At 36.3% G+C, this 72,089-nt stretch overlaps 2 protein-coding genes and 1 long non-coding RNA gene across 3 annotated transcripts; 1 reads left to right on the top strand and 2 right to left on the bottom strand.

Moving 5' to 3' along the window:
* Positions 1 to 31,340: 31,340 nt before the first annotated feature.
* LOC127787510 (cucumisin-like) lies at positions 31,341 to 34,344 on the top strand. Its single transcript, XM_052315571.1, has 7 exons — positions 31,341 to 31,407; positions 31,535 to 31,634; positions 31,749 to 32,262; positions 32,351 to 32,694; positions 32,790 to 32,901; positions 32,997 to 33,210; positions 33,310 to 34,344. Exons 1-7 carry the CDS (start codon positions 31,341 to 31,343, stop codon positions 33,939 to 33,941), a joined length of 1,983 nt encoding a protein of 660 aa, XP_052171531.1. The 3' UTR covers positions 33,942 to 34,344.
* A 761-nt stretch (positions 34,345 to 35,105) lies between these two features.
* On the bottom strand, positions 35,106 to 38,231 carry LOC127787729 (bifunctional dTDP-4-dehydrorhamnose 3,5-epimerase/dTDP-4-dehydrorhamnose reductase). Its single transcript, XM_052315801.1, has 2 exons — positions 37,574 to 38,231; positions 35,106 to 35,760 (listed from the first exon to the last, which is right to left on the bottom strand). Exons 1-2 carry the CDS (start codon positions 38,021 to 38,023, stop codon positions 35,308 to 35,310), a joined length of 903 nt encoding a protein of 300 aa, XP_052171761.1. The 5' UTR covers positions 38,024 to 38,231; the 3' UTR covers positions 35,106 to 35,307.
* Positions 38,232 to 47,081: 8,850 nt separating this feature from the next.
* Positions 47,082 to 51,069, bottom strand: LOC127787156 (uncharacterized). The gene is made up of 4 exons (XR_008020108.1): positions 50,863 to 51,069; positions 48,123 to 48,218; positions 47,509 to 47,666; positions 47,082 to 47,216 (listed from the first exon to the last, which is right to left on the bottom strand). It is a non-coding gene; the product is annotated as an uncharacterized LOC127787156 (long non-coding RNA).
* Between the last annotated feature and the right edge of the window lie 21,020 nt (positions 51,070 to 72,089).

Raw genomic sequence — 72,089 nt, 5'->3', positions numbered from 1 at the left:
GAAAGTAAATTAAAGAAAATGCTAGAAATTATGAAAAAATATGTTTTAATATTTATTTAAATACCTATGGTGATTAGGATGCTTTGAGGTTTAAGTCGAAGTGACTGGTGCAAATTTTGAGGTTGGCACGCAAATTGAGGCGATGCACGAGCAAGGCACGTATATCGAGATAGCCCGATAAGCTTGAGAAGATAAGTGGTACTCGCCAATTAAAGTTAGTTTTATGGAAAATGGTTGGGTTGTAAGTGATTTATGTTCCTCGAAAATGTTTTTATCATATTGACATTCCCTTATATGTATCCATCACGTAGACTTTATACATGACATGACTATGAAATGCATAAATACACATTGATATCATTGATCACTCGCATTTGAGGCATTAGGGAGTACGAACTAGCACTGCTACTTTACCAAGGGTGCACCCATACACCTCGGCTTCAAAAGAGGGGGCCGCAAAAATGGTAGGTAGCATGAGGGGTGCAATTGACACCTACGAGGTAAGACATTGCATACACACATGATATAGCATTATGTACCCTTACTTAGATGATTCATCATCTAACTTGGGCTTTGCCCCTGAAATATTCAAACGTTCCAGGTGGAGATTATAGCAGATACAAGGATAAATGAGGCATGAAATGGCACTTAGCAGAGTGCATGAAGAGTGAAATGTATGTTATGTAGCCCATGTATTTAAGTTCTGCTACTTTGAATTCTGAATGTTTTGAGTAAAGTTGATGTATATCCTTGTGGTTAATGAAGATGTAAGAATTGATTTATGATCAATGTTAAGATATCAGGTTTCGATCTTTGCTTCCGCATTTGATGTGTATAATGATTCTCATTCGAGAAAAATGATTGGGAATTCTGGGACGAATTCGAGGTATGATGTGATTTAGAATTAAGTTTGAAAAGAAAAATTTTATTGTCCTGAAATTGTCCCAAGTTATAAAACGCACCCGAAAAAGCGGGGCATTACAGCAGGCATGAGGAGGAGGAGGGTGGAGGTAAGAAAGGTGGACATGAGGATGAGGAGGGTAGGATGCACAAGGATAAGGAGGGAAAGGAAGAGGCTATACATAAAGACAGGACACCAAGATTTGGGTAGCACAGTCCACATCGCGCACAATATGAGAATGGGGTATGTTTATTACACTAATGTTTTTTTATTTTTATTTTTTATAATTGTTTGTAATAAGTTTTTTTTTTTTTTTTTTTTTTTGCCTTTTACAGTTCACCGAGACGCTAGATCTAACGTTGGAAACGCTATGGATGATGGATGGGGAAATCAGTCAGTTGAGGCCATGGATGCAATAGGAAATTTGTCAGTTGAGGACATGGATGCAACAAGAAATCAGTCGGATGAGGACATAGTTTAACAAAGAAATGGGTTAAATGAGAAAAAAGATCACAACACTATACACTTATTTACGCGTCTCGTCTATTGAGGATTCCCCAGCTCATAACGACGATGGCGATGAGCAGCACTTGGGTGCTGATCAGATAGATCCTGATCATCACGATTTCCAAGGCCAGACATCTACATCTGGGGTAAGTTCCTAATTCACTTTTATTTATACATTTTACATATCATTTTAAAAATGCATGTTGTAATAGCTATTTTTCGTACAGTTACAAGAGGAAGTGGTTAGGGTCGCCAAACGTGCTATGCGAGACAAACAACCATCACAGTTTCTAAAATCTCCTTACACTGATCCGATCCGACCGAAGAAGAGAAAGAATGATGTCCCAACGAATGAGCCAAATGTGGAGGCAGTGTCATCAGTGCCTGAGCAAGTGGGGGATGATGATCTTAACCCCCCTGAAGCTACATTGAGTTTATAACCTCTAAAGAAATATTTGGTAAGTAACTTGTATTATTTTTCTATTTACAACAACAATACGTTCTCAACTTTAGAAATTATAATTTTTTGTTATTGTAGTTCTCACACCAGTTACATGCTCGATCTATCCCCAGTTGACTTCCAACGTATAGAGAAAAAGACCGAATGGTTGGGGGCGGAACACATTGATAGTTACATTTGTTGCTTAAGACGTGCACAGTCTCATCCACTATACGATAAGAATTATGCTATCATGTCGACTGAGTTATTTGTGAGCGCTCCAAGCATCTTAAATTACTCCCATTTTTTTGTTTTGTTGCATTTCAATTTAGTTTGTCGAATGGGTTATTGTTTTGTTTTGTTTGGTTGGAAGTGTCTATAGCAGAATTTTGGAGAAAATAATACAAGGACACAGGGATAGTTTTCGTACCTTCTACGGTGACTATCCTAGAAAAGTGGGCACATTTCGTTGATAGGAGCATTGGCAAAAATCTTCCTTGGTGGACGATCGACTACGTAAGTGTTAATAATTTTATCATTGATGTATTTATTTCCATACGACTAACACATCTTGAAAAATGCAAGTTTTGGTCCCGTGTAATAACAAGAATTATCATTGGTTTCTGGTCAAGATTTGTTTGAATGATAGAAAAGTTGTGATATATGACTCCAACATCACGAGTGAAGATAGTCGGAGGATCAGGGTAGAATCTGTCCAACCATTGGCAAGCCTCCTACCCATTATGCTGAAGAGCAGTGCATATTACTCCCAAGCAATCAAAACTGTCACTTCAGATAATGAATGGGAGGTGGAGAGTATCGATCCTCAAAAGGTACCTCAGCAACAGGACGAGTAAATTAATTAATTAAAATCTTATTATAGAGTCAATTGAATTTTTCAATATGATTATTTTTAATTGATTATTATGTCTAATATAGGGACAGCTGCGGGTGCCTTATTTTAAAATACACCCATGACATCTTGAGGCATAATGAGGTTTAGTTGCAGATGCGACTAACTCCAGATGTTCTTACACTTCGTGGGCAGATAGGAATATTTTTGTATAGATATAGCACTGTAGTATAAATTGTATATCGATGTATTCTTTGTAAAATGGTGTGATTTGAACTAGATGGAAGTAGTGAGTGTATACCTATGATGTGGCTATTTTTCTTGATGATATGTGTTTTTATGTTGTTGATGAGATAAGTGGTTGTGGCGGTAGTTTGTTGTTGGATAGGGAGACTGAGTCTCTATTATAGGTTTATTGTCCAAAAATAGGAGAGAATTTGCCGAAATTTTTTTAAAATTTGATTAACTAAATGTAAAGAACGATGATAAAGTGACCATATCTCAAATTGAAACTTTATTTTTACCCTTCATCTGGTTCAAATGAAGTGACCATATCACTGATATGGAATTACACTTCCAAATTTTAATTTATAAAATATACTAGCATTTACTTGGTCCAATGTAAACACTTGATAGATAAAAGGAACACTTAATCATCCATCCATTCCACCTAATTCCAATGTGATATATAGAGTTGTTTGATGTACATTTTTTGTTTAATTTACCCAAAGAACATAAGAACAGATTATTTTAGTGGTAATTGAACCCAAAAGATAATTGAAAAAAAAAATTAACAATAAATAGCCTATCGGGTTTCGTGACCCATGAAGATAGCCTATCGGGCTTTGTAGGGCCACGAAACCCGATAAACTATTTCATGCTAATTTTTTAATTTTAATTTTTTTTTTTTTTTTGTAATGGGATTTTTTCCTAATTTCCCAATAGTTTGAAAAAATTAAATCACTAATATGGAATTACACTTTCAAATTTTATTTTATAAAATATACTAACATCTACTTGATCCAATGTAAACATTTGACAAATAGAAGGATGACTTGATCATCTATCCATTCCACCTAATTCCAATGTGATGTATAGAATTGTTTGAGGTGCATTTTCTGTTTAATTAACCTGACTAACGTAAGAACATATCATTTTAGTAGTAATTGAACTCAAAAAATAATTGAAAAAATAAAAAATTAGCAAAAAATAGCCTATTGGGTTTCATAACCCATGAAAATAGCTTATCGAACTTTGTAGGGCCACGAAACTCGATAGGTTATTTCTTGCCAATTTTATAATTTTATAATTTTTTTTATAATAGCATTTTTTCCTAGTTTCCCAATAGTTTGAAAAAATTAAATCATTGATTTGAAATTACACTTTAAAATTTTATTTTATAAAATATACTAACATCTACATGGTCCAATGTAAACACTTGATAGATAAAAAGAACACTTAATCATCCATCCATTCCACCTAATTCCAATGTAATGTATAGAGCTGATTGAAGTGCATTTTCTATTTAATTAACCTGAAAAACTTAAGAATAAATCATTTTAGTGGTAATTAAATCCAAAAAATAATTATAAAAATTAAAAATTAAAATAAAAATGGCAATAAATAGCCTATCAGGTTTCGTGACCCATGAAGATAGCCTATCAGGCTTAGTAGGGCCACGAGGCCTAATAGGCTATTTCTTGTCAATTTTATAATTTTATAAAAAAAAAATTGTAATGAAATTTTTTTTCTTGTTTCCCAATAGTTTCAAAAATTAAATCACTGATTTGAAATTATACTTTCAAATTTTATTTTATAAAATATACTAACATCTACTTGGTCCAATATAAACACTTGATAGATAGAAGGAACACTTAATCATCCATCCATTCCACCAAATTTCAATGTGATGTATAAAGTTGTTTGAGGTACATTTTTTGTTTAATTAACCAGAAGAACGTAAGAATAGATCATTTTAGTGGTAATTAAACCCAAAAAATAATTAAAAATTGGCAATGAATAGCCTATCGGTTTCGTGACCCATGAAAATAGCCTATTGGGCTTTGTAGGGCCACGAAACCTGATAGGCTATATCTTGCCAATTTTACAATTTTACAAAAAAAAAATTTAATGGGATTTTTTCCTTGTTTCTCAATAGTTTAAAAAAAATTAAATCACTGATTTGAAATTACACTTTCAAATTTTATTTTTAAAATATACTAACATCTACTTGGTCTAATATAAACACTTGATAGATAAAATGAACACTTAATCATCCATCCATTCCACCTAATTCCAATGTGATGTATAGAGCTATTTGAAGTGCATTTTCTATTTAATTAACTCGAAAAACTTAAGAATAAATCATTTTAGTGGTAATTAAACCCAAAAAATAATTAAAAAATTAAAATTAAAATTAAAAATTGGCAATAAATAGCCTATCAGGTTTCGTGACACATGAAGATAACCTATCGGGCTTTGTAGGGCCACGAAGCCTGATAGGCTATTTCTTATCAATTTTTTAATATTTTTTTTTTGTGTAAATAAATTTTTTTCTTGTTTCCTAATAGTTTGAAAAATTAAATCGCTGATTTGAAATTATACTTTCAAATTTTATTTTATAAAATATACTAATATCTACTTGATCCAATATAAACACTTGATAAATAGAAGGAACACTTAATCATCCATCCATTTCATCTAATTCCAATGTGATGTATAGAATTGTTTGAGGTGCATTTTTTGTTTAATTAAACCGAAGAACGTAAGAACAAATCATTTTAGTGGTAATTAAACCCAAAAAATAATTAAAAATTGGCAATGAATAGCCTATCGGGTTTTGTGACCCATGAAAATAGCCTATTGGGCTTTGTAGGGCCACGAAACCCGACAGGCTATATCTTGCCAATTTTTCAATTATACATTTTTTTTTTTTTTTTTTGGTAATGGGATTTTTTCCTTATTTCTAAATAGTTTGAAAAATTAAATCATTGATTTGAAATTACACTTTCAAATTTTATTTTTAAAATATACCAAAAAATAAAGGTTGCACATCTTCTGAAAATATTTCTAGTGAGGCACCAGAGAGTGATTTGAATAGACCAATTGCCCTAAAAAATGGAGTTTGACTATATTATAATTATTTAAAAAATCTCTGAAATTATTATTATTATTATTATCTCTGAAATTGAAAATTAAAAGAAAAAATTAATAATTTCAAAACAGATACTTATCCCTTAAAATCTAGCGTTAAGGTATTCGTTCTGTAAAATCTTATATTGTTCCCAATAGAAGAGATAATTTTAATGGTAATTGAACCCACAAATTGATTGGAAAAATAAAAAAAATAAAAAATGCAAGTCATCTAAGGCAATTCAATTGGAGTATTATTCGTCCATAAACTGCAAATCTTAATGAAACATGATTGTTTTATAATTAATTTACATTTTTACTTGATTATAAAGTTATAAATTTAATTTAATTATCAAAAAAATTACAATATAATATTACCAATTCAGAACATCATCTAGTATGAACATTTTTAGTTTTTAAACATCTACTCTGTTCTTGGAAGATGATTGTCAGTGAAAAAACAAGAAAATCAAATATCATAACATCATCTTTGTCATTGTTAGTTAAAATTTCAAAAAATTTCGACAAAGTTTCCCTTATTTTCAGGCCATTGAACCTAGATTAGAGACTTAGTCTCTCTATCCATCAACATACAACTACACAACCTTTCAATCATTAATTACAAGTTTATATCAAGGAAACTGAAAGATTACAATTGCTAAAATATTATCAATTCAAATAATAATGTAAAACACAACATTCATTTCTGGTAGAGCATGACAAAAAATAGTTTTTATTGATGATGTCTCAAAAGCCTTTTGGTCATCCTTTTTCTCTTGTGGTAGTGATTTTTGAGCATTGCTAACACATGAAGCATGATATGGTCAATAAGAAATCCATTCACACTATAAATGCAAATAAGGAATCACACTTCAAACGATTTAACTATTAACATAAGTGACGATATTATCATACCTCAATGAGTTCATTTCTATTGATTGTCTACATCGTTGCCAAAATTATCATCACCTTAATTGCTCAACTATATAATGCACCAACGATGAGTATGTCTAGTCTCTTTGCAAATGCTGCATTTTTTACTTGCCTTGCAGTGGCCATAACAACGTCTCTTGATTCTGTAGTAGCAATTGTGCTTGACTCTCCAATGAAGGAAGACCATTCATTAGGGCAAGATAGACGATTGTGCCCCTGTGCACCGCATTTTTCATATTTTTTCTTTCGACAAGCTTCCCCACCGGAAGGAATCCAACCCTTTCTCGGTCTACCCGGTTGTCTTCTTTGTACGGGTGGGTGTACAACCACCCCTCTGACATGTGCAGCAATAACCCAAGCAGACTTGTTAGGGACCGAATTGATGGGAAGTTCATATGCTTTTCTGACCCAACTTGCAGTGTAATATGGATGGCAAAACGAATGGTAGTGCACCCACATTAAACTATCACGTGTGAGAAAAAAAAAAAAAAGATAGAGTGTTAATATATCACATTAAACAATGAATGTAATAAGAACAATAAAGTAAAACCATGATACCTGCCAGCAACAACTGCATGAAGACACGATAATTGTTCAAGATCCCACTTACGACAACTGCATATCTTCGCAACAATGTTAACGATCCCATCGTCTTCATTGGCATGTTTTACAAGGAACTTGTTCCCGTGTATTATAGAAACTACGCAACATCCTCAATCTAATGTTTTTGCTATGGACAAAGTTGACATGTGCCATTACAGCGAAGGTAATCTTAGTTACAATCCTGTCAGTAATAGCATGTCTGTCGCTGAACCATTTCTGAAACATATGTCTCAAAAATTCATGTGCACTCGTTATAGGCAACCGAGGTGCTTTCATCGTGCATTTATTGAGACACTCGACAATATTGGTGTTCATCATAGAATATCTTCTTCTTAGATAATATGCACGTGACCACCTTTCCATTCCTACTTCCACCAATGTTAGATGCGTCTGAGGATGCATTAATTGAGTTTATGCCATGTGTGTATCACACTCTACTTGGGTGTAGCTGTAAGCTGCAGGGTAGAATGTCTCTATCACATCCTTTCATTGTCTACATCATTTCTTTAGGTTTTGCTTAAGGTGGAAGAAACAAAATACATATGGGATATGAGGGAAAATAAGGCTCATCGCGTTTGCAATGCTTTGGTGCCTATCGAATACAATTACCAAATCCTCCAGCAAGCCGATAGCCTCTCTCAATTTTGTTGAAAACCAAATTCATGATCTGTTAGACTCACCATCTCCAAATTCAAAAGCAATGGGATAAATCATCTCCTCTCCATCTTTACAAGTGGTAACAAAAATCACCTCTTTGTATTTACCTTTCAAATGGGTGGCATCAATGGGAACAATCAATCTTATGTAAGACCGAAAACCCTAAAGCGAAGCTCCAAGAGCAAAAAATGAATATAAGAAACGATTATTTTCATCTGTCTCTATTGCCGTGATAGTGCCGAGATTTGTTTCTTTCAACATGTAAAAATATGAGGCTGCTACTGAAATGACTCATCTGTATTGCCATAAGCAAGTCTCTTCGCATGTTGTAAAGACCTCTAAGCTTTAGTGTACATGATCTGTACACCATGCTGCTCAAGTAACTCTCTTATTAGCATTCTAGGTGTATATTCACTAATTGTCACTCGTTGTGAGAACAAACTCCCAATGATAATAGCCTTCACACTCTAAAAATGTGAATTCTAGATGTCCAGACTACATGTGTGACCCGGCATAAACTTCACCAGATGCCAAAATGTACAACCAGGTCTGCATCTTGCATAAAGCAAAAACTTGCAATTCACTTCTTTGCAACCGGCCTCAAATCAAACCGTGCACGAACACCTGATTTTATAGTCTATCTTCACATCAACACAATATTTTTCAAAGGTCAAAATCAGTTCCTATTTACTTTTAAATAGTGTTGTTTGGTAAAAAATATCACCCTAGTAGGGAATCAGCAATTCAGGTCGCGTTGCCTCAATTACATAATTTTCTACACCAGGAATGACCCAATTTCCATGTAAAGGATTGTCCCCAAATCGAAAACCTGAAAATCTTACTTCTGGATACTCCGAACTGGCTCCTCCTTCATCACCACCACCATTAATATCAACACTATTATCATCTGTTTCACTATCATCATCATCATTTATGTGTGAAGCATCATCTAACAAACCAGTCATACCATATGTACCAAAATCATCTATCCACAGTGGACTACGTGCCGATGTAAGTGGAATGTTAACACCTGCATCTTGACTACCACCACTATATGAAGGAAATTGATATTGCGGCTCACTATATATGTTACAAACTCCAGCATCTTTACGAATCATATCAACATAAATCACTTTATAGTTACTTCCTTCGTACATAACAAACTCAACACCACAGTCGTCCTTGATAAGAAGCTTAGTGGCTGGAAGATTGCACGATGGTTCCATTAAAAAATGAATGTTGATGTCGTACCTTGTCTTATCATTTCCCGTCACTGTGTAAATAATATTACTTAATTAAGTAAAAGACACATTCTTATTAGCCATCATACACGTCTTATTACCTCTAGTGTACTTATCATCATTTCATTCCCCATTCCACATAATTACCAACTACACTTTATCCATTGTTGGAAGATTCAAAGCAAAAAGTTAGGCTATTTAACTCAGACATGTTAAATTCCCCAATTCTAACTATTAGTAAGTATAAAGGGCTTTATTTCATTTTCTTTTTCTAAAGAGATAATTTGTACAACTTAAATACATGATTTACTTCAAAATAATAATTTTATAATTAATATAATCTTCTCTAATTATGACTAAAATATTTAGTTTATGAAAATTTTATAAAAATATTGGAGGATTTTAACATAACACATCAGGCACATTTAATTTAATTATTTTATCACATTTTGGCACACGTGAAAGTTTTTCCCGAGGGCTTCTCATCGAGCTTCGTTGGCCAACAAAGCCCAATGGAAAGTCTTATAGGGCTTCATTGCCAACCCATCTGGTCTCATGGGGCAGGAGGCCGATGGGAAGCCTATCGGGCTTAGTTCGGCCTATCAGGCTTTATTGGGCAACGAAGCCCCATGGGAATCCCCATCGGGCTTTGTTACCCAACTAACTAAGCCCGATGATAGTGTGCCATTTCTGGAAATTTTGACGACGGTGTGCCTTTTCTAGAAAAAAAAAATCACAGATCTGGAATGAATATCTACCAAAAATGTTTTATTCACAACCACAACCATTCTACACAACTTTAATAAGCAATGTCAACACAAAAATACTTTTGAAGAACAAAACAAATATAAATCAAAATCAATACCTTGAATGCTTGTTGGAAAGGGAAACTTCTCGTGAATGCGGCTTCAATGAGATCATTGCAATGATTGATGAAGAAGTTAAATGACCCAACAAGCAAAAGATTGAATATAGGAAGAATGGTTAAGTTTGATGGTTTCGGCAATGGAGAGAAGAAAGAAAGAGCGTGGATATTGGAAGATAAGAGAGAGGGGAAAGGTAAGTGAAAGAGACAAGGGTATTTTGGTAAATGAGGCTAAGGGCAATGTGGGCTTTCCATTTTAAAATTTCATTAAGGGTATCTTAGATATCTTACATAAAAGTGGCTATAAAGTACAATTAGTTTGTTTGATTGTACAGAAACATTTTTTTTCTGTGAAATGGTTAAAAACAAATATGTTATATTCATTTAGGTTAATTATGAATCCATCCCACATATTTGCAATGTTTTATTTCAGTTAAGTAATGGTGAATTACTTGACTTATGTATGTTTCATGTGAATATGTTTCATAAAGATTATGTGATGTATCTTCATGGTACATGCTGTATTGATATATAAGCTTAGTATAATATTCTTTCCTTGATCAAAAAGGAAATATTTTTAGTTTAGTAACATATATTGTTCTCAACTTTTTGTCAAAACCATGAGCATTAAAATGTCTCATTTTTCTTCTAAGGCTTTCTATGTAACTAAGTTAATGTGATTGGAAAGTTTGTTTTATCCAACTTTCACAAATGACACTTGTGTTTTAAGTTTCCTATGTGTTTTTGCTTAAGGTTTATATTATTTAGATGATGAGAAAATTTAGACTTATATTTAAGTTGAATGTTTATGATATTTAGATGCTTATGTTTATGAGAAAAGTGTTTTGATGATATTCAAAACAATATATGTTGTTTGAATGCTAGTCGAGTGAGTAAGAGAGTAAATCGATTATGTTTGAATATCACTCGAATGAATGCTTTTAGTAATCGAGTATTTTTTCAAGTTTTGGTTATTTCAAAAATAATCGAGTGATCAAAGTGATAGTCGAGTGTTATACCTTTGTAATCAACTAAGAGTTAGTCTAGTAAATTCTTGTATTAGTTGAGTATGTGAATCCCATAGTCGAGCATTTGTGTTTGAGGATTGATTATGAAGTTCTATTATCTTTTAATCGAGTATTTTTGGTAAGCAATCGACTGAAGTTGATGGATAATCGACTATTTGTGAGTGATAGTCAAGTATTTATTGTATGTCTCTGTATAATCAAGTATTGCTGAGCATAATCAAGTAGTTGTTGAGTATAATCGAGTGTCTATGGAGTCTACTCGAGTGTTGTCAAAGCTTACTCAAGTAAAGGCCTAAGTTAGTCAAGTAAGAACCAAAATTACTCGAGTAAATGTATGTTAAAGGTAATTTTTATAATAATTGCAAGGGCTTTTAATGCAAATTTTGGACCATTAAGGCTTTAAAAATGCTCTAAATTTTCCCTCAAATCATTTGTCTTGATATTTGAATATTCTAATAATTTTTTTATGGGAAAAATAAGGTTATCCTTGCAGATATCTTTCTATTTGATGGCCACTATAAAAAGAGATGAAGATGAAGATCAAGGTTGTTGTTCTAATACTTCCTACTACTGCTTCGAGCCAAGAAAGTTTCTCAAGTTTTCATCTTCATTTAGAAAAAGAGAGAAAGAGTGCTTAAATTCTTTTCATTCTTTGTATTTCTCTTTTATTTGTGAGAAGCCAATCTTATTATTTGTTCTAAATCTTTGTAAGAGCTTCTCGAGTGTTTTAAACTATAATCTTTCTTTATCTTATTGTGGTTACGCCCAATCCATAAAAGGAAAAAGGTTACATCTGATCCTTTAAAAGGCAGTGGTTTCGATTGAGCCTTGAAAAATCGAGTGTATTTGTGTAACGGCCCGCCTCTCGAAGCCCTTACTAGCGTAGAGGATCCATGAGAAGGTCATAATCTGAATGATATAGAACAATAACACAAACTAAAACTCACACACAACCCTTAATAGAACCATACTTTTTTTATTACATAATATATCATAATCATCCTCAACATGAGCCCACCTGGGCTTACTTAACATACATCCATCTCAAAAACATAAAACATTAACCTTAACACTAGCACAATGACACCCAGATCTAGTTTTGAGAGAGCTCTGCACTTGCTATCATGGCTTGATGATCGGAACCCAACCCCATCAAACATACTTGATGCCTCAGATAATTCTCTTACCTGGAATGATGGAAAGCAAACATGAGTCATAAAACTCAGCAAGCTCATGAAAGAAAGGTGTTAGGTTAACGATAGACTCTTCCCGAATATCCCATGCAATTCGTGCCAATGCAACAACACCATGTCATGATAAATACGTGCCTTAGCTCTAAATGCATAACATAAAAATCAACCTCACATAAAGGGATCTTAGTGCCCACATAACACACATCATGGCACCCAAGTCCCGCATACAAACCTGTTACAGCCCAATATAAGCTACCATATCATCATTCAACAAGACCTGCCTTTTCTTGACCTTGGTCGGCTTTTCCTGATATTAATAACATCAATTTCTTGTCATCCATCATATCATTCTATCATGCTACGATCATGGTCTACTGCCACAGCATACGATCTGTGGTGGGTGCCACCTATCCCCATCACTTATAGCCACACATCCTCATCATGCAATGCAACAAATAGGAAATGCAATGGCTTTTGTAAAATAAATGCGATGACAAGGCCCCCATAAACCAAGAATCAGGCCATGCTACGCCCACATAGGAATACACCCATGCAAAATGCTCTAGATGCACCGGCTCACCTAGGGGACCCAAGTTGGCTCTTAGACCAACCGGGTCATGCAAATGCTCACGCATCCCATCACACACAAAGCATGTCCCACTAATGAATGCAACCCAATCCCAATGCGTCACACACATCATGATATGCACAAGCCAAGGTGAGAATCTGGCAGTACCAGCTCTTCTGGCCCGTCTAGCACATATCGTAACAGTTGATGACTGGCGCCCATACATCTAGCCATTGGCTACCATGACCCATGATCGATAGTCAGTGGCTTTGCACCCCATACCCTTAGACCCACATAGACAACATTACATTTATATCTTTTAGACTTAGCATTTCATAACCTTCCTCCATAACTCTTCATACACATAGCCACATAGACATCATGATACCATTCTCATTCTCGCCTCTTCTCAAACATAGAAAACTGTCTCAATACACATTATACCGATCAACACATTTTTCTCATTAAGACTCTTAACATAGATCCATTAAGCCATAATCAACTCTTCTAAGAACCTAGCCCCAACGAGTTTGGCATCATTCCCAAAGGAAGCGAAGCAATACAAGACCCCATGACAGACGCAATGAAAGAAACCAAGACATCATTGCTGAACTCATTCCATTAACAATAAACCCATTACTAAAATATAAGTCATAAGGTGGTTGCCACGTGGATTATTATTATTAATGCGTGCAACTGAAGTCACGATGAGGGAGGGGATAAAATACAAGAAACCATGGAGTCTTTTGCAGGAAATTAATAGCATGATGAGGGGTTAAGAGCTTTCCTAAAAATGGCTTATTCTTACCTATTTTGTGCTCTCACTGCTAAGTAAGACGTTTTATAAGAAAATGATGAGATTATGGTCCTCAATAATCAGATCAGGCTGTGTAAAATATACAATCTAACAGTGAAAAATCTATAATCTAAACATATAATACTTTCAATCATTTTACCTACTTACCTGAGTATCTTAAATACCAAATAACCTCCAAAATCTCTTTAATTTCTCCCATTTCTCCCATGGTTGCTTGTGCCCTCCTTCTCTCTTAATTCCCCCCCCCCATGACTCTACTTCAAGAACGGCCGAAATTGGCCTTAAAATGGCCAAATTTGGCCTTTATATACAGCAAAATGGAAGCAGTGAGGAGGGCCAAACTTTTGATCTTATGGTTCTAGGATCAAGTGGCAATACTTGGAGTCAGCTACTCAAGAACTTTATGGAACTCTGACCACTTGAATTTTATGGAAGTAAAGAAGTTGTGGCCATGGAGACCTAGATGTTATCTATATAAAAACTTCTTCGGACTATGGATTGTATTGATAAGTAGATGGTGCAATTAGCTACTTTTCTTTTAAGAGGTAACGTTGAGCGTTAGTGGGAAATGGTCAGGCAACGGTTTAGGAATTGAAACCATTGTGGGCAGAATTCCAGGCAACATTTAATGAGCATTTCTTTCTCGACTAGATACAAGAGTAGAAGACATATGACTTCATCGAATTGATGTAGGGTAGCAACACAGTATCTTAGTATGAGGCTGAGTTTACTTCTCTAGCTTAGTTTGCTCTAGACTTAATATCTATAGAGGCCAAGAAAGCAGCCAAGTTTCAGAGAGGCCTTTGAGTAGAGATTTGACATGCCTTAGCTAGAGTGAGGATTTTGGATTTTCCCACTATTGTACAATAGGCTTATTCCATTGAAGGAGTTGAATGAATTCAAGAACATCCAAGGACCATAGAAAGGAGTAGGGACATCGTAGGGTCCTTATGGGAGCAAGAAAAGAAAGTGGAAGGCATGACTTATTAGAGATATGGTAAATCTTCCATTATGTAATACTTGTGGAAAGAGGCACAGGGAAATTTGCCATTTTGGAGGCAGTGTATGCTATTCGTGTGGACAGACGGGGCACCAACGTAAAGATTGCCCACAATGTCAGGGGACAATAATCACGGCCAAGGACGTAGCTGTGATGTGTTTCCAGTGTGGCCGAAAAAGACACCGAATGGATAACTGCCCACAACCATCCTAGCCCTAGTTTGGGGGATAATGATTTAGTGGGTAGGGACCCAGATTTAATCGAAGATCACCTGCACCTAGAATGCAAGTAAGAGTAGCTTAGTAGAGAGTAACTCCACCAACACAACACCATGTAAATTCAGATAGGCCCCATGTGTAGGGGTGAGTGTTTTCCCTCACAACAGCCGACGCTAAGAAAGGTATTGAGATGGTGCAAGGTATCATTTCCTTATATGGCATAGATGTACATGTGCTTTTTGACATAGGTTCCACTCATTCATTTATTACCCCACATGCTATGTGTCATATTCCTATCCCTAAGACTCCTTTATTGTATCATTTAGCAGTGGTTACTCCAAGAAATGTGGTTTTATTGGGCAGTGAAGTCCTGAGGGATTGTTAAATTAAAGTATGTGATAGAGATTGTCATAGTGATTTGGTGGTGTTAGATGTTAAAGATTTTAATCTTATTTTGGGTATGGATTAGCTGTTTTGGCACCATGCTAAGGTTGATTGTCAAGAGAAGATCATTCATTTTGAGTTACCTCAGCAACCTACTATTGTGTACAGAGGGGTTAAGCCAATCAGTTCCACTCTAATGATTTTAGTGATGAAAGAAGAAAAGTTAGTGTGACATGGTTGTGAAGCATATTTAGCCTTTGTGATGTCGAGCGGGGGACATCAAATAGAGTTATCAGAGATAACTGTGGTATGTGATTTCCTTGATGTTTTCCTTGATGATCTACAAGGTTTACCACCCCAACGAGAGATTGATTTCTCAATAGATTTGATACCTGGGACTTAGCCCATCTCTAAAACTCCATATAGAATGGCCCCAAATGAATTAAAAGAATTGAAGACGTAATTAAAGGAGTTAATTGACAAGGGATTTATTTGTCCTCGTACTTCACAATGGAGTGCATCAGTGTTATTCATACAAAAGAAGGATGGGTCAATGAGGTTGTGTATTAATTATTGACAGCTAAATCAAGTGACCCTAAAGAACAAATATCCTCTCCCTTGTGTGGATGGCTTACTAGATCAACTTTAGGGAGCCTTTGTATTCTCTAAAATTGATTTGAGATCGGGTTATCATCAAATTCGAGTGAGAGAAGAAGATATTTTGAAGACTACTTTTCGCACCCGTTATGGACACTTTGAGTTCGTGGTGATGCCATTCAGACTTACCAATGCCCTAGCTATCTTCATTGATCTCATGCATCAAGTCATCAAGTATTTCAAGAACACCTAGATTGTTTTGTGATTGTATTCATTAATGATATTTTAGTGTACTCTTCGAGTTTTTAGGAACACGAGATTCACCTTAAAACAATATTACAAAATCTGCGAGAGAAGCAACTTTGTGCAAAGCTTAGTAAATGTGATTTTATTGAGAGATTTGCTAGCTTGGCTTTGCCTATGACTAAATTAACAAGGAAAGGGGAAAAAATTGAGTGGAGCGAGGCCTATGAAGAATGTTTCCAAGAGTTGAAGTGACGATTGACTACCATGCTTGTATTAACTATTCCTAAGAGTGGGGTAAGGCTTACTATATATAGCCATGCTTCTCATTTGGGTATGGGTTGTGTTTTAATGTAGGAAGGTCGTGTGAATGTCTATGCCTCTAGGCAATTGAAGAAGCACGAAATGAAATACCCTACTCATGATCTATACTTAGTCGCAGTGGTATTTGCCCTTAAAATTTGGAGACATTATCTCTACAGTGAGAAAGTTGAAATTTACACTTACCACAAGAATTTGAAATACCTCTTCTCTTAGAAGAAAATGAATATGAGGCAGCGGTGTTGGATAGAATTTCTCAAGGATTATGATTTTGAGATTTTGTATGACCTTGAAAGGCCTATGTTGTAGCAAATGCCTTGAGCCGACGCAGAGCCTCCATGGAAACTATGATGGTGCATGAATGGGAGTTACTAAAACATATGAGTGAGTTGACTATTACCCCTACTGTGGAAAACTTCTTGTGTTCTATGCTTATGTATAGGTGCAACCAGAATTAACAAATCTGATTCGGGCTTGATAGCACTTTAACAAACTATTGGCTAAAATTCTGGGAGATATGGAGAGATTTACTCATTTAAGATATAGCCGGCAGGATGATGGTTTATTATTATATTGAGGATGGATCTGTGTGCCTAATAATAATAATATAAGACAAGAAATTCTTACTAAGGCTCATAGGGTGTGATATGCTATCCACCCAAGGATAATCAAGATGTATTCGACACTATGGCGTCAATTTTGGTGGGACAGCATGATGAGAGATGTACCAAAATTTTTAGCTCGATGCATTGTATGCCAACAAGTGAAAGACAAACACCAGAGACCAGTAGGTACGTTACAATCTTTATCTATACCAGAGTGGAACTGGGAAAGTGTGTCCATGGATTTTGTCATAGGCTTGCCACAGACTATAAAGGGGTATGACACCATATAGGTGATTGTGGATAGACTAACAAAGACTACACACTTTATACTAGTGAAAAAGACCTATCCCCTGAATAGATTGGTTGAATTATATATTAAGGAGATTGAAAGATTACACACTTGTCGGTTACTACCGAAGGTTTATTGAGGGTTTTTCTAGCTTGGCTTTGCTTATGAATAAATTAACAAGGAAAGGGGAAAAATTTGAGTGGAGTGAGGCCTGTGAAGAATGTTTCCAAGAGTTGAAGCGACGATTGACTACCACGCCTATCTTGACTATTCCTCAGAGCGGGGTAAGGTTTACTATGTATAGCGATCCGTCCTATTCGGGTTTGGGTTGTGCTTTAATGTAGGAAGGTCATGTGAATGCCTATGCCTCTAGGCAATTGAAGAAGCACGAAATGACATACCCTATTCATGATCTATAGTTGGTCGCAATGGTATTTGGCCTTAAAATTTGGACACATTATCCCTATAGCGAGAAAGTGGAAATTTACACCAACCACAAGAGTTTGAAATACCTCTTCTCTCAGAAAGAACTAAATATGAGGTAGCGGCATTGGATAGAATTGCTCAAGGATTATGATTGTGAGATTTTGTATGACCTTGGAAAAGCCTATGTTGTAGCAAATGCCTTGAGCCGACACAAAGCCTCCATGGCAACTATGATGGTGCATGAATGGGAGTTATTAAAACATATGAGTGAGTTGACTATTACCCCTGCTGAGGAAAAACTTCTTGTGTTCTTTGCTTATGTATAGGTGCAACCAGAATTAACTGATCGGATTCATGCACGATAACACAATGATAGACTATTGGCTAAGATTCTAAGAGATATGGAGAGATTTACTCGTTTGGGATACCACCGGTGGGATGATGGTTTATTGTTGTATCGAGGCTGGATTTGTGTGCTTGATAATGAGGATATAAGATAGAAAATTCTTACTAAGGCTCATGGGGTGCGATATGCTATCCACCCAGGGACGATCAAGATGTATCAGACACTATGGAGTCAATTTTGGTGGATGACATGAAGAGAGATGTAGCAAAATTTGTAGCTCGATGCCTTGTATGCCAACAAGTGAAAGACAAACACCATGTTAGTTCCAATGGTGGAAAATATATCCCAAGAGGGGGGTGAATTGGGATTTGTATAAATTTTACTTCTTTTAAAACACTAATTGATGGCAGAACTCTATGTTTCGAAATATAGGGTATATGTTTCGAAATAAACCTTTCTGTTTTGCAAGTTTCGAAATATATGGGGTATGATTCGAAATATAACTTTCTATTTTGCAAGTTTTGAAATATATGGGGTATGTTTCGAAATATAACTTTCTATTTTGTTTGTTTCGAAATCTTTTGTCTTGTATTTTGAAACAACTTTGACCAAGGTGATTTACTTAAGAATAAGTATATCAAAATACTTAAGATCAAAGTATGATATCAATTTAAATGCTTATGCTTATACCAAAAGAAAATTCGTTTGGACTTAAATGATGATTGTTTTGAAAGCTTAAGCAACGAGTAATTAGCAAGCAAAATAATAAATTTAGTGCACATGAAATTTATAGTGGTTTGACAACCCACCTAGTCCACTACCTTCAAGTTTTCCCACTTAAAGGATTTTTCAATCCCAATCACTTTTACTAGTGAAAGAATCACAAGGGTTTTCCTCTGATTCATCCTAAAACCTTGTACACACTGAGTTTTTATGGCTCAATTCAAACCTTACAACAAATGAGTTTTTAGGCTCAATTTAAACCTTTGACACAATGAGTTTTGAGGCTCAACTCAAACCTTTTCCACAATGAGTTTTAGGCTCAACTCAAACCTTATAGTAAATGACAAGATAAATAAAGTTTTATCCTTACAACCCAATGAACTGATAACAATGAATATCTTACTGATGGTTGCAGAAACCTTTATATCAGCTTGAGACTAGGAGAGCGAGAGAAGATATGACTTCTTGTTTCCACTTGCTTCTCCTTCTCACTTTCAATGCATAAGAGTAAGATGTGTAAGGATCTTCTTTGAGAGCTCAATCAATGTTTTGATCACCACTTGTACTTGTGTGTGTGTCTCTAGTGTGTGCTCTCTCTTCTTGTCGTCAAACACCTACTATTTACATCAAGAGATGGAAATTTGACCGTTTATAGCCATTAGAGACAAGATTTCAAACAATGTTTCAAAACATAGCTTATTGATTTCGATACAGTACAAATTAACACTAAGGTTTCAAAACATGTACCACATGTTTCGAAACAGCCAACCTTTACAGCTGGACTTCCACTTAGGGACAACATTTAGTGGGAGATAGAATCTATTCTCCACTAAGATATTTAAATGATCTCCACTTCAAATTTGAATTTGAATTCAAAGAGTATGGAGATTAATTTAAAAAAGATTTGAGAAGCTTTTAGATAAGAATAAAAAATGTAAAGTAAAAGCATCTCGATTTTTAAATGCTCTGCTGACAGAAATGTCAAAGGTTTCGAAACATATCATGTAGGTTTCGAAATAGAGTCCAAAACCTGATTTCAAAAACATATGCATTACGTAGATGTTTCGAAATATAGCTTGCATACTTAGAAAACATTTGAAAACCTTATCAGAGAGTTTCAAAACATGAATAGAAACATGGATTAGCAATGTTTTGAAACATAGAACATAGGTTTCGAAACATGATGCATGAACTAAAGATTTTTCAAACTTTTGAACTTTCGAGCCAAAACTTTTCATACATGTTTCAAAATCAAGAAAGCTTATTTCAAAATATGAAATTGACATAAATGATTTTTCATTCTAACTTAGGTTTTTCATCAAACTCATTTTTTCATTAATCAAAAATATGTTCCAATTGGTCTTTTTCCTTAGAACAATTTTAGCTTTATTTTGACTAACGATTTCAAGGTTAATTTTTGAAAATCATTTTAGGAGATTCTTTTAAATCTTAATACTTGTTTTATGCAAATCTTCATATGAATAAGAATAAAATTAATTTGGCTTTCATTTAAACAAACTAATACTTGATATTGAAATTGATTTATGTTGAAAAACTTCTTCGAAACTAGGGCTAGGATGGTTATGGGTAGCTATCCATTCGGTGTCCTTTTCAGCCACACTGGAAACACATCACAGCTACGTCCTTGGCCGTGATTATTATCCCCTGACACTGTGGGCAATCTTTACGCTGGTGCCCCGTTTGTCCACATGAATAGCATACACTGCCTCCAAAATGGAAAATTCCCCCGTGCCTCTTTCCACAAGTATTACATAATGGAAGATTTTCCATATCTCTAACCGGTCATGCCTTCCACTTCTTTTTCTTGCTCCCACAAGGACCCTACGATGTCCCTACTCCTTTCTATGGTCCTTGGATGTTCTTGAATTCATTCAAGTCTCTTTCAATGGCATAAGCCTGTTGTACAATAGTGGGAAAATCCAAAATCCTCACTCTAACCAAGGCATGTCAAATCTTTGCTCGAAGGCCTCTCTGAAACTGAAACTTGGCTACTTTCTTGGCCTCTATAGATATTAAGTCTAGAGCAAACTGAGCTAGAAAAGTAAACTCAGCCTCATACTAAGATACTGTGTTGCTACCCTACACCAATTCAATGAAGTCATATGTCTTCTACTCCTGTATCTAGTCGAGAAAGAAATGCTCATTAAATGTTGCCTGGAATTCTGCCCACAATGGTTTCGATTCCCAAACCATTGCTGGACCATTTCTCACTAATGCTCGACGTTGCCTCTCAAAAGAAAAGTAGCTAATTGCACCCTCTACTTATCAATACAATCCATAGTTCGAATAAGTTTTTGTATAGATAACATCCAGGTCTCCATGGCCACAACATCTATACTTCCATAAAATTCAAGTGGTCAGAGTTCCATAAAGTTCTTGAGTAGCTGACTCCAAGTATTGCCACCTGATCCTAAAACCATAAGATCAGAAGTTTGGCCCTCCACACTGCCAGCTAGATCCCCCTTGATCCCCTGACATACCTGATCCTGCCTTACTAGGTTAGCTGCGAGTGTTTCCATAGTCCTCATCATCCACGCCAAAGTCCCTCGTACTTCTGCCATCTCTTGGCGCCAATCTCTGTTGGGCTCCTCTAGAATCTCACATGCAAGCTTAACTCAACCTCGACTATAGATCGGTGGCCGTCCCTAACAAGAACTCATCTTTCCTGCGTAACCAGCATATCCAAAAGTTAAAATTCTTCAACCAAACTCACATCAATTCATAAGGCGTATCCCTAACTCTACCCAACATGCCTACGTGTACAGAGACTTGTCCCAAACCCACTCTAATGCCAAACTTATGGTTACCCTGCCCTTGAAGACCCCAACTAAGGAAAATAAGGGAGAAGTGTCAAAAAGAAAGGGTACCTGCGAGAGTCATGGAGGAAAACACCATAATCATCTCATACCCAACATCAAGGTTATGTATACAAAACTAAACATTAAGTACTGACATATACAACGAGATCATACACCCATAACATCTCTAAAGAAAAAAACACGTGGCCCTCAAAAGAACAAAACATTTACAGACACGCACCATGCCAAAATCCCCCATGGATCTTCTGGCTAGAGCTATTCTACACACGTCTAGACACTAGACCCCACATTGCTAAGCTCCCCTTTCCCTTTAAACTTGCCTTTACCTGGAATAATGCAAGCACAAATGAGCCACTAGGCCCAAAAAGCATAATAAAATAACAGGTAGCAAGAGTACCAGGGACTGAATCATAGATAATAACGAGTATCCCTACTCACAAATTTACACAAGAGAGTAACCGAGTCATATGCATTGTGACAATGCAACGATATGCACCCATGATATGCTAGAATTAAGCCACAAATGAACATGTATAAAGAATAAGGTCATAAGCTCTATTGTAACCATAACCATATCAAGGGATCGAAGTCCCATACAAGTCCAGCATTATAACCCCCACGAGCTTTCAGCTTAACGCCGTAAAGGATATATCCTAGTTGATCTCATCCGTAGCACCCATCAAGTACCACATGTTTTCCCAAAACCATGCCATGTATAAGCATAAACATCATGTCCCACAAAACCCATGCATAGGACCACTTATAAAACACATGCACAATGCGAAGCATAATCTTATAACCATGTTTAAAATGCATTGGACACACTCAAGGATAGGGAAACATGACTTAAGAGGAAGAAAATAGACATTTAAGCCTGTAAGAAGTATATGGGCTAAAAACTAAAACAATCGGTCAGTAGTTTCATAGGCAATTGTTGATAGTTTGCCCCTTGGAAGGCAAATTGTTGGCAATCTGTCAACAGATAGACTCACAAAACCCTTGAAAACTCTATTTCTCACACCCCAAACCATGGAAAAATGGATTGAAACCTTGCCAATTCTTCATTCTAAAAAAAGAGGCATCATTCCCATAGAAGGTAGGGAGAAAAAGCCTTATTGGAATCGTTTACAAGGAGGAAAACCAAGCAGGAGGAAGTAAATTACAATCATGTAGCTACTTTGCAACTCAAAATAGAGGGTTTTCATAAAATCATTTCAAAGGCTGCAATTCAAGACTTTCAGACCATTAAAAAGAAAAAGAGATTGCCTTTGCTTCCTTCTTTATCAAGCCCTATCCCTTCTTTACCTTCAACTCAGCTTATAGGTTATCATACAAGGAGGATTACGTCTCTCTTTAGCCATAAAATTGGGGGAAATAGAGTTTCTAAGCTAAGGATGCCTGGAAATTGAGTTCCTACCATTTAATTTCATTCCTTAAGAACCCTAGCAACCATAAGAAGAAGAGAAATGGAAAAGAGAAGAACCCTAGGAATTGGAGAGCTTTCCCCAAATTTCCATTGCCTCAAACTTGCACTACTTCTAGCTTCTTCTTCAAACATTTGTTATATATATATATATTTACTTAATAATTTCCTTTAATTTAATCCCCCCATCCACTATTAGCCTACTCTAGTATATTTAAATCTCACATTTGCATTTAATTTCACGAAATTTAGAGGGTATTAACCTTGCATTTATGCCACTGCTTGCACAATTGGTGGCTCAAGAGACTGGACCATCTAGCAAACTATCGACAGTTTTCTAGAAACTGTCGACAGCTTCTTGGCCTACTATCAATAATTCCCTTGGGTTGTTGATAGTTCCTTCCTGCAACCCTTTTGCTAATTCTTCCAGCCTTTTTCCCCTTTCCAAACCCTTTAATATCCCTAAATTACATTCACATAGCAAACACATGCAAGATAATATAATCTAGGTATCATTAATTCACTAACGGGGCGTTACACCTAGTGGTTCAAATTGACTTGATAAACCAGATACGTTAGTGGCTTATGGGAGACAAACATGTGAAACTATAGGTAGATGATCATGGTCAGCAAAGAGTTTCGATTTTGAGATGTGTGAGGGCATTCTTAGGTTTCGAGGTAAAGTGTGTGTGCCTAACTAACTGGGATTGAGGCAATTGATTTTAGATGAAGCACACTAAACCTAGTACATTGTACACCCTAGTGTGCCAAGATGTACCAAGATCTTTGAGAAATCTATTGGTGTCCTGGGATGAAAACTAGTATGATAAGAAGGGTCACGCAATGTGACACGTGCTAGTGAGTGCAAATTGGCCATCAAAAATAGGCGGGTCAAATGCGACTAGTAGAAATCCCATAATAAAAATGGGATTGTATCACAATGGACTTTATAATGTGATTCCTTAAAAGCTAGAAAGGCAATGATGTTGTATGAGTCATGGTAAATTGACTCACAAAGTCTGCACGCTTTTTGGCAATAAGAATGGGTTAGTCTGTGCATGAGTTTGCAAAGCAATATATCAAAAAGATAGCCAGGCTCCATGGAGCGAGATTTACTTCTAGGTTTCAAGGAAGTTTGCAAGATTGATTGGGGACTAAGGTGAAGCTTAACACTAGTTATCACATGCAAACTAATGAACAATCAAAAAATATGATCTAGTCGATGAAAGACATGTTCAGGGCTTGCATCTTGGACTTTAAGGGTGGTTGGGGGGAGCATCTATCATTAGTAGAGCTTGCATATAACAATAGTTACCATAGTAGTATTGGGATGACTCCTTACAAGTTACTATATGGATGGAAGTGTCAATCACCCATTTATTAGATCAAAGATGGAGAGAAATAGATTACAGGGACCTAAGTTTGTGTGAGCGATGACTTAGTGGATACACAAGAGAGGATTCGAGCTACATATAATGGACAAAAGTCGTACGCCAGCTAGAGGCGACACAACTTGGAATTCAAGGTGGAAGATCTAGTGTACCTCAAGTTGTTACCATGACATATGACAACAGGGGATGGTAAGAGCGAGAAGTTGAGGCTACGTAGGACTATACCTAATCATGGAACAAATTAGGTAAAAGCAACATGGGAGCTCAAGGATGCCATTATGAAGAACTAACATCACTTATTTCAAGAAATGAAAGTAGAGTGGTAAGACTCATTATACTCTTCCAAAATGTTGTGGTGTTTTAGCTCAATAATGAAACTAAGCACTTTGACTATGTGATAGTCCATTTTATTTGTTAAAGGCTACAAGTATAAGCTAAGAAAAATTTTAAGGACAACATTTCTTTAAGTGGGGTTGGTTGTAACACCTCAAACTATTTTTAGAATATTTGGACATTTAAGGAAATAAGTTTGAATTAAATTTGGAGAATAATTTATTTGGTCACATGAATGGGTCAAATGGCTCAAATATATATATATGTACAATATGTATATAAATAATAAGGTTTAAATAGTATGTATATAATTAAAAAAACTTAAAAGAAAAAGGTCGCCTAGTGAGCTGGCTTATGCTAATCCACCAGGACATTTAGGGAAAGAAGGTCCCTTTCTAAGAAAGGGACCCCGCGACCAAATATAATGAGCAATTGTCGTTGCTCACCTATTCCAAAGGGTTTCCTTAGATACCCCCTTACACCATTGAGGATGGATTGGAAGCCATCTCCCATTGATCCCATTGACCCCCTTTCTTTTCCTACTTTCACCCATGTGTATATAGATACATTTCACAAGAAGGTTTAAAAACACACACACACACAAATTCCTCATATTAATTGACTTTCTTATGGGAAAATTTAAGGATCCTATAAATTGGATGATAGTCTCCCACTTAATGTTGGTCCCTTAGGGTTTGGCCACTCAAGAAGAGGATGAATTGAGTGATTAAAATTTGTTGTTATTTTAATAAATATTCTTGATTAATTATTATTTTGGAGAATATATATTTGATAAATATAATAGATGATATTTGAGATTAATAATAAATGCAATCCACAAGATATAATAAGAATAAATAAAATGAGGCTCAAGATAATTTATAGTGGTTCGATGTCTCCACTCATATTTAATCCACTTTCCCAATGTCTAACCACCCTTAGGATTCCACTAAACCAATTTCACCAAACCTTCCACATTAACTCATCTTAGAAATTAGATACACACCTAGATTACAATATGTAATACCCAGTATTAAATATCAGGAGAAGTTTTGGAAGTTATGGGATCAAAATGAAATTTACAATAGTTTCGGGCCTAAGTGCAATATGCTAACATAAACAGAAGGCGAGGGACTGTGTCAAGTAGATCAACAAAGGTCAAAATGGTTCAGATAAGCAATACTCAACACAATCAAGGGACTTTCAAAGGATTGAAGTCAAAAGCACGCAATTAGGAGCATCCGGGCAAAAGTGCAATTTTTGTAAACTGCCCGAGGGAGATCAAGATGACAAGTTTTTCAGAAATTCCAAAGGGAAATAGGAAATATAAAACCTGAGGGTCATGGTGAAGGTGCTAGATAGTCTAGGGGTATCAAGAAATAAAAGAAAATTCAATTAAAAGTTGGCTGGGGGCTAAAATGCAATTTTTGAAAGTTGCTTGGTGTGAAACCGACCGCCCGCCTATGGCCGCCGGCGGCCGCTTCTGGGGCATCGGGCAGGTCACCCGGAGGCTCTAGGCTAGCCTCCAGGCGACGACGAGGCCGTTGGGAGCTCCCATTGGCCGGAAAATGGCCTTGATGTGATCGGAATTAATGGCCAAAAGATTTTCGATTTGGCCGAATTTTTCGAGGGATCTAGCGCTTGATTTGGTGTTTTTCGATTGGTTTAGAGGCGAGATTTGGGCTTAAGGGATAAGGACAAGTCGGATATGGTAGGGAATCGGGTCCAAAACGAGTATAAAAGGAGGTTTTCGGCCGAGGGTTCAAAAACAAAAATCGCTCAAATTTCTTGTGTTTTTGCTTGAATCGAGCTTGAGGGATAAGGGGCTTTTGTTCCTTGGGTTGAGAGGATCATTTCTGGAGCATTTGGGAGCGTTTGGTGTAGATTTAGAGGGGTTTTGGAAGTTTGGCCGGAAAACCGAACCGCCGCCACCGCGACCTGCAACTGGGTTTTAAACCCACCTCCGGCCACTCTTTCCGACGATCAAGGGCACCATTGAGGTCGCCTTGAAGAAATCTACAAGCCCCTATAAGAATTTAGGGCATTGGACATCGCCGGAATCGGAGAAGACGACCGGAGAAGAAGACTGTGCGGCGGCGCGTGGCAACCACTCGCGGGACCTCTGGGTGGCGCGTGAGGGCGCGTGAGGTATGTTTTTTCTTTGTTTTTAATTTTAGAATTTAGGTAAAATTATTTTAAGAATTATCATGGAAAAATATTTTGTGAAAATTGATGTTAGGTATTTTTAATGAATTTCCGAAGATAGAAATGTTTGAAAAATAAATAAAAATAGAGAAATTGTGGAAAAATAGAAATATTGATTCTAAAGGTCTTAAATGGTGAAATAGGAATCAATTGGGTCATTGGAAGAAGAATTACACAATTTTTGAGGTGTGGCACGTTTTTCGAGGCAAAATCCGGACTTTTCCGAATTAAGGTGAGTGGTTTGATTTTAGCCTTATTTTGACTCGAAAGTGTTTTAAAGTACTTTTGGTGAGTTCTTGTGAGTATTTGTACGCTCCTAGACTTAGCTTATTTTACAAGGCATTTACTTACATTCGTTGTATCGATATACACTACATTGCATTAACTGTCTATTTTTGAAAGTATTGGTGCATGGCGTGTAAATTTTCATATCATATAGGGTCAAGTCTAATTGCATCGTTGGGTCCATATGGGGCGGTAAGGGGTCTACTTGAGATTGGGACAATGATAATCCAGGTGAACGGGTGTCACACTGGGGCACTCGAGGGAATAATGTTAAACCAGGTGAACGGGTGTCACGACGGTGCACCCGAGGGATTAACGTTGGACCAGGTGAACGTGTGCCACAGTGGGATATTCGAGGGATTAAGTATGTCAAGGTGGTATCTCGAGCTAGACATGTCTTGCATGTTGACGTATACTATGCCATGCTCGTATGTCTTTCATGCATTGTATATTTGTTTCATGCCTTCACTTAGATGGTTTATCATCTAACATGGGTTATGCCCCTGGAACATTCAACGTTCCAGTCAGGGACAGCTGCGAGGTCGAGGACACGGCCGGTGAATCTGTGGTGTTTATTTGATAATTGTTGTATTATTTTGGAAACACTAGTATTTATAATGTTGTATGTATGAGCAATCGCTCGACGGTGTTGTAATCGTTAGTATCAATGTTGTATACACATATCGGTATGGGAACATTTTGTGTGTAACACGTGGTGGGCCACGTCATTTTGATTAATTAAGTATTCCGCTGTGTTTATATTATCTCGTTCAGTTAAGATTTGTTATTTCTAGCTAAATGAGTAAGACTGGAACTCTCGGGGTATATATCTGCATGAGGAATGGTTCTTTTGATCACCGCGGGAGCCGAATGTAGTTTTACGACGAGTGTTTCATCTGCATGTGAAGATTGTGCTCACAGGCGCCGCGGGTATAAGAAAAAAAAAAAAAAAGAAACCCCGGGAATTTCCTTATAGTGACATGCCTGTATAGGGCGGGGTGTTACACAATAGGTTCTAAGTAACTACTACACCAAGGTTTTCACCCTACCTTACCTTGGAAACTAAATTCACCTAGATTTTAACGATTTTAGGAAACTCATACAGTCCACAATAATAGTGTAAATATTTACAAATAATTGTCCACACTTGGACACAAATAAATAAGCAATTAAGAATGAATTTACAAGGTAATGAAATATAAATAAATTTTGTAACCTCAAGTTTGATGGAGAAATTCAGAGTAGACTTGAAAATCTTTTTCTCCTCTTGCCTTGTACTTAATTGTTTCTTGGATGCAACATAGGTATTTTATAACAAAGAGAAGATGTGTACGAACGAGATATCCAACAAGAAGAAGAAGGAAAAGGATTGAATAGAGGAACGCCCTAACATTTGGCGATCTCATATGTGTCGATGGTGACTTATTTTTTCGATGAGTCATTTCTTTGGACAGAAGAAGATTAAACACTTACTCGAAATCTCACTTATCAGATTCCATTGTGGAAGACACCATTTTTTCTGAAGAATTCGACATGATCTATCTGATCCATACATAATATCATGAAAAATAGATACAAATTTTTTACTGCTACTTAGTATCAACAATAGGTTTGAAAAAGTATCTAAAAATATCAAATTTAGATATTTGTACCTTGTCGAAGTAAGGAACCATGGCATATATGTTTGGAATAGATTCCATTTTGAGATACTAAAATGAGACATATATGTACTACATCGTGTTTGTTTAAACCATGTGACAATGAGATTGTTTTAGTTCATAGCAATTTATTGAAAATATATGAAAATGAAACCAAATTTTATTATATATATGTGAAAATGAAATATTTTGCAGAGCGAGTATTGCTAAATTCAAATGCAATGCCATATGCTTAGAGATAGACTTGGAGTAGGAGACACCTTTAGAGGGCTTATTTATTTGATAAATTTAACACACCCTTAATGTTTGGTAAAAAGGCACTCACCATTCCTATACTTTTAGAAATGTCATCGACATCTTTTGAGGTTAATAACCATGCTAGTCATACCTCGTGTTGTTAAGTAATGGCAACTAATTTCAAAAAAAAAAAACTAAAATTCCCTTTCCTCGCTATAATTAAAAGAAAAAAAAAAACTCAAAACTAGTTGTGTTTAGAAATGGTTGATAGGTTCCAGTTCTTTTAGAAAAAAAAATCACATTGGGTTATTCCCCTTTGGTAAGAACCCATCAACCTTATGATGGTCTAGAGATAGAAAATGAATAAAAAGAGAGAAAGAAAGAGACATATATATATATATAAAGAAAAATAGAGAAATTGTCAACAATGCCTGATAAAGCTAAAGATATAGGAAGAGAGACGATCAGTGGTGGGGTTTCATCCCCATTATCAACAATGTAGAGAGGTAGAAATATATATATATATATATATATACACACACACACACAAGTCCCTGATGCCCCATCACCAACAAACTCACCAGAATGGAATCGAAGAACTTAGAAATAGATTATTCTTAAAGAGTAAGAGATTATCGTTGTACCGATATCATTCCGATGACCGTCAATCATCAAAGAGAGGGAGGGGAGAGAAGAAAGATAGAGAAGACAAAGAGACAAAAAAATATGGTTTAAAAACAAGCATGAAATGGTAATTTGTGTGCTTAATAGTAGCAAGGGAGTATGGTGACATTTTTAAAAATATAGGGATAGTGGATGCCATTTTGCCAAACTTCAAAGGTGCTGTGTGAAAACTCTATTTATTTTTGCCTCACTTGGAATTGAAAGTAAACCTGGAGGATATTATTGTTAATATATGTACATATCATTTTTGGATGTTTAATCAAATTACTACGACATACCCATTTTTCTGCAGATATTTCTTTCAATATTTTTTTGGTGTCATCTCTCTTGTTTTATCTTCTCCAACTTCTCAAGGCCTTTATTTCCCGTGCTTGTTTTATGTGTGTTTGTATTGAATCTTCCAATAGGGAAAAAAGGGGACAGCTATGAGAGATCTGTCCTCGTCATTTTCCACGAAAAGAATAAGGTGAAGATCACAAACAGGAAGGGACGGCATTGAGCCAAAAAGCTCCAAAAAGGGTTGCTGACATTACCAATGTCAATGCTCCCCTATTTATTTACAACTTCTACTCGCTGCATAGTCATAAATCTCAAACAAAACAAGAAGTTTGAAATTACTCCGCAATGGCGAAAGCTAGGTTGCTCTCTTTTCTGTACGCATTTCTATTTGCAGCATTGGTGCTAAATTGCCATTCCTATTCACATGAAAGAAAGGTATACTGCATGTCTAGCTAGTTTTTGTGTTTCTTTTTTCTTTTCCTAATTAATAAGTAAGATTATACCACTTAAAATTTAACAAGAAAGTAACTAAAACTCACAATAACTCCAATTTAAAATCTCAGGTTCCCCAATGCTTTTCTTGCCAAGTTCGTGGGTTAGCATTATTTATATGGAAATAATTAAATTAATGTTGTGATTTGCATGTGATGTAAGGTTCATGTGGTGTACATGGGAGAGCGGCCTAAAGGAGATGCGCCCCTTGCATCTACGCACCATTCCATGCTGAAAAACGTACTTGGAAGGTTAAAACATACATACACATACCTTAATTTGATCACAAGAGGTTGTTTTCTAAGTTTAATGTGTGGATTGCATGTAGTGGTTCATCCACCAAAGACTCGCTAGTTTACAGCTATGGAAGGAGTTTCAATGGATTCGCAGCCAGGCTAACCGATGAAGAAGTTGCCAACCTTTCAGGTGAAAATTTTAAAAGTCTAGCATCTTAAGATATATAGATTTATTAAATATATTCATCAAATTAATTACTCACCCACATGTTCTTTTACCCTTTAAAACGTTGATTATAACATATGGGGATTTGCAGAAATGGACGGGGTGGTATCAGTGATGCCGAATCACATACTGAAGTTGCACACAACAAGATCTTGAGACTTTATGGGTTTTAATGGCAAGCTTGGAAGCTCCAAAGAAGGAGATGTCATCGTTGCACTTTTGGACACTGGTAAATTTAATAATTTAATTGACCGTAATCATTTATATATATATATATATGGCGTATCAGTCAACTCTCCTTGGACTGTTTAAAACAGAAGCTAGAAGTTTATTTAATTTGTCTATGAATGGTATAGGAGTCTGGCCCGAATCAGATAGCTTCAGTGACGAAGGCCGGAGCCCGCCACCAGCTAAATGGAAGGGGACTTGCAAAGCCACCAATTTCACCTGCAACAAGTATGTATATGCATTCAACTTTCTTTCTTCCCAAAACCAATCATTTTGAAATGCATCACTTGATAATTAGAGCTTGAATTTTGTTCTTCCTTTTCCATTTTCTGAATCTTAAAGCAAGATCATTGGAGCCCGGTACTACAACAGCGACAACTTCTACGACATCACTGACTTCAGATCGCCAAGAGACTCCATCGGGCATGGAACTCACACTGCATCCACCGCAGCTGGCAGGGAGGTGGCTGATGCCAGCTACCTCGGCCTAGCCAAAGGAGTTGCGAAAGGCGGTGTCCCCGGCGCCAGGATCGCAGTGTACAAAGTTTGTTGGTCTTTCGGGTGTGGCCTTGCAGATATACTTGCAGCATTTGATGATGCAATCGCGGATGGAGTCGACATTATCTCTGTTTCCCTCGGATCAGACTGGCCAGTCGACTACCTAGAAGACCCTATTGCCATTGGAGCTTTCCATGCCATGAAGAACGGAATTCTGACCTCCAATTCTGCAGGAAATTCAGGACCCTTTCCGGTATCAGTATCCAACTTCGCGCCATGGACGTTAACAGTTGCCGCCAGCACCATCGACAGGAAGTTTATTGCCCAAGTTGTTCTAGGCAATGGACAAACTTTCACTGTAAGCTCTGGCTAGATATTTTAGAGACGCTGGCCATATGGTGTTTTTCATTTGTTAGCACTGACATAATTTTCTTGGCACTATATAGGGGCTCTCCATTAACAGCTTTGACCTCAATGGAACCACATATCCTTTGATTTGGGGAGGAGATGCTGCAAACTATACCATTGGAGCTGATTCCACAGCTTCAGGACCATGTTTTCCCGAGGCCATGAATTCGTACCAAGTGAAAGGGAAGATCGTTCTTTGTGACGCGTACCCTCAAGGTTTTTTCTCTGATGGAGCCGCCATCCTGCTAGCTAATGGTGTCGGTACCATAATGACTGTGTCCGATCCCATTTACACTGATTTTGCCTTCAGTTACCCGCTGCCCGCAACACTAATCAGCGTGGACGACTGGGCGAAAATTTTGGAATACATTAGAGCAACAGAGTAAATTACCGTACTCAGTCCTAATTAGATAGTCTAAACTCTGTCTTCTCATTCTGTCATCATCGTCTTAATGTTGATCTCATAAACCTTTTCAGCAACCCCTTCGCAACCATTCTACTGGGTGAGACTCCTAAGGATGTTGTAGCACCTGTTGTCGCCTCATTTTCTTCAAGAGGACCTAGTCCTATCACTCCAGACATTCTCAAGGTGACCAAACGATTCGTCAAATGATCAATTTTCTTGCTTTGTTCTTTCTAATCGTGTCTCTAATATTGCATATACCTCAAACTAATGACGTGCAGCCTGATATCACTGCCCCTGGAGTCGACATCCTTGCAGCTTGGTCTCCGGTGGCTCCACCTTCCATCTACTATGATGACAAAAGGAGCGTAAACTTCAATATAATCTCTGGCACTTCGATGTCTTGTCCCCATGCCAGTGGCGCTGCTGCCTATGTTAAAGCTGTCCACCCGAACTGGTCTCCAGCCGCCATTAAATCTGCGCTCATGACCACAGGTGAGGAATGTGACACAACAATTTTTCACTTGTGAAGTTCACGCTAATCTTCTTTGGCATCTATACAACTTTGAACAAATCTTATTTCTATATGATCAGCTTATGTCATGGATCCAAGGAAGCACAAAGACCTTGAATTCTCATATGGGTCCGGTCACATTAACCCGGAGGCTGCAGTGAATCCCGGACTAGTCTTTGACGCATCAGTGGAAGATTACATTAACTTCCTCTGCAAACAGGGCTACAACACAACAACTCTAAGACAAATCACCGGGGACAATAGCACTTGCAGCAGCACAATTATTGGCAGAGCTTGGGACCTCAACTATCCTTCGTTCTCTCTATATGTGTTGGATGGCCAGAAGATCAATGGCGTTTTCCCCAGGACGGTAACCAATGTGGGCTCGGCAAACTCGACTTACACAGCTACAATGTACATGCCGGCAGACATCACTGTCACGGTTGAACCTTCGGTTCTCTCTTTCTCTGCTGTCGGAGAGCAAAAGAAATTCACAGTGACAGTAAATGGACCAGAAATTGCCCAACAGCCTATCGTGTCAGGCGCGATCTTCTGGAGCGATGGAATCCGTGCTGTGAGAACCCCACTAGTGGTTTATAACTATCTCCCGGGTGCTCCTTATAACCTTGACAGCGACTCCACAACTAATAAGAAGGCTACCTTTAGAGGTTCTTCTATATTTCACAAGAAGATGATTACTGGAGACAACTAAATCCCACCCATGACTATGAACTATGAACTATGAATTATGAATTATGATTCCCAGTGGTGAGGCTTTTTGTTGAGTGATTGAGGCAGTTGGGCAAGTTTACACTGCCTTCATGAAGTGTTATGGTATTGTTTTTAAGTTCCTCGGATGAGAAAAAGGTCACATCCAAGGGGGAAAATGTACTTGAAAAGGAGGCATATTCTCCAAGTCTTCTGCTTTCCTTTTCATCTAATAATAAAACTCAAAGATAATATTGTCGCCTATAGACCCTATCCCAAGCAAGCGCATGTATGTTGTTGCCTCTACAAGACACACATTCAATTGCTAAACACGAATGACAAAAGCATACTATTTTCACTTTTCATGTCAAGTTATGTTTTGAACACAGTGCACCTACTTTTTTCTAAAATTGGAATCTTTTCCAAAAAAAAGAAAAAAAAAAACTAAAAGTGGATTCTGAACACAACATACCAAACCCATTCTGTACTTGCTTATGAAAACGGAAACACAAAGCAGATTCCAAAATTGCAGCCAATTACAGCGCAGTGTTGGTGTGTCCAAGCAAGTATACGGTCACTTGACATTTATTCCTAGCTTTTTCCTCTTTCCTCGCACAAGAAATACAAATAAAGTTCTCTATTGGAGATATGAAAAACTGGTTTTCCGAATCATCTCTATCTCATCTCCTTCTCTAGCACCAAGTTCACAAAACAAATTAAAACATCTCTTTTTTTTAACGTATATTCTAATTTTTTAGATTGAAAATTAAGTTTCGATATTTCTAACTTTTAAATAAGTTATGAAATTTTTTATAAAAAATAAAAACTAAATATTTTATATAAAATTAGAGATAGAAAAGTAGAAATGATTTTCCACAATGAACAGCCCCTTCCTTGGGTTCTCAGGGGAATCCTCCAGGAATTAGGATGACAAAGCCCTCATATCATGCTGTTCAGCACCCTAAAATTACAATGATAAAAGCTAACAGTATGATCATCAATCACACCTCTCTCTGGTCCAATATATGAACAAGTAGATGTACCAAGAAAACATATATATATATATATATATATGTGCATGAAAAGTAGCAATGGATCCTGTTGAATCAAATGTAACAAAATACGGATATAAGAAAAGAAACTACTACAAACCTGCAGAAATGACAAATTCGGATAAATGACTTCCAACTCATTTATTCATAACTGAGTCAATACAAATACAACGTTCAAATACAGAATACACAATAATGCAATGTGACGAGAGAAAAAGGACTCCTTTTGTGGAGAGATAACATCATCAACCTACATGAATAAAACCTAAACAAGAAAAACTGTAGTAAGACTGAATAAAACTCAAACCTCAAAAAGTTTCAAGCAGCAGGAGTCTTCTGATTTGGCTTGAACACATACTTTATCAGGGATTCCTTAATGGATAACAGTTCAGGGAATTCCTGCTTCAGTTTGGTTGTGTCAAGCTCGTTGTTGCTCCTTGGGGCAACAATCACCTTTGCTTGCTCCTCAAGAGTGAAGTTTTTCCATGAGAAGTTGGGGTCAATGTAATCCCGATACATCTCCAGAATCTCATTATGGCTGACCACTCCAGGATTTGTGAAGTTATATATCCCAGTGAGATTTCTTTTGGCCATCTCAATTGAAATGGGGAGAAGCTCATCCAAGATTGTCATGGAATTTGGAATGTTAACAACTTTCTCATATCGAGTGATCTTTGTAATGAAATTGCGGGGATTGGACAAATCAGATGAGATTGGCATTCTGACACGTAGTGTACATACATTCTCATAATTCTTGAGCAGCTCTTCCACCTTTAGAAATCAATAAAGAGGAATAACCATCAAAATGACAATAATTTTGACCCATGCTATATTATTGCACATTCTTTAACACAGGCAATAATATTATATTAATAAAAGCACACAGACAGGTAGACTGTATACAATGCCTTTTCTCAGAATGTTAGTGGTTTCATTAGACTTCAGGTTAATGCTTTTCTGTAAATCCAAAGCATATTTAGTTAATAGCCAACTCATATGAATTAAAAATCAGCAGCTTTCAGATTTTCTAACCTAAGCCAGTGCAGGCCAATATAAAGGGCCTCAGAGGCCAATAGATTCCAAGATGAAAACAGAGAGTTCCAGTCCATTCAAAATGAAATCATCAATGACAGGAATTAACAGTGATAATCAGTGATCAAGCTACTAAAGAGTTACAAAATGTAAGCCGACTTTTACCACTACAGTAGAAGATGCCATTAACTTTAAATCTTTTCAAGCTGCTTAAGTTGTAAGATGATTAATGAGTTACAGTCTATGCAGGTGGGCTCCACAGCAAAATTAAGGCCTCATGTTGTTATTGTTGTCTGTTTCAGTTGGTATAGATTGATAATCAAAAACAAAATGTCATGGACTAAGGGTAACATTTATTTGGCAACTTTACAAGGTTACATGAATGTATTGTATTCTTCGTCGCACACTTGTTCAAACATAGAGGATGCATTTTTAACGTTAAATGACTTTTCTACAACAAAAATTGTTGCTGAACCATAAAACCACCAGATTCACAAGTCCTAGCAAAGAAATTATAGAATTTAAAGAAAAAATTATAAAATATATATAAAACAATTTAAGGGCTGTTATACAAGCCACACTGAGCTAAAACAAGCTTACAAGGGAAGCAAGCTAATCAAACAGACAAACACCTAAAATGCTTTGGTATAAGTTTTATTTCAGCCCCAATTAATTGGATCCCTTAAGTAATCTCGCATAAACTTCAAATCTAATTGAAAAAATTCCTTTTTACTTGTTGTCGAAACATATAGCCTACCAAGCCCAATTTAGAATATGTAAGAGCACACAATCACACATCAACCTCCACACTTGAGAAAAATGCAAACTAGCCGAATATAAAAATTGAAACTCGCAGTTGACAGGAAAAAAAAAAAAAACAATCTTTGTCAAAGAAAACAAATTCAAAGGCAAGATCATATACTCTACACATTCTATCTCGTATCATGGAATGGTACACATACCAAATACTCAATTCAACCCATTAAGCCAGATCTATCAAATATTTCAAGTCAAGATTTTATTCCCAACCTGATTATGCTTAGGTATATTAAAGATTAAGCACATTAGATCCTTGAAACCTGACCCTTCACTCAAGAAACTGACTGAAATGCCATTGACACGTAATCACAAGACCTCCGTCCAGAATATTCACAGAAAACCTCGGACTATAACTGAATAATGTTCATTGGAGTTCTCAAAATTTAAGCACTTCAATGGCATTATGCATTAAAGTGATAAATCCATCAGTTACATCATTCTGTACCCATTTTGTTTGTTTAGCATTGAAAAAAATTAACAAATCCAAAACCAAAACCACAGATCTAAGACATGCCACCTAAATCCTATTAAATTAATAAGCAATAAAAGATTAGTATAGGCATCTAGAGCCAAAACCAATAAGTAATCGAAATCCAGATGATTTCCTGACCCGGCAAAAGAAGCAAAAACCTGGATCTTGAATGACAATGGCAAATTAACCATCATAATCATCAAAATTTTAATGCCAAGATCCAATTGTATTGAAATTAGAATTAAAATGAATCGAACTCACCATGGCCTTGGTCTTCGAATAGAAGGAGCCGGTGAAATTGGGAGTATCCTCCTCCTTGAACCCGACCCCCGACCCGAGGGGATGCGCCGAGTCGTACTCGAAGATGCAGCCGGTGGCGTAGTTGATCAAGATGAGGCCCTTGCTCAGGCAGACATCAGCGAGCGTTAAGGTTCCGACGACGTTGGTCCGAATAGTCTCGACCTTGTGGGACTCACACCAGTCGACGTTGGGGCGGCCCGTGACGCCGGCGGCGTTGAAGACATGGGTGGGGTTGACGGCGGCGAGGTCGGCCTCGAGGGATCTACGGTCCTCGAGGCGACCCGACCCGTACACATACTCGATACCCTGGGCCTCGCAGAGCTTGCCAAGAAGGCCGCCGATCCAGCCCGTGCGGCCGTAGATCAGGAACTTGAGGGGCTTATCGGAAGCTCCGTTGGCCGGAAAACCCATGACCGAGAAATGGAATTGGGTTTGGATCTGAGCCGGGTACTGGTTATCAGGCTCTTTTCTTCTTCCTCCTCTTTTTTTCTCAGATGGGTACTCTCGTGTTCGTCGTTGGTTCTTCTTCTTATTCCTCTTCTTCTTGCTCCAGGGATGTGGGGGCAAAAGGGATGAGTTGGGCTGCCGTTCTTAAGGGCGTGAGGAGAGTGATGGGTGGGTGAGATTTCAACACACATTTTGTAGATTCATCCTCAGCAGGTGATAGGGAAGTGGACACTTCACATCACCGTCATTAATTTTCTCCCTTTTTTTTTGACTTTTTCAGTAAAAATAATAGAGGTTTGGAAAATAAAATAAAATTATATAGGAAAGTTGTTCTTGCTACAGTTGATAGGGTAGATCTGGTTCCATTTTTTTTTAATTATTTCATACCAACATAATTATCTCTCATGGAACATGCTTCTAAGATGTAGATCGAGTCATCAAATAAGCGATATATTGATGGCAGTTTGATGATACGTGAATTTGATCTTTATTTTACAAAATGAGACAAAATCTCATATATGTGATTTACTTTTTTTTAATGGGAATCATATTACATGTACATCATTTTTGTACATCTTATACTACATAAGGGATATTATGACCAAAATATTCTACGCCTCTCTATGTGCTTCATGCTCCTTTATGCGTCTTATGAGGGATATTTTTATCATTAGTACACCTTTATGTAACCCAAGATATATATAAAGATATACTAATAATATTATTCTTCTAATATATAATTAAGAGCATAAATATCAAAAATCGTGTAAAAATAATCATTTTAAGATATGGTTAAAAAAAAAAAAAACAAACTCACTTAATGATTAAAATTGGGAGCATGTGGAAAGTCACGTGGCTTATTCAGGAAGGTCGGCATATTAGCAAGCAAGCAATAAGCATGAGAGATTCCATTTCTCAATCAACTTTGCGGTGTGTCATTTCTCTTGCCAGTGATGTTGTCATATCATTTTGGGTCCGTAATTTAGTGGCGCATAATACTGTTACTTAATTTAATATTTTAAATGATGTAATCTTCCCTTATTCGTTAATTCAAATTAAAATAGAAAAAGTTACTCTTTTCTTGTATACGAAGGAATGAATCATCATTAAAAATAAAAACCCTCCCACCAATGCAAGTAATAATGTTGTAATAATCTGTTATATAAGATACAAACATTGACATGCTACAATCACTTAAAAGATAGTATTAATTAAAATAAGTAAGATAAAAGAGTATTAGGATAAGGTCGAGATATTTTTCGAACCAAAATATAGAATAATTAAGATAAAATTAAAAAATATTTCAAAAATTTTATCAAATTATTTGTTAAATTTTTTGAAATATAAGAAAACATAAACATCATTTTTTTTTTTTTATCTGTAAGGATCAAAATATACTTATCTTGAGGGGAAAAAAAGATAAGCATATCTGAAAAAATCAAAATAAGAAATCATGTAACTTCTTTTCTAAGAGATTATCGAATAAATTTAACAAATACGTTAAAAAAGACAAATATTCAAAATGCTTCTCATGTCTGATTTTTTTTTTATCATATTTTAGTTAACAAATATTACCTAAACAACAAACTTAAAATATTAATTTAAGGGAAGGGAGAGAAAATTACAAAAACTATAATTAAGTATAATCCCAAACTTTGAACAATTAGTGACCAAAACATGCCTGACGCAACTAACTTGGTACCATCTTCATTGGTAATCACTAAGTAAGGATGTTATTAAGTGATGAGTTTATCATAAATATTATTTTTATTATATAATAGATTTTAAGACAATCTCTAATGCACTTTTCTATCTCAATCTTTATTATATTATAAATAATTTACTCTCTATTATAATTTTATCTCAAAAATTATGCATGCTCTAACCACATTTTCAATTCTCTACTCTATTTCACTCTCTCTTTTATTTATTTATTAATAAATTTTAATTTTATTTATTACTTATAATTTTTACTATTATAGAAATTTATTATTTATTTGATAATTTAATAATAAATATGACAATACTAGATTTTTATAATATTTAATATATTTTTAAATAAATTTACTAATATTTTTTAAATAAAATTATTTAAAATATTTCCATAATTCAAAATTTCCGTACACATATACATAATCAATAATTAAATATACAAAATAATCAAATCCACACATATACAAAATTAATAGTCAAATACACAAATTAATAATCAAATATATAAAATAATCAAATAAATAAAACAAAAAGGAAAAAATTACAAACCCAATCTATGGGATGAAGATGAACTAGAAGCTAATTTGCTCGTCAATAACTAAGCTGCGCAAGCACCTGTCGCCAATCGTTCAGCACGTCGTCGCCGATGATTCTTCTACTGGTCGTCATTACTACTTCTCCCAATCGTTCTTCTGTTGGTCGTTGTTGCCGCTTTCGCTGATCGTTCAATACCTCTTCTTCAGATTTACTCTCATCTCATTTGCAATTTTCGTTAACGGCTGATTTCGTTTTCCTCTCATGCGTCGGCCCTCCTCCAACGTTAATGGTTGTTGTGGTGAGGAGAGATGGCAAAAATAGCTAGGTAGATTTGGATTGCCACATGAGGTGACGATTTTGAGCTTCATTAAGTTTTTGGAGAATCATTTTGGCAATGGCAAAATACGTTATATTTGAGATGTGTTGGGGATGCTCTTAGGCCATCTCCATTTCTGATGCCCTTCAACCCACCTCCAACTCCTAACCCAAATTTGGAGTAGCACTATTCACTTGCCATAAATTTGGGATGATATATTTATTTTCATTTTAAGTATAACAAATTTTAATTCTTTTTGTATTATTTTTTTGATATATTTTACATCATTTTATTTACTTATTATTAGTATTAATAATATTAATAAATTATAATTAATTAATAAATAATTATTATTAAATATACTAAATTAAAACTTATTAAATAAAAATTACAAATACAATAATTAAAAATGAGTCAAATAATAATTATTATTAAATACACGTTTGTACGTTCTACGTGGAAACAGAACAGTCAAGAGGGGCGGCCAATCCCTCCGGCTCTGGATTCTTTGTCGGCCCGTCTTGCTACAAACCAAAAATATAACTAACAATTAGAGAAGACTATGTACAATTTGACATTTATTTATTTATCGTATAACAAAAATCCCAATAATTCACGATCGTGACAAATGACCCACACATATCATCACTTCACTTCAGCCTTGTGGCATCCAACCATCCACGGACGTGCCAACCAAACTTTCCCAACCCTGCGACTTCACAACCCTTCATCTTCATGTGAAATCTTACACTGGCTTTTTGTTGTTGGATGATGCTACTTATATATTAACGGTTGCAACTTAGATTATATACACTCATGATTAAAATATCTCTCGTGCCTTACTATCTCGTGTTGTCTCATCATCTTGGATGAGAGGTATTTTAGTCTTATGTCTCACGTCGCCTTATCGTCCCGTCACATTATTTTAAGTGAAGGGTATTTTTGTCATTTTAATTTTATTGTGTAACCCAAAAAGTACAAATATCATTTTTCTTGGGATTACCGCCCTTGCGTGGTCTCCTGCCCCTCATATCCTTGATTTCGATAAGTAAAGGCTTTACCTCACTGCACAAGACAAGAAGTCGAACATATGAACTGTTAGTGCGAATCCCTACTTATCATGACCCAATCACTTAACCCGTGTTTTGAGAGCGCATTTACCTTTGTTGTTAGATATTTGAAAGAATATTTATGATAATGATTATGTTATGTTTGTAAAAAGAGTTATAGTATTGATAAATTGATGCTCGGTTTTGAAACTCAAAGAATTAATAATAATATTTTTATAAATTATCAACTATTTTTTAAAAATTAACAATATTTTTAATTTTTAAAAATTGCAAATACTTTTGCATAATAAAAAGTGTTTTTAAAAACTATACGCACTTCTTACACATAGGAAAAATGTATATAATTTTTAAAATATTCATAATTTTTGAAAAGTAATTAATAATTTAAGAAGAAGTGTTGTTAATTCTTTGAGAAAGTATTATTAATTTTGTAAGTGTTAAAATTTAGTTTATGTTTAGTATTATTGAAAAATTTTAGTGTTAGATAATAAAATTATCAGTATTTTTCAAGTGAAAAGCTAAGTTTATTTTTGAGTTTCTGGCAATACTTTAAAAGGAGTCAAAAACAAATTGTTATTACCAAAAATATAACAATTACATTTATTTGTTTGGGATTTATTTGTTTGGGATCGACCAAAGTGGAGTCCTTCACTATAGCTGAGGGTCTAAGATGTCGCTGGCAAGGTCAACCGAGTTTAGATCGAGTCGGAGCTAGAGTCTAAGAAAGCCAAATCTTTAGGGACCCAGATAGGGGTCTTCGGGACTGTGTGCCAAAAAGCTATTCGGGGCGATGACAAATGAGGGGCCCCGATAAGTTTTCGAGGAAATAAGCCTTCGAGGTCTTCCGAAAGTAGGGCTTTACCTTAGCTTGCGAGCATAGAAGATGTCAGAAAGGCACGCAGGAGACTTGCCCATGCGGGCCCTCCGATACCTTAGTTAGACAATAGTCCAAGAAGTATGGGAAATGTACAAGTATGTAAGGGTCCAATGTATGTATGTTTGTATGCAGTGTCTTTCGGGTGTCCCGAAGAAGATGTTTCGAATGGGTTTTAGAGAGGGAAAGAGTCAGGTCTAAATGGTTCTAAGAAGTTCCCAAAAAGATCCATTTGCCTTAGAGGCGATAAATATTTATAAACAAAAAAGTGGGACCTATGGTCGAGTCTTCGAACTCTTTCGAGGAGTTTATGTGAAGAGGCCGGAGGGTTTGGAGACATCTTCGAGGTAGAGCCTCAATAGCTGTCTCTAGCTGGTCCTGAAGAAGGTTTCAGAGCTACTGAGTGGTTTTGGTCCGAGACACCCAAAAGGTGTCTATAAACTTATATAAAATAAATAGGTAAGACTGTTCCTTGAGGACCTATCGAGGGCTTGAGAGGCTATCGTCTCGGAGATTGTTTGAGAAACTATGATTTATCAGGAAGATGCTTAAGTCTTAGGAAATTTTAGGGTGCCCCACAGCAATAGCTTCTCAATCTTGCCTTGGACTAAAAGACAAAAGGAAGAGTATAAAAAGGTGGGCGCCTGATGACTCATTGGGGTAGAGTCTCCAAGGGACTGGCGACACTTAGTCTACTGATGACTTCGACTATAAATATGAGGTGGTCCCCTATGGGCCTCATTTTCCTCTGAAGAGTCAGAGTCATCTGGAGCTCTCGAAAACTCTTGAGATGGTCCCATTTTGCTGTTCTTGGCCCCTGAAATTTCTAATCCTTGAGAAGACTCTGCTGACCGAAAAATCTTAACTCTCTTAAGGTAAAAATAGCTTCTGAACTACCTCTTATTAAGATTACTATCTCCCCATGGATGAGACCCTTGGTTTTACAAGGCAAAACTGCTAAAGATTTCACGTGATCCTACAACATTCCTGAGTCATGGAACCCAATGGGCCCTATAAAAAGGGAACTCACGGCTATTGTAATACCCGGTATTATATGGTATTGAAAAATAAATAATTGTTTTTATTTTGAAAGGATCTCGGGTGGTCCGGGAAACCCGAAAGTCAATTTTAAGAAATTAATTAATGAAATTTGTCTAATTGACGGCAGGGAGTGACTCGGGACTTGGATGTCCAGGGAAGAAGGCAAGAGATTGATGAGCGTCTCGAAGCGAGATTTATGGCCCTGGAAGCAGTCCGATCGGGAATAATTTTTGGAATAATTTCGGTATAAGCCTAAATGGGTGCCAGTCCCGAATGGTTGCAAGGGACTTCCGAAAAGTTGAGGGGACCTTAGGAGTGGTCCGATTTTGCGTGTAAGGCAACCCTTAGTCATTTTTCGGATGGAATAAATGTCTCCTGTGGGCGCAGGAACGAAATCGATATTTTCGAGTAAATGCTAGTAACTAATTTTGAGAAAATCAAGAAATTTAGTGGCTTAAGAGTAATTAATTAAAGCATTGGAGGGTGCAAGTGCTATTAGTAAAATCCTCAAGTGCAATTAATAGTCTCCAAGTGGAATTAATAATATTAAATGGGGTTAAGGTGTAATTTAATATATATATATATTTATATATATTTATATATATATACATGTGTGAGGAGGAAGTTTCCTCACGTTTTGTCTCTGTAAATTGAAATAAGAGAGCTGGCCGAAAGGGAGGAAATCAGAGAGAGGGAGAAAGAGAGTGATGGCCGAGGCATTGCGAGAGATTGTGAGAGAGAGATGATGCGAGAGATGAAGAGGAAAATGGCAATAGAGGGAGAGCTCGAGGCGGCAGCAGCCATGGCTGCCGTTCACTGGCCAAATCAGAGAAACAGAGAGAGGGCTTGGGAGAGCTGAAGCCGAGAGAGTGAGGCTAAGAGCTTGCTCGAAGAGGAGAGAGATCGTGGATGAGGCGCACAGCCGGCCCTATAGTAAGGCTAGCTAGGCAGCCACCTGGGGCCCCCAAATTAGGAGGGCCCCAAATTTTAAAAAATTGTTATTTATATATATTTTTATTTTTTAATAATAAATATTTTATTAAAAAATTAAATACAAAATATAATTTGATAAAAATATCAATGATGATAAAACAAAATCTGTTGAAAAATCCTTTAAAGTTGATTATTTTATGTACACAATTGATCAAGTCATTTTTTCACTTCGAAATAGGTTTGAGTAATTTGGAATATATGAAAAATTTCTATGCAATTTTAAGAAATTAAAATCAATGGATGAAGATGTTTTAAAAGGATATTGTTTGAATATTTAAAATGTTCTTAAATTTGATGGACTTTCTGATATAAATGGTTTAGATTTATTTTTAGAATTAAAAGTGTTGAGAGAAACTTTTTAAAAGGAAAAAAATGGTACATTGAAAATTCTTCACTACATCAAAATAGTTGATTATTTTCCAAATGCATATATTGTTGCTTATAGAATAATTCACAATTCTAGTTTCAGTGGCTTGTGCTGTAAAAAAAATTTCAAAATTGAAATTTATAAAGTTATATTTGAGGTCAACTATGTCACAAGAAATATTAAATAGATTAGCTATATTATCCATTGAACATAGTTTATTAGATAAACTTAATTATGGAGATTTAATCAACGATTTTGTATTTTAAAAAACAAGAAAAATTAATTTTACATAAAACTAAGTATAGTTCAAGGCATATTTGTGGAATAAAATTTATTCATTATTGGTGAACTTTACCTTTTTAATGTTATCAGTTTAATGCCTTATTTTGTTTTCTTCTATAGGAAAATCAAGAATGTATAGTTTTTTACTCGAGTTGCACTAATTTTCTTAGAGTTTCAAGAAAAAATTAATTTTATTTTTTCTTTGTTTATTGTAATAGGTTGTTTAGCATTTTTTAATCTCTGAGATATTATATTTTAGTTAAAAATTCACTATCATTAAGAAATTATTAGATTTTGTAGTTGATTGAACTTCAACTTTTTTTTTAATTTAATGAAATGATAAAAAATTTTAGTAAAAAAATATATTATTTATTTTTTTATAAAAAAATTAATACTCTTAAGAAGGCCTCGATAAATTTTTTCGTCTAGAGCCCCTAGATTGGTTGGGCCGGCTCTGCTGAGGCGGAGGCACCCAGTGGCGCACCAGGAGCTTCGAAGGCCGGCAATGGCAGCCGCACGCAACGGTGACTCTGCGCATGTGGGTCGGCGATGGCGGGAAGCCGCAGTGATGGTTGCGATGCAGGCCGTCATGCACGGTGGAGCTGGCAGTGTGGGCCGGCAATGGCAGCAGGGCCGGTGGCAGTGGCAGCTATGCACTGATGAAGAAGAAGGAGCCGCACAAAAAGAAGCCGCGAAGAAGAAGAAGCTGGTGAGGAAGAAGATCCAAGGAAGAAGAAGGAAAAAAAAAAGAAAAAGAAAGAAAAAGAAAAATAAAATAAATTCTGGAAATAAATGAGAAAATAGGGAAAATTCTGAAAAATTCGAGAAAAATTGGGAAAAGTTCTGGAAATTTAATTGGAGCTTGAGGAGCGTGTCAGAAGCTCGAAAATGGGATTTTGGGCTCAAATGGTAGTCAATGAGGCAACGTCGGCGTGGGCGATTGGCCGATTTTTCCTTCCAAATTGGATGAGGTAATTAATTATTTCTTTTTGAATTATTTGCTTATGTGAGATGTTGTGGAATATTATAATGTGAAGAATTTGTTGGATTTAAACCCATGCTTGGGGTTGTTTGTAGTTGTTGGCGGGTGGTTCGTGTAGTGAATAATAAACACTACAAGAAAAACGGGTTTTAACGACGGGAAAATCAGTCGTTGAAAGTTGATTTCCGGTCGTTAAAAAGTTGTAACGACGGGAATTTTCCTGTCGTCGATCGTCGCTATTGCCTCCGAGGATAAAAGTCTTTAACGACGGGAATGATAAACCCGTCGTTAATTGTATTAGCAACCGTATGATTCCCGTCGTTAAAAATAATTATTAACTACCAAATTATAACCCAATAACGACAATATTTCTCGTCGTTAATAATCTTAACAATTAGCGACCATATGATTCTTATCGTTAAAAATAAGTTTTAGTTATCAAAACACAAACCAATAATGACAATATTTCCTCTCGTTAATAATGTGAACAATTAGCGACGGTATGATTCCTATCGTTAAAAAAAAATATTTTTTTATTTTTTTTATTTTTTATTTTTTTTAATAGTATGAAAACAATTGTTAGTCATGACAAAAACATCTTGTTTTGATATAAACCACCAAACTTATATATCATTATCCATATCAAATTAGAATAACACTCATAAAATTAAACATGTCATTCAAATAAAACCAAAGTAAACATTATCCATTAGGATTTACACATCAAAAGTAGTATATATATAAGTGTTAATTGCCAACAAATTACACCAAAAAATATGTTCAACTAAAAATAACACTTTGACAATTGTATATACTATTTAAAAATGTACACCAAAAAAGATATTTAACTAAAAATAACACTTTAACAATCATATATACTATTCAAAACTAATGTACAACAAAACACTATATATAGTCATAAAACTATTCATGTACTCCAAGACAACAGTTGCTTCCTTTAAAGTCTTGTTATCTCATTGACCTACAAAAAAAAAATATATGAAATTAGAGTCAAAGAAATGTTCATGTTTTTTTTATAAAATATTAGAAATAGAATTAACAAACCCCAAAACGTCTCCATCACAAACTACATAACATACAATCACTAAAATGTACCAAAACATAAAAACCCTTAAATATAGAGTAGATTGTGTTAGGATTTATGAAGAAGAATTTGAAACTTTTTTCAATTATAAGTGGATTACATCAATTATAAGTGGATTATATTATAAATACAAATATAATAAAGCAAACACCCTTCAAGTGTAGTATACCTGAAACTCAGGTGAGCTCAACCAATGCACGAAATCTCTCCATTGCTCTCTCTCAATGTCTACTGGACCCACTTGATTTCTCTCCTCATCAATGGTGTACACGTCGTAGTATTTTGCGCCATTTAACCTTTTATTCACCCGTAACTTACTTTTGGCATCTAACAAACCCACATACAACACACTATATAAAAATATAATTAACATTTAAGGCTCACTAGACGAGTCGTTACATATTAAATCTTATCACTCACAAGATACATATAGTATTAAGCATTAAAAATTTTAAAAAATAGGTGATCACCCACCACCCGGAGGGAGTGATTAAATCCTATCACTCACAGGATATATATAGTACTAAGCATTAATAATAAAAAATAATGGGTGATCACCCACCACCCGGAGGGAGTGATTAAATCCTATCACTCACAGGATACATATAATACTAAGCATTCAAAATTTAAAAAAATGGGTGATCACCCACCACCTGGAGGGAGTGATTAAATCCTATCACTCACAGGATACATATAATACTAAGCATTCAAAATTTAAAAAAATAGGTGATTACCCACCACTTGGAGGGAGTGATTAAATCCTATCACTCACAGGATACATACCTCGAACAATGTTGGTATCACAAATAATTATCAACTCCATTAACATATTGGTCAGAAAGTCTATCATCCAATTGCATCCAATTCTTATCCATCGTACTAGATATAACAAAAATTGATAGTATTAGAGATAGATTAAATTACCGAGCACAAGAATATGGAATAAAAACACTACCAGTATTCATGTACATATATATATATATATCAACCAACCTAAAAGAAACAAAGCTCTTATATTAGTATTCTTTACATATATATTAATAATTCAAAAAGTTAAAACTTTTGGCAAATAGCAGTTGAAGCAAGTATATGTATAGAATTCAGCAAGCTAAGAGTAAGCAATTGTCCCTAACCTAAAATTAGCCCAAACCTATCAAGACAAGACAAGACCATATCAGACCAGACCTTGCATTAAGCTCTACAAAACATGGAAGCAATAAAGAATTGCAGAGTAGATACAACTTATAAGCGTTACATGATGAGAGGGGAAGTCCTGGGTCCAATCTCTATATATAATTGAGCGAGGAATATGTCTAATAGAACTCCATTATTGTTAGTATAATAACATTTTTAATTGACAGAGAAATTGTCAACTTAATTAAATGCAATGAAGTAAAATATTGGGATTGCATTATTGTTGACTATATATTAATTGAAACTTAAAAAAGGTAAAGAGAATTTAAAAGGCATAAACATAATTATATCTAAATTTCTTCCCTTAAGCTGGAATAAAAATATGGGTATTGACAGGAGATAAGATGGAAACTGGAATTAATAAGATGGAAAATGCATTGACAAACTTTCGTCATCATTAGACCTAAAACTACAATGCTTAACTCCTAACCTTTTTATGTTATGTTTTGCAGTTGTCTGTAGCTTATTAAGAGAAGGAATGAAACAGATCATAAATAACTTAGATGCATCAGAATTTAAAGCAGCAACAATAATTTCCAGGGGGGTGCATGTGTGGTTTATGTGATCACATGGACATGGCCCTAGATAAGTGGCGATGGGAAACTCTAGGTGGCACCCAGTCATTGGCTCAAAGTGATGCAAAGATTCATAACAATAAAGGAAGAAGAAGCCAAGCATGGGATTTCTAGAGATATGTGTATATATGGACTTGTATATGTGCAGTCATTGTCCGTATTGAAGTTTATTTGCCATATTGTAGCTGTGGATAGGGTCTATTGGCATCTTCCAAAGCTTGGTCCCCTTGTACCATTTGGTGATGGAAATTGGTAAAAAAAAACACAAAGAGGTTTACAAACTCTAAACCCTGTTATTCTCATTCCAGCTTTATTCTCTATTTGATTTTAGCTTCTGTTTTGCTATTTTTGGCTCTTATACTTCCACACTATGTCAAGTTGGTATCAAAGTGAAAGAGAACTTAAGGCTGCATTAAAATTTTAAATTTTAAGCCATGGTTGAGCATGGTAGAGTACGTGGAAGAGGAAACCAAGCCCAACTTACAAAATTGGCTGAGATGATGTATGATTGAAGTTTTATCATGAATTATTAAAACTTTACAGCGACAGAAACTGTTGGAACCTGTATGGAGAATTTGGAATGTGATCATGATCCTTTGGACATACTGAAAGGTGGTCTGGAAGATGAACTAGGAATCAAGGAGATGAAAACTCCTTCTATTATGTTATACCTACTAATCGTGGCAGGAGGCAAATTGGAAGAGCAGTTGTCACATGCCCTTGAATTGAATGGGGAAGCATGCTGAAGATTATTTGGATTAGGAAATTAACTAGTATTTTGAATGGATGCCAATGGGTGAAAATATGAAAGTGCTTTTGTGAAACTTAGATGAAGAGACTTGCACTTCAACGGTGAAAGAGTTGAATGCATGACAGGGCAAGCCAAGACTTAGCCCTTGGGAGCACATGAAAGCAAGGAGTATACCTACACGAAAATTTTCACACTCAAATAGAATAGAATGACTGTTAAGGAGTATATCTTTGAGTTCAAAAACCTATTCAGTGAGTGGGGTTGGTTTAAAAGAAAATAGTTAACAGAGTTCAAAATCCTTACGAATAAAAAACTTGAAATGTGGTTTCTTGAACAAATTCACAATTTTTCTACAATTTAGTGTTTTTCATCTTCAAGATCAAGGGTTTGGCATTATCAAAGTTCATCAAAAATCGTCCCTACCAAATAACCAAAAAGGGCAAAATTTCCGTCTTAATTTAATTTATTTTCTTATAGCCATGGGTCAATTCTGTAAACTTAAAAAAATTCTAGAATCTTAACCACTGTATACGTCAATAGCAGGATACCATGTTCTACCTTTTCTATCATTTATACCTATCACATTAATGGATATACTTGTATTATATTCATCTATTAACAATATTTTTTTGACATATTAATATCAAACTAATGTCTAACAATATGAGTGGCTTCAATATCCAATGCACATTTCACCACAAGTAAACGCCGATGCATATAACAGGACCTAAGAATCACTTAAATACTCACACAGAATATATATACACACATATATCACCATATACTCTGTAATACATATACACACATATATTCCCAAATATGTAACTCTGTAATACATACACACATATATATACATATACATATACTCACACAGAATACATATACACACACAGAATACATACACATACACAGAATACATATATACACATAATACATATACACACAGAATATATATACACGCAGACTACATATACACACACAGAATATATATATATACATATACCTTCTTTGAGGTGGATCTAGCAGCAGTGGACGCGGAGGCGAAGCCCGATCGAGCTGGAGGCGGCGGCAACCGGAGGCGGAGGCAGCGGCAGCAACCAAAGGCAGAGGCAACGGCGAATAGGTCGATTGCGGGAGTACTTCACAGATAGAGAGAGAGACAGAGAGAGAGAGATAGGGGGTGAGTTAGGGTTAGATTTAGGGATTTGGCAATTTGGGGGAGGAGGAGGGGAGAGGGAGAGGGAGAGAGAGAGAGAGAGGGATACGGCGGGAGTAGCCCACGTTTTTGGTTTTTTTTTTTTTAATATTTATTTGTTAAATAAAAAATAATAATTTATACAAATAATATTATTAATTATTTAATTAATAAAAATAAAATAATTTATGAAAATAATTATTAATTATTTAATTGATAAAAATAAAATAATTTATGATTATGATAACTAATAAAATAATAATCTAAAATATGGAATAATAATAATTTATGATTATGATAATTAGTAAAATAATAATTTAAAATAATAATTTGTACATTTACAAAAAAATATAATTTTATTGAAATTATTTATATAAGTAATACTTAAATCTTAATAAATTTTTTTTTATTATTTCAAGGTTAGAATTAAAAATTTTAGTCAATAACGACGAGAAAATGGTATATTAACGACGACTTATTTTGCCTATCGTTAAAAGTTATCTTATAACGACGGGATTTATATTTAGTCGTTAATAGTACTACATTAACGACCAAAACTAATGTCGTCGCTAATTTTTTGTCGTTAATGCCTGTTTTTGTTGTAGTGAAATGTGTAGGCCCTAATGTGATGTTAATAGAGTTGGGGTTTTGTGTGTTTGCCTCTAGGTTTAATCGGGAAGGCAGTGATCCTAGAGGAACTTGAGGTTCAAGCTGGAGTTCTTACCGAAGCAGAGATGAGGCTTCAAGCCAGGTAAGGGATGACTCCATGTGGAGGTGGCCTTGCAAGTTGGTAAATAAGTTTGATAATATTTTTATGTTGCATTTGCATGTAGTGGTTAACACTTGCGTGATGCGAGATCTAGTGGACATGTGGCCATATGGAGGACTAGTGTGGTAGGGGCTGATAGGTTAATGCCTCAAACCTTGGTAGGTTGTGAGGATGAGTGGGCCTAGCCTCATTTGCATGCATTTGACATACATAAACATGGTTATATTCATATTTACATGCATTGCACCCTTACTGAGTCTTTATGACTCATGAGGTTTTACCTCATGTTGTAGATGATGTAAGACCAAATTCAAGTAGGGATGGTGCCGGGAGGCTGTTGTGGTAACTAGCGGTGTTGCCCGAGTTGTGTATTTTATTATCTCTTGTATGTATCCATGTGGTGTTATGCATGTATACCCTTGTAAGTAAATGTATGTGTTGTTGAGCATTAAATGTATTTAATTATTGTAATTATCATAGTGTGATAGATGATTGTGAGATTGCTTGTTGTATGTGGCGTAGTTGGTGAAGCCAAGTTTCGGACCGAGTAAAGATCAGCGATGTATGTTCTCATAAATCCCCAATACTCAGCGAAGCGTTTGTTATGCTAGCTTTATGCCTGGATCACCTTTGGCTTGCTATGAGGCGAGCCAAAGAGAGGTGAAGCTCACTCGGGTTTCGGGTTTCGGTCCGCTGTGTTTTCTTGTTTGAGTTGGGACCGATGCCTGAGTGGAGCGAAGGGAAGGACGAAGCCTAGTTCCCACCTAGGGCGTTTCCTATTGAAACATAGTCCAACCCTTCAGTTGTGATTCGTTTGGTGAGTAATCCGATCGATTATTTACTGGTGGCGCCCGTAAGTGGGAGCGGGTCATTACAACTATCGTTAGGGAGGATTGATAGCCATTTATTTAGATAGTTTACGAGCGGGACTTAGGAATCCATTGCACCCTTTTGGGATGCAATTTTTTAGGAAGGAAATATTAGTGACAGCCCAATTGCATCTGAATGGTTGGGCTATCCTAGCAGAATTTTTTGTTTTGTCCAAGGAATGAGAGGTGAAACCCACCACGTTCTTATTACGTTGTTTTTATTGCACTCGCACTATAAGAGAGGAGAAAGAATTTGTATCCCTTCAAAGGACACCAATTAAGGTTAAATTATTTAGGGATGAACCTCCAAAAATAGATGATTTTGAGACTAGGTGGTTAGTGGTAACAATGCCAGGGATGTCAGAGATCATCATGTTATTGGTGCACCGAGCAAATGAGGAGCACGAGATGCTATTAGACGGATGTTGATTCACTGGTGAAAGACCACTAGGATGAGATAAATAAGCTAGCCAAAGGGGGCTAGTGTTTGTATTTGATTTAATAAACGACACACTCCTTGAGGCAGAATGATGGTTATCAGAGGGGTGATGGCGATGGCGCTGGCCCTTTGAAACCAATTGAATCTCTGGCGATCGTGTCCCCGACATCTTCTTCATTTGATGAAAAACAAGAGAGTGAGGAAAACAAGGGTGACAATGAAGAGATGGATATTACAAGGGGACTCGGATGCGGTCGGAGAGGAGGAAGGGTGCAAAAAGGAAACAAGCCCTAGGGATGCTTACCCTGTCCCTTATCTTTTTACTTTGAGCTTTGCTGCTTTTGATATCGATATTTTGATAGTTGCATTGAAGATTTGAGTGTCTTTGGATGTACAGATATGAGGCAATTTCAGATGGGTTCTTTGGCCAGGTAGGAAGAATCGAAATATCCAGTACAGGAAGCCCTACTAAGGGCACAACTACAAGCTGCCCAGATTCCCCCTTCAGTGGGAACTTCCATGAACCCACTTTCAGATGATTTTTTCAACTTTCCTTTGAGAGACATTTTGTGTAATACCCAGTATTTAATATCAAGAGTACTTTCAGAAATTACGAGTAAAAAATGGAATTTACAATAGTTTCGGACTAAGGTGCAATATCCAAAACATAAACGAAAGGCGAGGGACGATGTGAAAGCAAGTCAATGAAGGAAAAATTGCCCAAATAAGTGATATTTGACAAAACTATGAGATTTGCGAAGGTTTGAGATCGAAAACACGCGATTAAGGGCATCTGGGCAAAAGTACAGATTTCGTAAATTGTCCGAGGGAGGTTGAATCAACGAGTCTTTTAGAAATTCTCAAGGGAAATGAACAATTTGGAACTTGAAGGCAGTAGAGGAATTAACGAAAGGTTTAGGGGCATCAAGCACAGGGAGAAATGTGATTTGAAAATAATCAAGAGGCTAAAGTGCAAAAAAATAAAAGTTTCAAGGTATGAATGAGACCGTTGCACATAGCCGCCAGCCAGCCACCTCTGGGCGTCGAGAAGGTTTCCTGGAGGCTTCAAAGTAGCCTCCAGGTGGTGATGAAACATCTGGGAGTGGTTATTAGCCGAGAACCACCGTGATGCGACCAATTTTAATGGCGGAAGTGACTGTCGATTCGAATGGATTTTTCGAAGGCTTCATCACGTGATTTAGGGTTATTTGATTGGTTTGGAAGCAAGATTTGGGGCTTAAGGGATAAGAACAATTGGGATTTGGTGGGAAATCGCGTCGAGAACGAGTATAAAAGGGGTAGATGGCAGAGAGTTTAAAATCAAAATCGGTTGAAATTTCTCACATTTTCGCTAGAATCGAGCAAAGAGATTAGAGGGCTTTTGTTCTCTGGGTTGTGGGAAGCATTTCTGGAATGTTTGGAGGCGTTTAGTGTGGAGTAAGTGGGGTTTTAGCAAGTTGGCCGGAAAGTCGGGCTCGCCGGAGCCGTGACCTGCAACAGCCTTTTAAGGCTTCTTCCAATGACTGTTTCGGCCGTTTGAAGGCACCATCGAGGTCTCCTCATCAAGCTCTTCAAGACCATGAATTCGTTTTGGCCAAAGGAGGTCACTGAACAACTGCCAACGCCAAAGAAGACAACCGGATTAGCTGCGCATGGGCTCCACTTGCCGAAGCTTGGGTTGGTGTGTGAGGTAAGGTTTGCTTCCGAAATTAATTTTGTAATTTTGCTAAAAATATTTTAGGGAGATTTATACAAAAATATTTGGAGAAATTAGGTGTTGGGTATTTATTATGATTTTTCGAAGAGAATAAATGTTTGAAAAAAGGAAAAATTGAGGAAATTATGGAAAAAATAGAAATATTGATTTCTAAGGTCATAATGGTAAACATGAGACAACTGGATTGTTAAAGAGAAGGATTGCATGTTTTTTAAGGTACGACATTCTTTTCTAGGCGAAAATCAGTCTTTTTTAAATTAAAGTGAGTGGTTTGATTCCAGTCTTACCCTTGCTTGGAAGTGCCTTAGTGTGCGTGTAGTGAATTCAAGTGAGCGATTTTACCCTCTCAAGCTTAGGTTGCATATGCTTGAACCAGTCCAAGTGAGCGGTTATACCCTCCAGAACTCGGGGTGTTATGCATAAGAGTTTTACTTACGTACTTATGACATCATATGCATATTGAACATGTGATATATTACATCAATTGTTTTTACTTATAAATGAGTCGGTGCATGGCGTGTGATTTTTCATATCATCAAAGTATTGGTTTTCGTGTCATTGTTATGTCTATGGGGGATGGGATGGGGTCTACTTGAGAATGGGGCAAGGTTAATCCCAGTGATCGAGTGACACGGTAGGGCACTCGGGGATTAACTATGTTGCAGCAAGGTCAACCATAAGGGTGTGTGGAATGGATTTGCCACGGGAGGTTGATTATGTCAGGGAGATTTCTCAAGTTAAACGTGTTGCATGTCATTGTTGTCTGTATATGCCATGCTCGTATGTCTTTCATACATTCAGTAAATTGTTTCATGCCATCACTTAGATGTTTTATCATCTAACCTGGGTTATGCCCCTGGAACATTCAACGTTCCAGCCAGGGACTACTGCGAGGGCGAGGATATGGCCAGTTGAGAGCCAATGGTGTTTAGTTTGATGGTCGTTGTAACATTTTGGAGGCATTAGTATTTATTTTAGTATATGTATAAACGGTTGTATGATAATGTTGTTATCATTTGGTAGTCTTGTAATACGTATTTTGGTGTGAATACACCTTGTATGAAACTTGTGGTAGGCCACAGTATTTTGATGTTAATGTATCCGCTGCGTTGTACCATGTCTTGTTTAGTTTAAAGATTATTGATCTTGTTAGTTAAACGGGCAAGACTAGGGTTTTCAGGATCTTATCTGCATGTGACGATTGTTCTTGAAATCACTGTGGATGTCGCCCATCGTATGTGTCGGGCATGTTTTCTGCATGTGAAGATTGTTCTTGAAACATCGTGCGTGATGGACTTAGAAAAAAAAAAGATTATCAGAAATTGCCTTATAATGAGGCGCCCGTGCGAGGCGAGGTGTTACAATTTGCCATCTCCTCCATCCACTAGCAAGATTACTGAGGAATGAAAGATTCCACTGCCTTTATCGCTAAATCCAGGGGCCCAAGCATTTATAAAGACTTGCAAGGCCCAATAGGAAACGATGGAGGAGGATGAGACCCGAGCTGAATTAGAAAGGTACCATGGCCGAAATCGGACAATCAATAATTTATCTTTTCCATAGCCGACGGAGCGGCAGAGACAGAAGGAGCTAGCCTCAAAGTCTAGGAGTCACATGCCTCTATTTCATAACTTGGGCCCTATCCACTAGGGAGTGACGCAAGTAGGGGACTAAGATTTGAAGGGGTGAAAAATTTTGGCTCATTTAGGGCTCTTACATACTGATTCTATTTTAGAGCCAAACGTCATGGCAAGGCTTGTGTATACCACGATAATGCCGCACGAAAAGTCAATGTATATAGGGAGCACTCGGAGCCAGTTAGATATGGCAAAGTAATATTTGGCTGAGGTATGGGGACTTTGAATTTCTCTTTAGTGCTTCCTGTATATTTATTGAGGCTTCTAATCTTTGGGATTTTAGTTGGCAGGGATTGCAGCGCCAAGTGATGGCCACAACAAATGCCTGGGAGGACTTGGTAAAGGCCGAGGTAAATAAATCCCCGAAGGTTTATCGCTCCATTTGTTAGAGAGATGAGGTAAGGCGCTTGAAGCATGAGGTTCAGGACCTCAAAGAGGATAAGAAGCAAGCTCTTAGGCACGAATGCGAGGTAGGGGAGGCAAAGAAGAGGAGGGTCTCCTTAAAGAATAATACTGAGCAGGATAGGGAGATTGTGGTTGCCCTTACGGGGGCCAACTCTACCCTATTTGCTAAGCTCAAGCAGGCTTTGCAAGAGAGAGATAGTGCCCGCTCCCAATTTTAAGAGAAGAGAAAGAAGGTCGAGGAGCTATCTAATCAGCTCGAGGGGGATGAATATTGACGCCATTAAGGTTAAGATGATTAAGGAATACTGATCGTCTCGGGTTTTCCACAAGGAAAAGGAAAGGTATGCCTTGGGTTTTGCAAAATATGGATTTTATTGGCCTAGGGATACTTGGAGAGAACATGTTCGAGCACCGATTTTTTTGACATTGTCTATACAAATGATAAGATCAAAGAAAGTATTCGCAACTAGTGGGAGTATGGGATCCCGACCCTATAATGCCAAAGGACTTTCTGAATGAAGAGGCAAATGATCTTGTGTAAACACCCCTGCCCGGATATCTCAACTATTCGGTTTACCTGAACGGAAACGCTTACGAAAGGGAAAGGAATGAAACACAAGATAGGAAAATTACCCTGGCATGCATACATAAGAAATACAACAGCGGAAGCAAAACTACATATATGCACGCACACGAGTATCCCGCTAGAACAATGGTCACATAGCATATACATACATACAGACACTTGTGCCAATAAATAGAAAATACAAGGAACGACTTGGCACAGTAAAAAATAAAGGGACCAACATCCCATCAAAAAATCAAAGACAACGGGGGAAGACTGACTGTACACCATACCAACACGGCTGGCTACTAGGTACTGCGATTCTCACTCTCGACTTTCGCTTTACCTTTACCTGGAATGATGGAAAACAAGGTGAGTCGCAAGACTCAACAATTTATAAGAAAAGACAGGCTATAAGTTAAATAGAATGAGTGAACTCCCCAAACATAGTCCCCACACGTACACACAAGCCATGGGATGCTATAATACATCAATAAAGTATAATGAAAGCACATACCGGTCCTTGGGGCCCACACAAGACTCCCGACATCCAAATCCCATACCAACCTGTTGCTGCCCTGTAAAGGAATATAAGTCTTCAACAAACCTGTGCGCACTCCTCGGGTCGGTACTCCTGACACCCGAGCCTCTGAATAATCGAGCCCTAGGCTCTCTTGAAACGGTACTCCCATCCAAGACTGTTGAACAGATAATAACCATGCAATGCGCATATAAAATGCAAGGCGTAGTAAGCATCAACTAGATACACTGGCGCCCATACATCCAGGCATTAGGCAGATGCTTCGCTCATATAATAAACCACACACGATGCGTATGCCCGTACCAAATGCAACTAACAATACTAGGATGTCCATGACCAAGCATAACCAGAACATTAAAACCCCAACATGCAGCCCATACCCATGTGCATACCAAACCATGCAACAGAAATAGAATATATCATGTCATGCTATAACCACATAACGGCAGAGATAGTTAGCAATGCCTGGCACCGGTAGACGGTCAGTGGCTAGGAGTGTCCGACTGACAACCTAAGAAATACTATACAATAGCCACTCCAATGTCACTAAACAGCTGACCCCTGCCCCCACTACCCAACAGCTCTAGCCTACTAGCAGTCACAAATCCATAATTATACCCGAACATTTAAGAACTTAATCCCCAAGTGAGTTCGACATCATTCCCACAGGCATGGAGGTGGCACAAACTCCCGTAGGCAATCAACAAATAAAATCTTCGAAGCTAACTTATTACATTTAATTTACATCAAATGGCTCATAATTCCATAATTAATAAATGGACCAAAATGAACGAAGGGGGTAAATAAATTCACAATGGAAGGAACTTCGTAGAGGGGGTAGGAAACTTGTCTCGAAAAAAGAGATCCTTGAGCCATTTCTAATCAAATGTGACAAAAATTATACAAACTATAACATCGTATAATATTACCAAAATTAATAAAATTGGGCTCTAAATGAAATTTCAACATTACATAATGTAGTACTCGGCTTCTTGAATTATCTGATATCCTCATACTACGATTAAAAGTGAGATTTTCTAAAATAAATCCCAATTTTCCTCTTATTCTTCGCTGCTCGCGCTCGCCGCTGCTTCTGTTTCTCCTCTAATTTGGCTGCTGATTTGCTATTTAATTAGGCTATTTAATGAGCTATTGTGTGGTTTTAATTTAAAGGAGAAAGGCTTGGTGGAGAGGCAGCCACGTTATTGCCGCCACCTTCCTCCATACGGCGTCGTTAGCGCCTACAATTGTTGGGAATTAATTCCCAACAAAACAAACAGCAAGCCCCTTTAATTTTAAATGATAACTGAGGCTGCTTCCTAAGCAATTTAACATGCCCAGCACTCACGCAACTTCACCCCTCCAATGCCTTTAATCTTAAAATAATTTATTATTATTATGTTTGCTACTAGAATTATCCTTACACTTATTATTATAATTATTAATGACATTATTCTTATACTTATTATCATTATAGTTATTAACAACATATTTTAATATCACTTTTAAATTAAATTAACACAATAAACTAATAATCAAATTAAATTACGATTTACGGGTCGTTACATCTTGACAAACCTATTAGCCCGTGGAGCCCATACATACCAGAGCCATGATCCTCCTACACCAATCGAACACGGAGTTATTTAGGTGATGTGAGAATTTATTTACATATTTATTGGTCATAATTAAGTAGTGTTTTAAGTATTTTATATGTATTTTATCTATAATTGTCTAGTATTTTGAATTTCTTTTATATATATATATATATTTAATTTTTAGTATTTTTTGTTATTTTACATTAACGTTACTTTGTGTTTGGGAAAAAAATAAAAAAAATAAAAAAGATATTATAAAGTTAATACTATAAATTAATATTACAATTCAAATAAAAATAAACATTATAAATAATTAATATTATAATATAATTAAAGTTAATATAATTAATAATATATTAACTATTATATTATCTATTATATTATTTATATATTATATATAATATATATTATATATATGTGTGTGCGTGAGTCTTTGGTGGTGTGTGTGTATGTATATAATAATATATTAATATAATAAATAGAGTCCAATTGCAATGCAATTGGAACTCCATGCCCTATATATATATATATATATATATATAATAACATAGGGGGCCATTAATTTTGGCAGAGGACTTGGCGGCGCAAGGCAGTAGATTTGAAGCAGCGCACGAAGAAGATTGGAAGCAATAGTTTTATGTATTGGAGAGTAGAAGTGTTGCACAGGGATTAAAGAAGGAAGTAGCCGGACAGCAAGGTGTCGCACATAGTTGTCTCACGCGGCGCTAGCGGACTTGGTCTTGACCCAGATCTGAACAGATCTGGGCAGCAAACTTTTTATTCTTATACTTCTTTATTTAATCTTTTATCATGTTCTCTAATATATTAAAATGTGTTTTCAGAATTACCATGAACTGATTTATTAAACGAAGGCCATGTATTGGCCAAAACTATGATAATGTATTTTTTATAATTTTATGTGATTGAATAATTTGGGTTATGTTGAGTTGTGTGGTATTGAATTTAATGCTTGTAAATAATTGGTCACTATTTACATGATTTGATGCCTACTCTTGAGACCGAAAGGAGATAGTTTAGGGGTTACATCGTAGGTACCATACACCATAAAGTAAAATCGACTAGAAATAGAATTCAGTTTTTTTGTGTGACTTTTAGCGATACGCTAGGAATTTCACAAATTGTATTGCGTTTTCATTTGATTAAACTTTCATAGAAATGTAGGAAGTTATTAAATGAGAATAAACTCGTTATAACCTAAAAATAGGATAACAAATGTGTTAGGAGATTTCGCCATCACATACTCAATTAACCAATTCATTCGCATAAAAATCTATGATTTGCATTGCATAGTTAGGTTCATACATGTGCCTTAATTATTAAAATCCACTTATTTTTTTGATTCAAGTTGCCTTCCAAATTAACTTTATTTTATTAATCTAATTAATTTATTTTTTTCCTATTCTTTATTAAATCTAAAATTTTTATTGTCTAAATAATAAAGAAAGTTTATAAATTTGGTATTTGAAATCTTTCCTCATGAGAACGATATTCTTACTTACTATTATATTACTCGTTCGACCCGTACACTTGTGGTATATTTTAGGGTGATCACTAGGGGACAGAGGTAATTGATGCCTTGGAAGATATCGAGTTCATTGACTTGGATTTCACAGAGGGAGCCCCTACTCAAGAGGACAGATTCCTTGGGGCTCTGATTTAGGATAGACTTATTCTCGCCCTCTTTCCCATTTTGTCTTTTTTGGCACAATACATTTTTTTGTATTTTGAGAACTAAACAAATACTAATAGAATGAGCATTCTTTTGGATGATGAATTGGCATTCAATTACCTAAGCGAGAGCCTAACGTGCACATGAATGCATGAAGCATAAATGAAAATAATTCAATTGTTACCGACAAAGGCGTGCCTCTCTTTGCACAAGGTCCACACACTTTATAAGTACCCGTTCCTGCATATTCATAGGCACACCAAGATAATCCAGCTCCTTTGTGCAATGGGGATATCAACTTCCTCCTGCATATTCATAGGCACACCAAGATAATCCAGCTCCTTTGTGCAATGGAGATATCAACTTCCTCCAACTCATGAAGCGTGCAACCGTTGTATATATAAACTTATAGAAAGAGTAAAGTAATTTCAAGGGTATCGATATACCTATCAGGGCAATATGAAGCATTTAGCCTTGTGACATATGATATAGAATTCGAAGTAAATATTTAGAATAAGACGTCCCGCATCTGACATCAAACGGGAGTACAATTGCTACCACTTGCGACTAGGCGTGACATGCGTGCCCAAGTCCACCGATCGCCTTTGATCCACCAGTCTCGTCCGTAGCCGAAATGTTGCCACTATGCCTCGAGGCCATGCAGGAAGGAAGAAATTGACCCATAAAGTCCCTTTGTGGAAAGGTCTAACCGCGAGGAGCGATACACGATCCTAAACGCCCTAGTGCAATGGAAGGGGTGAGTACCAGTGGATCTACAAAATAAACGAAATTTCCTAAGACTCTACTCCTTCCACCAATTAGTGCGTGAATGCACAAGGCCTGTGGAGCAATCATTTAAGGGAGCAACCCTAGTCTTTGCATCCAAAGACAATGAAACTACTCAAATGGATATGTATGTTAGGCCCATAAAAAGAATAACGGATGGAGAGGACAGGGGCCCTAATAACACGAAACACACCAAGAGGTGCTTTATTTTGTTGACACGATTCGATAGTCTACGTCCCTGAGTCTATTTTATATTATAGTTCGGTGGGATTTTTCCTAGGCCACCTACATCCGCAGTCATGATATCAATATTTTGTCAAGATAGTTTGGTTGAGTGCCTACTTCCGCAATCATAATGTTTTGTCGAGGTGGTTCAGCGGAGTGCCTACTTCCTTAATTATAATATTTTCTCGAAGCGGTTCGATGGAGTGCCTACTTCCACAATCATAATACTTTTTAAAACGGTTCAGTAGGGTGCCTACTTCCGAATAAGATAGCAATTATTGGGCAGGGCATCCTTGACTGTGATTATGAAGTAATTGGATGTTTTTATTTTGGTGGTTCGGCCTTTCACCTACGTTCGCCCTTAGAGATGGCCTTTGACCGGTGGTTGACAACATATCAGAATATTAGATGACTTGTGGTGTTGTTGGAATACTTCTGTTCCAAAACCTCGTTCATTCATAACTGTCTAACTTTGAATTCAAGATTACAAGAGATCGACACTTGACTGAGCTTAAGGGTTTCTATCCCCTTAGCTCCCCAATCCGGCTTTTAGTCTTTCTCTAAGTTATTGCAAAACAAAAGATACACGTTATGTATGTTACCTTATATCTTCTTTACATCATAGGTGTATTTTGTTTACACAGTTCGATACAGGTACCTACTTCTATGGTTTACAAGATGTTAGTTTTAAGTTAGCAATGTCTTTACTTGACAACTTCTGCTTGCGAGTTAGAACAACTTGGTTCTACATCTTCAGATATGGCGTTCCTGAAGCAATCAATTTAATGCTACAGGTGCTTACAATGATCTTTTGCCTTTGAGATATGGCGAAAAGTCATGCAAAACTCTTGTCATAGCTGATCGTGAGGCTTGAGTGAGCCAAGATAGAACGCCAAACATCTGCCAGCTGAGAGGGTTGTGGTTGTGACAAGGAGTGGTTGTAGAAAAATGAGGTTGTTTCAAAGAGTTGTCTTCTTGGATCGACAGTCACTATAGGGCCCGTTGCTATAGAAGATGCTTATAATTTTCTTTTTCCCATTAGCACTTTGTGCAGCTTTACAATTCCTGCCTCCGTTTGAGTTGGTCGGCCACCCTTTGCTTTTGAATATCCCTGGGCTTAGAAAAAATATATCTGAGGAAGCTAGGAACCCAGGGTACTCTCTCATAGGTTCATAGAATGCTTTTACAGACACATCCTAGGAAGAGTTTTCCCTGAAGAAAAGGTCTTCATAATTTCCTTCCTCAGCACAACACTCTTTTACGGGGACTGACATTGCTAAGAAGGATTACTCCATCATCAAATACAAGTTTGAGAAGAGACAAACTCTCAAACTTGGCCTTCAGATATTCTCGGGAGGTTCATCCTCACTTCCCACTTGCCTAGCCTGAATCATTACTTTAAAGAATAACATGGACACCTAGCAGAGATATAGGATGGGGAGGTGTGTTTTTCTCCCGAGGGCTAGCGTAATAGCGAGAGAAAACCCTAGAAAACTCATAATAGTAGGAGAAAAGCCTTGTTGAAAGCTCCCTAGTGTCTGCCTAAAGGATTCAGAGCATGACTCATTGGGAGGCACTGCCGAATGAAATGAGGGCACTGAGGTAACATTTTCACACAACTATTCACCAGCTACAAAGAGGTGGCTTTTTGCTCGATTCCCACAGACGGCGCCAAATTATTATTGCCAAAAATACAATAACTACATTTATTTGTCTGGGATTGATTAAAATAGAGTCCTTCACTAAAGATAAGGGTTTGAGATGTCATTAGCGATGCTAACTGGGTCTAGACCGAGTCAGAGTCGGAGTTTAGGAAGGCCGAATCTTTAGGGACTCGGATGAAGGTCTTCAGGCCTGCACGGTAATGGATAGGGGGCCCCAACGGGTCTTCAAGGAAGTAAGCCTTTAGGGTTTTCTAGAAGCAGGGCTTTGCCTTAGCCTGCGAGCACAAAGGAAGTTAGAAAGGCACGTAGGAGACTTCCCCACGCTGGCTTTTCGATGCCTAAGTTAGACAATAGTTCGAGTAGTATGAGAAATGTACAAGTATGTAAGTGTCCAATGTATGTATGTGGTGTCTTTTGAGTGTCCCGAGGAACTATGATTTATAGAGAAGATGCTTCAGTCTTAGGAAATTTTTAAGGCACCCCACAACACTAATTAATAAGTGACTTTTGATATTGTTATACTAAATACTTTACAATTTTGATGAGATTGGAAAAAATAAGGAAGTCCATGTTTGCTATGGCATTGCCCACTAGGAGAGTCCTCTCAAGATAGTCACTGTATCTCCATCACCTTAGAGGAAATGATTCCTTTAGCGAGAAGACCTTCTTATGGTCAAAGCCCATCTTTTAATACCTCAAGAGCCCAGATAATGATAGTATATATCGAGAATAAGTAAGTAAGGAAACAACACTAGGTGTGATACCTTTTGGGCTGAATGTAGACAAGGAACTCCCGAGTTAAGCGTGCTTGAGCTAGGGAAGTTCAAGGATTGGTGACCTCCTGGGAAGTTCACGTAGGCCCATCAGGGTAAGTTGTTCTAGTCCTTCCTATCGCTTGATGCGGGATGTTACACATCTTCCATAGGAAAGCTATTTGTCATCCATGATTCACTTAGGACCAGTTTCTCGAATTTGCATGATTCCCTCTTGTTGAGCTTCACTCATGGGAGGAATTTAGGGAGATACATCCCCCATTTACATTACGTCGTATTGTCCTACATTAATGCAACTTGCCTATTCTAGGCCCACCTCCTTCCGATAGGCATTTCCCATAGAAGGGGGTTTCTCCTAAAGGCCTTTTCTTGCATAACCCCAAGACAACACTGCAAATGAGGAAGATGCATTGCACCCTTGAACATGTGTGTCACATGTCCTTATCTCTCATACAACCTATCAATACCCCCAAAGCAAGCATAGACACAATGTTGCACCAAAACCTTAGCCATTTTTCCTCCTCATATTTCTCATACTACGTTTGTATATTTTGCGCTGTATGAAGACTTCTTCTAACCTAAGCATCGAAGGGCTTGTGCGGGAGAAATATTTGCAAGCCCTCTTATTTCTCTCTATCTTGCAGACCCCTTCGAAAGACAAAGATCCCCCTACCGCCACGCATCAATCTTGACTTCTTTGACTCCATGGCTCTCCCCGCCAATGGATTGAGCCTTCCCTAGGCTAGAAAACAGGGTCATTCTTGGACTACCGCCTCTTCTCCTAGCTGTCATGGACCAATTAAGGAATCTAAGGGGATCCTCATGTTGTCTTGGCTGCTCACTGAGTTTTCACATAACAAACAAATTTTACTTGTTGCATCCCAACAATAACAATTTGGCACTACCTATGGGATTCCACATACAAAAAGTCGAAAGTGAGGTCCCCCCCCCCCCCCTAAGTTCCTTAGAAGCCTCCTTACCTTCTACTAGAGCCATACTAAGAAGCCCTAAGGGCCAGAACTAGTTCCTCTAAGGCGACCTTTGCCTTTGATGGCCAATGTCATGTAAGATCTTCGAAGCCAATCCTGATGGGGCTGCATTTTCAAGCCTTCCCGATCAACATTCGAGAAGAAGAAAGGTAGCTATGCATATTGATGTGCTATTATTTTTTATACCATTCTTAATTTTATACTTAATTCTCATGCTTTTATATGTTTTATGTATTAATTTTAGGTAATTTATCATGTTGATAGGATTTGAAAGAAAAGTGAGAAATAAAAACAAAAATTATGGATTTCCACTACTCAAGGGTCTGATTAAAAGTAAAAAAATGGACCAATTAAAATTTCTAAAAATTCTAAAAAATATACATGTGAAAGCTCTATAAGCCTAATTTTCTACGCTTCAAATGGTGCATAAATATGATTTTTTTTTTTTTACAAAAAATTATGGTTGTTAGAGTGATAGAATGTCAAAACTATCAAAAACTAGCATTACTTACGAATTTTTCATTCAATTTTCTCCAAGTTGGGCTGATTTGTAGATGAATTAAGGGGCCTTTTTAAGGGTTATTAGAGCTTCCTATCTCATAAAGAATTAAGCCCAAATTGACCAAAGAAGCCTACTCCAAAAGTCTAATCAAATTAAGCTCATATATTATAAAAATTCCTAAATTATAATTCTTGATATTTTGAGGAATTATTTTGTACTTTGCTTTGAGTGTGGGACTTAAAATTTTGAGTGGACATGGGTGGCATGAAATATGGAGAGGAAAACATGGAAGAGGGAATTAGGGAGTAAAATACGGAAAAGGAAATTAGGGAGGTGGTGTATGATTTGATCCATGTTTTAAGGAGAAAATTAAGGAAAAGAAGAAAGTGATGAGTATAAAAAAAGAATGAAGGATGGAAAATTGAGAAAGTTAGAGGTGAGAGAGTTTGAAGGATTGGAGAATTAGAGCATTCTTGATAGAGGATTTTTTGTATTTTCTTCAAGGATTAGTGACAACATTTTCTGGAGAAGAAAATTCTACACATCAAAAGAGTTTTTATTCTCTTTTTTCATTTTCTTTAAATTCTATATTTATGTTATTTTATTTTGTTATGAATTTTATCATTTGTAATATGAGCTAAATTTTATAACTAAATATGATAATTTGATTTTTATGGATTGATTTTCTTGATTCATGTAAGCGTTTATTATTATGTTTAATGCTATCAAATACTTAATCAATATTTGATTGATATGTTGATATAGATTTAGATTGAAAGAAAAAATCTATAACTTGATCTAGATAATAAACACCACAAGAATATAATTGGAATGAAAGTAAAATTTTAATTTGTGCGATTAATTATCCTTACATGAATAATTAAATTTGGATCATCAACTATTTAAATTAAATTAGATTATTTAGGTAAAATTGAAATACCATAGTGCTCTCCAAAACTTGAAATTCTTCATATTTATTTTTTGTGTTATTATTTTATTTTATTTTATTTTCTTAAATTAATTAATTATTTAAATAATATTTAAATTAATATAATTTTAATAATTATCGATCAATCTTTACGAGAACAATATTCTTACAAATTACTTTATTACTTATGCGATATCAGATACCTTATTCGGAAAACTCCCCAGCTTCTGAATGAAGAAGACGCCAGACAGCTCTTCCTAAAACACTCCCTTCTCATGTTCCAATAATAGCCAACTCGAGGGCCACTAGAAGATGCATCCTGAAATATCAAGGTCGCTGGGTGTGGGGGCGTTTGGGGTGAACGATTACACCTTTTGTACCATGAAATATCAAGGTCTCCCAAGTGGGAGACAAAGTCCAAAGATGGTCCTGCCATGCCCAATGAAGTTTCTGCCCCTTCTTTTAGCGGTCAGCTTTTCCCGTCACAAAGGCACTGAGACGCTCTTCACCATCATCATCCCTTGAGACTCTGCGTCCATTGAGAAAAATTATGCTCAATCCTTAATTCGTTATTATAGTTGTTTTATTAACTTTATATTAAAAATAATTCAAACCACACTTAAGAAATTTTTAATAAAATATTTTATTTGACAAATACTCATTTTTACATGGATATATCAAAATTATTAAAATCTATTGACAAACCCATCACTATAATCCAATTTATATAACAATATATATTGGGCTTCTAAATAAATCAAGTTTAAATTAGAATTGTTAGATCTAAACTCGGTTTGAATTAACTATTTCAGAACCAATATATAACTCAATTATTCAATGAAAAACACAAACATGTACCCCTAACTTATCAGAAATAATATACTTTATTGACATTATTAACTAGAAAATATTTTTCCCAATAGTGGGCATATAACCACTAAATTTTTTAAAATACGAAAAATGTCATTTCTTTCTCTCCTCTCTCTTTAATTTCTTCTTTTCATATACATCTATATACATTTACAAAGAATACCAACAGTGAATTATTAGGTTTTTATATTTTAATTTATAATTTTTTATACATCTAAGTTGTATTTTTATATATTTAACTTTATATTTTATGCATAGGAAATATATTTATGTTTTATTTAATTTAAATAAACATATTTTTATAAATATATTTCAATATATTTACATAAAATATTTGTGTATACATTAAGTTTATAAATATATATAGTTATATTTGTATATAATTGTATTTTTAATATAAATATTTTTAAAATTCGTCTCAAATTTTCATTAAAATACTTTTCCATCTTAAAATTCATCTCAACTTTGAGATGGACCAAATATTTGTCTCAAATCTGATACAGTTTCTCATTTTAAATTGATTGTTTTCTTGTAGTGTTTATGCAAATATTTTAAGTCCAGATCGCCTTGGCACACAGTTGCAATTTAGCTTAAATTCTATAAATTTGATGACTAATCTGTATGTTATCTAACCTTTTATGTATAAACTTCTCAAAAACATCCATGTATTAAATTTAAACTTCATTTTAAGCCATATCAAATTAATCTAGGCTCATTTTTAGCTCCAATTTGACTTGACACGTTAGAATCCTCAAATTTTCTTGATACACAAATTAAAGGATGACTCAATTTAATTTTAGTGGCATTTTTAAGAGTGAATTATTTCTTTAACGAAGTTTTATTCTTATTTTACATATCAACTCAGTCTAACATTGAAGCATCATGTATGCTGAATACAATGGTAATTGGGACAATTTTTTTTTTTTTTGAATTTCTTGAATTATACCTGTTATTGTCAGAATATAACAATTTATTTTTAATTGTGGGTAGATGTAAGAGCCTCGTTACTGTGAGTTGAATCTTGGTAGCCCAGAAAGTCTGATGAATGATTGGGTCAGAAGATCTGGTAGGTCTGGTGATCTGATGGATCTGATAGACCTGGTGATCTGGTAGATCTGATGATCAAGTGGCCTAAGATAACCGAGTGGCTCAAGATAATCGAGTGGCTAAGGATAACCGAGTGACCCTTGATAATCGAGTGGTCAAGGATAACCAAGTGGCCTACAAAACAATAGCACCGTTAGGACCCGAGTAGGGGTCCCTATGCAAACCTTCCAATGCCTAAGTCAGTTCTCAAGAGCAATAGTGTGAAATTGTACTTGAAAGGCTCAAAAATGCGTACTTTGTGATGAAGTCATGGTCTCCTATTTATAGCGGAGGAGAGAGGGGAGACCTGCGATAATTGGGGCGAGAATCTCGTTACCCATTTCGATGATTTTGCGGCCCATCCAAGAGGAAAAAGATGAGAGATTGACCTAAGCCAACTCGATCATGACCGAGTGGGGGGGCACTCGGTCATGCCTTCTTTTGCCCTTTTCCTTGGTTTGGTCTTAAGTGGTTCCCATATATCAACTTCATGCTCAATTTACACCTTGATTCAATTTTAATATTTTAAAACTAAAAACATGAAAGTTGTAGATAATAATTCTCTTTGCTTTCCGTGGGACTTTGAATTACCTCAATCGGAGCTCGTATAAGAGAGTTATGCCCGAAAAATCAAAGCAGTATCGTACCCACTCGGCATAACCGAGTGGGTCATAAAAAGTGAGGGGAGATCAGTCTCCCACCCACTTGGTAATGACCGAGTGGGGGCCTATTCAGTCCCCCACTCGGTCATGACCGAGTGGGTCGTCATTCCCTTGGATTTAAGGGCCTTTTTAGTGCAGGTGCATCAATTTAGAGCCCAATTTCAGCATTTATGCAGTAGGGTTCTCTCAAAACTCAAAACACAAAAGTTGTAGATAATTCTCTTTTATTTCTATAGGATTTTGGATCACATGAATCAGAGCTCGGATGAAAGAGTTATGCCTAAAAAACTGAAGCAGTGTCACACTCACTCGGTCGTGATCGAGTAGGTTCTCCCCACTTGGTCTCAGTTCGACCTCTTGCTCTTTCGGCTTGTTTCCTTGATCTCCTACAACCCATTGGGCCTTTGGGCTTCATGTCCATGTCTTGTGACTCTTTTGGGTCTTGTGACTCTCCAAGTTTGCAGGGTATATCAATACCTTTTCTTTTCACGTGCCCCATTATTATTATATGAAATATAAAATTTCAAAGCAAATTCTATACTTCATGATGATATTCACACTTTAGGTAATGCATGGATAATATACATGGGATCCAAACTCCACAAACCACAAAGGCCCTCATTGACGTATATTTCCTCAATATTAGGTTAGTGATTGAAAGTGATCCTTTTTCATTAAGAAAAATGTGAAACTCATCTTAGGCATTTATTAGGCAAATTCTTTTATATCTAAATTTAGAGTTAACAAGTAACTAGAACCTCTACGTACATATACTTCCAAATAAATACGTCATTCAAAGTTCAAGGGAGAGTTTTTATCATATAATAGCTTAATTAGGATATTGACCCTTCATTCTTGAAGAGTTTAATTTTGGGAGGTGGCCTAATATCGCCTGATGTGATGAGATGTTGAGATTTTCTCCTTCTACCAAGATATTGGTCAAATTCGTCTTTTTATAAATATTGCAATATTTTTTGCAATATTTTTAAGAAATTTTTATTTTATTGAGACATTATCCAGTGTGACGTTCCATGTGAAGGAAAATGAAGATGTGATTTTTTATTGTTCAACACAGAGCACATCGTACAACTAAGTCAATCTTGTATACCGCTTTCTTACATCTACTATTACTTTGATGACTTGAACATAATAATTTTTCACTCCTTTTTTTGCTCAAATCTTACCACACATATCTCATCTCTTGATTGCAAACAATATTAAATTTTCATAGTTAAACGTCTCAACCTTTTTCATAGATTTTTATATCAAACTTTAGCCTTCCACAATCCAATTCTTAGGGCGGATTGGTTGCACGGAAATGGAGCTGATTGAATAGTAATACAAATTCTCCAGAGTTGTGTTTCGTTAGTACAAGAAAATGAAATGACCCATATCTTTGAGAATGTTCATCCATTTTCATTTCATGAAATAATATGACATGACGTGAGCAACATAAAATTTGTCTGACGCAAGTAAATTGTGAAAGAAGAAGAAGGGATGAGCCCCATGGGAGGTGGGACCCACATACCATCCCCTCTGTTACCCTGCATCGAGCAACATTTATGCGGGCAACCGATCATCCATCACATTTTACACATTTACCTCCACTTTACATTTAAAATCACATCATACTATACATATAAAAGACTAGCAGTAACTCATTTTACCTCTTGATCTATCTACCCCAACACAACACCTGCCAAAGCCACTCCCAGAATTGTTGTCGTCCACCAGCCGTTGTGAACCACCACCACCGATCTGTTGTCTTCATTTGCCACCACTGATCCCCTTCTCTTCCGCCGTTTGCTACTGATAATGCGGTGGCTGATCACCTTCATTCTGCCTGAAAATGAGTACTTGCAATAGAGTCGGGGACTTGCTCCTCCGGTATTACTCCGATGCTCAAGTTAGATTACCAGATCAAAACAAACTCAAGATGTGTAATTCTTAACTCAGAGAATGAAAAAGTTCGATCCCCTCACTTGTCCTTAGTCCTTCTTCTTTATACCCTTGATAAGGTAATGATTCTTTTCAAATCTCCGGGATCTCTATCTCACTCTTCGTGGAGTTGGAATCTTACTGATATAGATTCCATAATCGCTTTCGAGGAGTTCGGGCTATCTCCCATCTCCATGATCCTCGGGGGGATAGTTGATCTCAACGAATCTGGAGAATCCTCATCGAGTAATAGGCCAACTGGTGTGGAGATGCTCGTTTGCCACATGTCTCCTTCGGATCCAGGTAAGCTGACGTCAATGGAGTATCCTAGTAGTGGACACATAGTACAGTTGTCAATGGCTATATTTTTTGGGTACTGGAG

This window comes from Diospyros lotus, chromosome 12 (assembly GCF_014633365.1).
Source record: "Diospyros lotus cultivar Yz01 chromosome 12, ASM1463336v1, whole genome shotgun sequence".
Taxonomy (NCBI): Eukaryota; Viridiplantae; Streptophyta; class Magnoliopsida; order Ericales; family Ebenaceae; genus Diospyros; species Diospyros lotus.
This window is presented reverse-complemented; position numbering and strand designations above follow the sequence as displayed.

Bases quoted from the DNA above. Each gene is read 5' to 3' on its own strand.
- LOC127787729 (XM_052315801.1), bottom strand. From the start codon at position 38,023: ATGGGTTTTCCGGCCAACGGAGCTTCCGATAAGCCCCTCAAGTTCCTG. The intron at 35,761-37,573 runs GTGAGTTCGATT...TGATTTCTAAAG, and splicing joins ATTCGAAGACCAAGGCCATG to GTGGAAGAGCTGCTCAAGAA.
- LOC127787510 (XM_052315571.1), top strand. From the start codon at position 31,341: ATGGGTTTTAATGGCAAGCTTGGAAGCTCCAAAGAAGGAGATGTCATC. The intron at 32,695-32,789 runs GTAAATTACCGT...AAACCTTTTCAG, and splicing joins GAATACATTAGAGCAACAGA to CAACCCCTTCGCAACCATTC. The intron at 33,211-33,309 runs GTGAGGAATGTG...CTATATGATCAG, and splicing joins ATCTGCGCTCATGACCACAG to CTTATGTCATGGATCCAAGG.